Raw genomic sequence first — 72,089 nt, 5'->3', positions numbered from 1 at the left:
TTGCTGCTGCTAGTGGTTCAATAAAAATTGCAAATAGTGAAGGGGAGAGTGGGCATCCCTGCCTGGTGCCCCTCAAGAGACAGAAGCTGGAGGATGTCTGGTCATTTGTTCTGACACAAGCTGTTGGGGAATTATATAATATTTTTAACCAGTTTATGAAAGAGGATCCAAAACCAAATTTGTGTAAAGTTGCAAATAGAAATTTCCAGTTAACTCTGTCAAATGCTTTTTCTGCGTCTAAAGAGAATATTGTAGTTTCTAGGTTTTTACTGTATGAGTAGTCTATCAAATTAAGTAATCTACGTGTATTTGTTGATGAGTGCCTACCTTTTATGAAACCAGTTTGGTCAGGATGAATTAAGAGGGGGGTTATTTTCTCCAGTCTCTTTGAGAGAGCTTTGCAGATTATTTTAAGGTCTACATTTATAAGGGATATTGGACGATAGCTTGAGGGATATACAGGGTCTTTGCCTGGTTTTAGCAGGAGATTAATGTTTGCAGAATTCATATTTGATGGAAGTCTGCCCTTTTCTTTAATTTCCAACAACGTTCTGTAGAAAACTGGTGCTAGAATCGACCAGAATTCTTTGTAGAATTCTGCAGGAAAGCCATCTGGACCTGGAGCCTTATTATTGTGCATACTTATCAGGGCTTCCTGGAGTTCACCTGGTGTCAGTGGTGAATCCAGTGCCATTGCTTGAGTGTCCAATAATTTTGGAAGAGTTATGTTGTCCAAAAACTGATCAATTTCTTTTTTAGATGGGTTTATTTGTGGTGAATACAACGTTTTATAGAAATCCCTGAAAATGTTGTTTATTTGTATCGGTTCATATAATGTGTTCCCAGATGAATCTTGAACAGCACATATAGTTGTTTTTTCTTTATTTTTTTACTTGGTTTTCATTTTAACACACACTGTGTCCAAGCCTGTGATAACTGTGATAAGCCATGTTTTTAAGAAAGGCGAGTTCAATATTTCAACCCAGGCCTGATTACTAAGAATCACTTAAATAGAACCTGTTTTAAAAAGTAAAGTAGAATAAAGAAAAATCTGAAAAAGCAACACATCGTGGCACGTTTCAAAGTAACAGCTGAGAAACAACTTGACATTGTCAGTCTGAAAAGGGTTATGAAGCCAAGGCTTCTAAGGCTTTACTGAAGCAAACCATGGTGAGAGCCACAACTTTGAAAACAGTGGTGAACCACCTAGGAGGTGTCTGCCTACCAACTTCAAGAGTGTATTTATGACTCATCCAGGAGGTCACAAAGAAATCAGAACAACATCTAAAGAACTGAAGCCCTCAATTGTCTTAGTTAAGGTTGGTTTTCATGATTCAACAATCGGAAAGTAACTGGGACTAAATAGAACCAATGGGAGAGTTCCAAGGTGAAAACCACTGCTAACAAAAAAGATCAAATTCTCATCTCTTATTTGCCTCAAAAACATCTTTTTTTTCTGAATGAACTTGTTGTGCCAAATGCATTTTGCAAGATCAGCTCTATAAATTCTCTATACGCTCCTCTTGTTCAAGTGTTTCTTTTCAGTTTATTTCTTCATTTCATGTTGTGTTATTCCAGTTATCACATTATATGTGCTATACAGTATGACAATATCTGAGGCCAGGACAGGCATGTGTATGTGTGTGTCTGAGAGGGAGAGAGAGAGAATCCACTGTGAGTATGTATGTGTCTGTCAAGAAATGTAACTGAAAATTGGGGTGGGAAGCTGCAATAAGACCCCAGGAGCCAGAGGTAGACAGAGATGGATCCAGGAGAACTGGGTCATCCGCAGCCCCCAAGAGTACCAACTACAGAAACGTCTTGATATCCTGATACTGCAGGCAGAAAAAACAAAAGCAGAAGTTTTTACTTTTACTCTTTTACTCTTACTAAGGTTTGCATACCGTTACATCTGGTGTAAAACTAAGAGCATTTCTTCATAAGATCATCATCCCAACAATCAAACATTGTAGTGCAGGTGTGATGGTCTGGGGCTGCTTTAGGAAGTGGATGATTTGCCATAATTGATGAAGCCATGAATTTACTCTCTACCAGAAAATCCTTGAGGACAATATCTAGACATCATGTATGCCCTGAAGATCAAGCGGACTTGGGTTACACAGCAGTGGATTTGCTGGTGTTTTTCACCAGCAAATCCACCTTTGAATTGCTCAGAAAAACGAAACGCAGGCTTTGAGTGGCCAGACGTAAATCTGAGATTCTTTGGCATGACCTTAAACATACATTTACAAAAAATAAAATACAGTCAGGGCCAAAATTCCTCCACATCCATGTGAAAGACTCCAGGTATTGCCAATGCTTGATTGCAGTTGTTGCTGGCTGTAATGGTGGTGCTACAAGTTGTTAGTTTTTGGTGTGGACACAGAGGACAGAGACAGAGTTTGGATTACTGGACCAATGAAGTCCAATAATCCAAACAGTGGTGCAGGGGGAAAAAAACAGCACAGAGCTAAGGAAAACTGAGGGCTTAAATCAGAGGCGGAGGCAGACATTTGAAACACCCGGGGCTTAGCCCTAAAGGGTAGTATGAATGTGGGATTTTTTTTTTTTTTTTTTTTTGGGGGGGGGGGGTTAGAAATAACTGAAAGATTAATTGGCTCCGTTTTGAGTTTTGTTCAAAAAAGAATGACTTCATATAGGGAAAAATATATATCACATATGCAGGACACCTTAAACTAGTTTTTTAATTAAGCAGCAAGGCAGAACAAAGTCGGGGCTGTATCAAGACACAGGGACTAAACCCCAATTCAACCAGACCCAGAACTGATCCTGAATTAAAACAGGACTACAACAGTTCAATATCAGGACTACTTGGGATTTAACCAAGACAGAACCACAATCAGAACTAGATAATAGTAGCACTAAAAATCATCATAGACCTGCACTACACTTGTTTTTTTTTATTCTACCAAAGTACAATATTTAGATTGAGAAAAGTTTATATAATTATTTAGCCTTGTTGTGCAAACAAGCCTGCAAAACTTAATAAATGTAGAATATGAAAAATAGCAACCCTAAAAAGAAACACTAGGTATGAGATACATGAGGACCTATGATACGGTGATACTTTTGGTAAACGACCATTTGACTAACATGTGTGTCTCACCTGCTCTTGTTCATCTCTGTTCTGTCCTCATTCTCCTCTCTCTCCCTCTCTGTTCCTCTCTCTCCCTCTTTGTGCTGACAATCATCAAATATACAGTTGAAACCACATATTTATGTACTCTTCAGATCAAAACACAAACACTTTTTTAATTGTAACATCAAATCCGACTAAATATTTTTTTTTAGATTGATAAATATAAAAAACACATTTGTTAACTTTAAGAGTAAAGAGAGAAACTATCTGTATTTCTTAATTGTAAATGGCACCAAATTGTATTCAAAATTGAGCCACACTTATGGAGCTCCACAGTTCTTTTCCTGGTGTTTTGGTTGACATCTCTTAATTTTCTCATGTCAAAGAAACAGGCTCTGTGTTTTGCCTTATATGCATCCACAGGTGTGCCACCAATTTACTCACATGGACTCTACTAACCTATCAGAAGCTTCTTCAGCTCAGAATGGAATCGTCTGGAGTTTTCTTAATTAACAATAAACTTAGTGTACATGTACTCCTAAATTTGATGAAAGTGATAAAAATAGACAGATCCCTCTCTCTTTATTCTGACATTTAACTAATTCAAAAGATATTTCAATATTTATCTAAAACAAAAGTTTACTCTAAATTGATGCTGTACAGTAAAAATGTTTTATGTTTTCTCCCTAAAGTGTATGTAAATATCTGGTTACAAATGTGAATATCCTGCTGTGTGCTGAAATCCCTCTTGTTTTGCATAGAAATATACTGAACAACATACAAAGCATAATATATAAAATAACATTTACCTGAGTTTTTTCTTTGAAAGAAGCCTCTAATGTCCATTCTTATATTTCAGTACATAACTGAAACCGATTTAGTCGGGGAGGGTAAGAACTGAAAATATGAAATAAACACACGTAAGCTAAGACTCTCTAAAAAATAGCATTTGTTCGGCTTTTCATTTCGCCATTTGTTGATTCACTTGAAGAGCAAGTAACGTAATATTGGTCAAGTGATCAGTTTGATATCAATCTTTCGTGATGCACCGTCATATTTACATTATTTGTACGCTACGAATGATTTGCTTTGGTACCTGGTCAAACTTAAGCTCTCCTTAGTATGGCTGGCTCCGTTTCTCCAACAGCGCAATCACAGGCAGCAGCTGCCCCGCCCCCTCGCTCAGTTGCTTAGTGCCTGAGCTCGGATCATACCAATATCAGGGGGGATTCACGCACAGTCGTAAATTCCCACAGTGTGCACTATGTGCTTCGAATATTGTGTGTACTTTTTGTTTTATACAGTTGTCAGCCAGGCATCTAACTATGAAAAAATTACACTCCAAAAGACCCCGGGCTTCTGACAAAACAACCGGGGCTTAAGTCCAGTAAGCCACCCCCACGCTCCGCCCCTGGCTTAAATACACACAAGGAGCAATTAGGCCGAGACGACGCAACTATGGAAAAACAAGACACAGGTGAACAGAATCTAATTAATGAGACAAGGAGAAAACAGAACAGAACACAGGGGATGCGTCATAACTGAAACAAGGAAAAGTGTCATAGTTTGCTGTGCGGCAGGCAAGTAGTGATAACTGACACTGAAGACCAGAGGCCCGTGTCAAGTAAAGGGTCCGTGTCCGAACAAAGCTCGTGTCACGGCTTCAGAGTTCGTCAGAGTATCATGTGACTTTTCTCTGAAATGATTTGACTGCCTCGTTTTTTGTATTTGAGCTGTTGAAAAGATGCAGGAATTCGTTTTTTGAGTGAACTGGATGTCAGGTGATTCTAAGGTTTATCACCAGCTTGCAAGGAGATTGTAGGCACATTATAGAGCCACCAAAAAGGCAAAAAAGTAGTATGTTAAAATGCTCCCTATCGCCCAATAAAAACATAAGTCCTAAATCAATCACAGAGAGGATTGTTAGTTAGGGGTGTGTGTGTGTGTGTGTGTGTGTGTGTGTGCATACATTTATATTATACAGTGGTACCCCGACTTACGAATACCCCATTTAATGAAAAATTCAAGTTACGAACTTGTTATATTTCCACTATAGTGTCAATACACTATTAAGGATTATGCCGAGTCAGACTGCACATACAACAGTTTGTTTACAAGTTGACTTCTTCTTTATTGGGATCACACAGAAGTAACATACACACATAACTGGGCGTGGTGCCCCCTACTGGCGATGGCTTGCATAGCACACAATAATTCTTGGTTCATACATAACATCTCCTCCCCACTAAGCTATGCGACCGTGGCACCACCCGCAGAAACATTTCCCATAACCAAAGTAGCACCTTTTTTCTTTTTTTTTTTTTATATTACAACATTCATGAAAACTGGAACTAATGTTGCTTTCTGTATGAATTTCTTTTTAGTTGAGAATAATGTCTCTGAACGCCAACACTCTCACTGAACTACTTAATACGCTCACCCATCACAATAACGAGCGGGTGGCTTGGTGACTCTCACTGGGTAACGTCTTACAGGCTCTGTAACCTGTGTACAGTCAGTCGGTGATGATTTAAGAGACTGGGGTGTATCTGGAGGTACGGTGGTCCCCATAACTTGTTCAACAGTCTCTTCCTGCAGAATTGTACAAGGGTAAAGCATGGTGTCACTACCACTCTGGGCTGGTGACATCTGAGAGCTTGTCGGAGGATCCACTGTGACCTGCTGAGATACTGACTCAGGTCGTGTCAGCATCTGATCCACATGACGTTTCCACACCCCTTGGGCTCCCACATTCACCTTGTATGACACTGGCCCAGTCTTCTCCAGTACGACACCGTGCGTCCACTTGTCCTCTCCCTTCCTATAATCGCGCACCAGGACAGGCTCGCCAACAGTGAACCGTCTGTCCCTGGAGTGTTGCTGTCGGCATTGTTGTTGCGCATCCTGTGACCGACGCACAGCTCCGGCCACACTGGGCTTCAAAAAATCCAGTCGAGAGCGCAGCTTGCGTCCAATGAACAATATAGCTGGCGTTTCTCTAGTTGTTGCATGCGGAGTGTTGCGATATGTCAAGAGGAACGTGTCAAGGCGTTGTTGCACAGGTGCTGTACCCCTGGAGGCTTTCAGTGCATGCTTGAATGTCTGCACAAAACGCTCAGCCAAACCATTAGTGGCAGGATGGTACGGCGCAGAGCGGATGTGTTTGACTCCATTAGCTTTCAGGAACACCCTGAATTCCTCAGAACAGAACTGCGGTCCATTATCACTCACCAGGACGTGGGGAATGCCATGGCGACTAAAGAGACCCCGTAGCACTTGTATGGTTTTACCAGCTGTGGTGCTATCCATAATATGCACTTCAGGCCACTTGGAATGTGCATCTACCACCACCAGGTACATGTGACTTTCAAATGGACCCGCAAAATCCACATGGATCCGTTCCCATGGACAGGAAGGCCACAGCCAAGGGTGTAAAGGCGCTAACCCAGGCTCTTTTTGCACACGCTGACAAGAGTGGCAGGCTTTAGCTTGAAGCTCAATTTGAGAATCAATGCCAGGCCACCAAACATAGCTGCGAGCTAAGCTCTTCATCCTCACCATCCCTGGATGTGCAGTGTGGAGCTCTTTCAGTACATGAGAGCGCAGCTTAGGTGGCACAACCACCCTCAAGCCCCACATGAGGCATCCCTGCTGTATTGTGAGTTCATGTCTGCGCATCAGATAGGGTGACAGCTCTTGATCTGTGTCCTTTGTTGCTGGAAAACGTCCAGTTATTACCATTTCCAGCACACGAGACAAAGTGACATCAGACAAAGTGTCACGTCTGATCTCGGCGACACTGACTGGTAATGTGTCCAGCTGAGATGCGTAGAATACCTCAACTGCTCCCTGTTTCTCTTTCTGTGCAAGGGGCAGAGGTAAACGTGACAGACCGTCAGCATTGGCGTGATGTGCCCCCTTCCGATACTGTAAGGTGTAATTATGTGCTGACAGAAGGAGCGCCCAACGCTGCATTCGCGCAGCTGCCATTGATGGTGTACCTTTTACTGGACTCAGAATTGAGGTCAGTGGGCGATGATCAGTGAGCAAGGTGAACTTGTTACCATGGAGATACTGGTGAAACTTGCGCACTCCAAAAACAATTGCCAACGCCTCCCTCTCGATCTGAGCATAGTTTCGTTCTGCTTTGCTGAGGGTTCGTGAAGCATAAGCAATTGGCCGTTCTTGGCCATCAGGCATGACATGTGAGAGCACGGCTCCAACGCCATATGGTGAAGCGTCACATGCCAAATGGAGAGGCAGTTCAGGATTGTAGTGGGTGAGTATTTTTGGTGAGGCCAGACGTTCTTTAGCATTCTGGAAAGCTGACTCGCAGGCTGATGTCCACTGCCATTTCTTCTCTTTACTGAGTAGCTCATTCAGCGGCTTCAGGACTGTAGCTAAATCAGGTATGAAACGTCCATAATAGTTGAGCATTCCCAGAAAAGAACGTAACTGGCTGACATCAGCTGGTGCTGGAGCTTCCATAACGGCACGCACCTTTTCTGGTGATTTGTGTAACCCTGCCGCATCAATTATGTGGCCCAGGTATTCCACCGATTCTTGGAAAAACAGGCACTTCTCCTGTTTGAGACGCAGGCCATAGTCCTCCAGCCTGCCCAAAACTGCCTTAAGGGATCTCAGGTGTGTCTCTTTATCTGGACCACTGACGAGGATGTCATCCAGATAACAATGGGTGTATGGTAGGCCGAGAAGCACTTGATCCATAGCCTTCTGAAACAATGCAGGTGAAGACGCCACTCCAAAAGGCAAGCGATTGAAACGGAACAGCCCTTTTTGTGTCGAAATAGTCAGCAGCTTCTTAGACTCCTCTTCTACCTCCATCTGTAAGTAGGCATTTGCTAAGTCTAGCTTACTGAAATGCTGACCTCCTGCTAGAGAAGCAAACAGGTCCTCAATGCGTGGAAGTGGGTACTTATCCACACAGAGCTGCGAATTAAGAGTGACCTTGAAATCACCACAGCGTCTCACTGAGCCATCCTTCTTGTTGACAGGGACCACGGGCGTAGCCCAATCACTATGCTCCACTGGTGTGATCACCCCAAGCTCAGTCAGGTGTTTCAGTTCTGCCTCCACCCGAGGGCGGAGAGCATAAGGCACGTTACGTGGTGGACAGAATTTGGGGACACTATCAGGCCTAAGAGTCAATCTGGCTTTAATTCCTTTCATTGTGCCCAGCTCCTTAGAGAAAACGGCAGAGTGTTTCTTTAGCACAGCCTCCAGATTGTCATTTCCGCTTTGCTCTCTGGCATGGACCATCTTTAAGTCTTTCCAGTTCAGCTTAATCACTCTCAGCCACTCCCTACCAAACAGTGGTGGAGCATCCACCTTTACCACGTACAAGGGTAGAGTTGCACGCTGCTTATTCAGTTCAACTTGCACCTTGATGACCCCTTCTGGTGCCAGCGGCTCCCCAGTGTACGTTTTCAGCATGATGTCAGTGGGTTGCAGCGGCAACTGACTCAGCATACTTTTATATTGTTCCCATGGAATCAAAGACACAGCAGCCCCTGTATCCAGCTCCATCTCCATTTTCTTCCCGTTAACTACAGGCATTAGGGAGATACGTGAATATTTCTCTTTTCGTGACAAAGAATACAGCTCCAACTCACTATCAGTGTCGGGTCTGGTTCCTTCACTTTCACTCTCCTCAGCGGCAACATGATGAATTCTCCTCTTTTTGTCCTTTGCTCTGTTTTTAACTGCATTGCCTTTCAGCTCATGTTTCCCCTCTTTCTCTTTCCTGTTCCAATCTTGGCTGCTTCTGGCTCTACCTTTGCACATGCGTTTCGTGTGGCCCTTCCTTCCACACTGGTGACAGTCACGGTCTTTGTACCAGCAGTCATCATCAGTATGATTCATTTTCCCGCAGCGGCGGCATTTTTCACCTCTTTGTGACAGCACTGCATTCACTTTAAGGGAACCACTCAACTGCTGCACTTCACGTGTTGCTGTCTCTGCCGACACAGCATAATCAACTGCTTTGCGAAACGTGAGATCCTTCTCAGTCAAAAGACGCTTCTGCACAGTTTCACACTTTAATCCACACACAAATCTGTCTCAGAATCAGAATCAGAATCAGAATACTTTATTGATCCCTGGGGGAAATTATTTTTTGTTACAGTGCTCCATTTTAAACCAACATTAAGACAAGACAGACAATACGCTAACTAAGAATAGTACAATATATACATATATATACATACATACATACATAAGTCACTTATAAATAAATAGTTAGAGCATCTTCCAGATACGCACCAAACTCGCAATGGTCTGACAGTCTTTTCAGCACCGCCACATACTGTGCGACCGTTTCTTCTTCCCCCTGATTCCTCTTGTGGAACCGGAACCTTTCAGCTATTACCAGCGGTTTGGGAGCAAAATGAGCTTGCAAAACACCCACAATATTGTCATACTGCATTGTCCCAGGCTTGCTTGGCGCCACTAGATTACGCAGCAGACTGTACGTCTTGGGACCCATCACACTCAGCAGCACCGGGACCCGTTTCTCAGGCTGAATGTCATTAGCAAGGGTGTAATGCTCAAAACGTTCAATATACGTCGCCCATTGCTCACCAGCATCATCAAAAGGGTCCATCTGTCCAATCATTCCAGCCATGATGTATCCGCTGTCCACAGCCAACACTGTCGTTTTTGACTCGTCGGCGAAAAGCAGCTAGCAGCTAGCTCCGATGCTAATTCACCACGCGATCGTCCGTTTTCCGTCCGAACTCGGCCACGCAGTCAGTTCATGCTCAGTAGACGGCCAAGTCTTCCAGACGTCACAACTCGTCGCCAATTTATGTTATATTTCCACTGTAGTGTCAATACACTATTAAGGATTATGCCGAGTCAGACTGCACATACAACAGTTTGTTTACAAGTTGACTTCTTCTTTATTGGGATCACACAGAAGTAACATACACACATAACTGGGCGTGGTGCCCCCTACTGGCGATGGCTTGCATAGCACACAATAATTCTTGGTTCATACATAACAGAACTCACTTAACGGCAATATTTCTGCCGGTGTTACGGCAAAATGCCCGGGTAACGAAATCCCCTGGCTCTGATTGGCTGAGCCCAGAATGCCTACAATGCCCACAATGCCTTCCGAATCATGTGGCAACCCCCTTGGCTTTCGTACTTGTGCTTCGCTGTTCCGCTTGAACGACGTATTGTTGTTGCCGTTAGCAATTAGCCTACAGCCTATCGTTCACTCAAAAGGCGCGATGGGTGCTTCGACTTACGAAAGACCCTCGGGAATGAATTAATTTCGTAAGTCGGGGTTCCACTGTACCGGACCTCATATGGGTATTCTGCAAATGATACATCATTATGTTTATATGTTTATATATCGACTGTTATGTAGCCCACCTGTATTATCACAGCAGGGCATGCTGTACATTGTCCAGCAGGTGTCAGTACTTTCAAATACTGTCGAACAGGGCTTCGTGTGATCTTCCTTTTGAAGCAATTGGCTGGAAAGATTCTACACATTCACAGGGCTGGGACTGGGGATAAACAGACATGTTGACCTGAAGGGATAAAACAGTCAGAGCGGTACATGACAGACCAAATAACAAAACACTAGGACTAATAAAAGCCAGAAACTAGAAATATACTCAATTGCATGAGAGAAAGCTAAACTATACAGAGCTAGCACTTAAACATCTATTTAATGCATTAGAAAGAATCATGAGTCCAAAACAAACTCAAAACACTGGGTCAGAGACCCAGAGCAGAATAGAATACACTGTGAACAAAACCCACATAACTACAACTGAGAGAATGTCAACATGTTTCTAAAAGGTTTTAAAAATTATAACAAACTACAGTCCCAGTAGCGTGACATTATCCTAGTGTAATATTTAAATCCGTTTGATTATCAGAAACATTGGTACAATGAACTATCCATAGAAAATGTCTAGTTTTGGAATGCTGATATTTTGGATTAGTTGCCAGAAATATCACATGTCAGTGCAGTGTGTAAGGTGATGGCTTTATTCCCTCTGACTAAAGAAAATGTTGTATTACTAACAAGCATTCACATAAATAGTGTTCTTACTAACTGAAAGCCTAGCCATCTCCTAGTATTACCAAATCCTTTTAGCGTCTGGTCATTGCAGGTAAATTACGTGAGGATGCTGAGAGCTGGCAGGTGAATTCAAGATTACTTCATGGGTAATTTGCTTTGCTGCTTTTAAGATGTGAGTGATATAAAGGGCAAATAGATGTAGATGAAGAAGATATATGTTTTTAGCTGCAATTTACAGAACAGAGACAGAAATAATGACAATAAGTGGGTTACATCACCTGGCAACTTTAAATGTCTAAACCAAACTCGTGTTGTGAAATCAGTGAAATATTCATATTTGTTAAGCATGTTACCCACCTGTGTCCAGGGAGAAATTGCTCTCTGTAAAGCTAGACAATTACAGTAGCACAGACTAAGAATACAAACATTTTCCCTGAAATACTAATAATGAAGATGAATAAAGTGCACAATCACAGATGTTGTATGGTACCAAGCGAACTCCTCCATGCTCCTGAGACGATGCTGGAACACAAAGCAGACCGTAAACCTTCTGACAATAGCACGTATTGATGTTCCATCCCTCTCATAGGGTCCAGGTATCGCCTCATGCTATCAGCATGACACTGACCCTAATGAAACAACAATTACATGGTGTTACTTTGAATAAGCTGATACAGATTAGGAACCCCCTCTGCTACTTAACTGACTAGATGAATATTCCAGATATTGACTTGATGCTATACTCTGAGTAAAAGGTTTTCCTTGAATTATTAAGTCCCAGCCCATTAAGATATTGTAGTGTCATAACAATAAAATTTAAAGATTACAGACCGCCAGCACTGAGAATGGTTATTAGTAGCTGGACGGGGCCATAGAAAGGCAACTAACCAGCAGCAGGGCCAGTATCTGCTTCTTTGTGCAAAGCTGATCAGGAGTAGCACTACCAGAACCCCACAAAAGGACTTCACACAGGCTGCTCATGTGCATGTATATGACCAGGCTGTCAGAGCCAGACTTCGTGAGTGTCGTGGCTATCATTATTTTTCATGGTGCTTGATTTATCTTGTACTTAAAATAAACACACACTAGAGACAGGGAAGCCATCAGACTGGCAGGTCTGCAACAGGGTGCCCCATTCCCTTCACAGATAATGTTGCAGACAGCATAACCTCATCATCTCTGGAGTGGTTCACATCTGTCAGATGTGCTCAGTGTGAACCTGCTCTCATTTATGAAGAGAATGGGCATTAGTGGCTGCTCTGCCACTTCTAGTGCTCTCTTACAAATTGAGCTGCATGGCACTGGTCTGTGAGGACAGGTCCCACTGAAGGACATCAGAACCTCATGCCACCCTCAGGGAGTCTGAATCTGCGTAAACCAGGCTAGCAAGATAGCAGGCTAACTCTGCTATCGTGTTATACGGTGGTCTGTTAAAAGAATTTAGATGGCACTCAAGCTCAAGACCCTCGATTTTAGGACATTAAGTATGTTGACAAAGATTCCAGCAGGAATTGTTTGACTCACAGAGCAAACCAGGAGAATTCCAGCAGTCTGGAACAAATACGCAAACACCTACATCACTGCTACCTTGAATATTTGTGTTTTCACTTCAAGCCAAAGCTCTATTTCTTTTTATCACAAAGCTGTCGTATTTCAGCGAGCAAAGGAAACCCCACGTGTCAGTCACAAGATAGTCTGTGATTCAGCAATAAGTGAGTTCAGCATATTATGTGTTTACTTCCTGTGGGGACCCTGAGGACAGAGAATTCAACAAAGCTTTGCTAATTTGTCTAGATTGCTCAGCATGGACCAGCAGTCCTCTAATTACACCACAGTTACTGTCACGCCTGTTTGAGCACTTCCTCCCTGAAGCTCCCCAGGAATTTTAAAAAGGACAGGAGGACGCTAAAATGTAAGCAGTTAAACACACAAGGAAAAAAAGCCATGAAGAACTTCTCACAAAATAGCCAGCTGCTTTGTGAAAAGCATGGCTGGAATGAAGGAGGCTTCCTGCATTTTGCAAAATATATTCAATTTTTGCAGCAGGGTAACAGAGTGTTCCCTGCTTAATGCAATATCTAATACATTGCCATTGGAAATCCATTTTGCTTAGAAGTAGTCAGGCCTTATGGGGAAAGGGTCTATATAAACACACAAGCTTGAACCCATATTTTTCTACTTCCTTACTTTCTCATACTATTTTCACTCTTTCTGACTCCAGTGCTATGCTCTCGCTGTCTTTCTGAGCAGTTCCCATTCTTTCTGTTACACTCATTTTTTCTTTTTTTTTCCCACAAGGGCTCTCAGTCCAAAAGGCTCCCATTCAGTCTTACGTGCTGAAGTTTCCAGCAGCCAGATGAAAGCTCAGGCAAATGGAAGGCTCACAATAGAGATCTGGAACCCCTTGTGTGATATACACTTTGGTTTCAGTCTGGCTGGATAGATAAGAAAAAGCTTTCAGCACTGTCAGATTTGATTATGTGCCTCTCTTTTATGAAAAGGATATTTCTAAGGATCGGCCTAATTCCCGCCGTGCAATGTGGCGTGAATGAACAAGAGTCAATTACATGAGTTGATGAATAACAATGCAACTGCTGCCGTCTTTCCCTGAGCCTCTTCCTGACAAAGGTCTTCCTGTTGATCGGGAGTTCTTCTTTTCTGCCGTTGCAAATTTCTCACTCACAAGGAACCATCGGACTTTTGGGCTTTTCTCTCTATGATTGGAGGTTCCTTATTTTATAATACAAAGCCTCTCAAGGTAACTTTTGTTGTGAACTGGTGCTTTATTGTCACAATGGTTTTTTTTGTTTGTTTGTTTGTTTTTAAGTGCAATGCATTTTTTTCTTTAGTGTGGCCCTAATACCCTTTTGTACTTTTGTATTCACCATGTACTTTCTAAATATTATCAGACAGAATGGATTGACATCTGATAATACAACGAGATATAACTTTGTAGGGTGTAGAGTGGGGTCGTGTTAACAATCAATTAAATTTTGCTTTATATCCAGCATGGTCTTCAAGGTCAACTTTGTTTATAGAGTGAGTGGGAGGTGTATGAGGATGTGTGCGAAAATGAGTCTGCACAAACTGGAACTCATATATGTCATTAGGAAGTTTATTTCATGTCTGCAGCACACATGTTTTCCACAGTGGGGACGTGCCACTGAAGTAGCAGCCACTTAAAGGCAAATCCTGAGTGCCTAAACCTGACCAGGTAAAACATTCTGAATTGATAATAAATTTAAAAACATACATTATTGATGTATGTGTATCTGTAAACTTGGGTCTCTGGTGAGAGTTGGGAAATTATACCCTCCACCATAAATCCCCTGTCAACCTCCAAATCTTTCACCTTTTAACAGAAGGAAATATTTATTGTCTATAAGCATGTAAGAGGTGAAATATCAAGTTTATGGATACAAAAATAATGGGAAGGTGTGAGTCAAGAAACACAAATCAAAAATGTAGAGGTTGTAAGCGCGTTGCTTTTATCTACAACCCACCCCATTCACTGCTCCTAACAACAGATGGGTGAGTTTGCACTTCAGTGGTATCATGTGTCCAGATTTCTGGCTAAGGTACAAATTTGACCTTTGAAAAAACAGATAACACCAGCATTGGCACGCAAGGGTTTGAAACAAGAAAGGGGTTTGATCAACTCTTGCCCCTTTGCGTTGTTTTTAAGGTGGTTTAAGGTGGTAACAATCATCTGTTGAGTTTCTTGCTCCCACTTTGCACAGATCAGCACTGGACTTGAGAACATCATCAGAAAACAGTGTGGTCAGACAACCTTGGAGGTTGTAAAAGTGCATCCTGGTCAGAACTGCATAGTCTACCTGCGAGACACCAAGAGCATGTTTTACAGAAATGTGTTGCTGTTCAGCCTCAATGTTCCACCTCATGATACCACAGAACACATTTTCCCAATGATCCATGTCCATGAGCACTGTGAGCTCTGCTGAGGTGACTGAGAGTGGCACGAGGCTTTGTTAATTTTCATAAAATGTAATTATTACCTCCCATCAGCTTCTCAGCAGCCTTACTGTCATTTGAGCAATGTCCTCATTTTATGATTTGTCAGCTGCAGCAACACAAGGTGATCAGGATGGAGCCCTTTGCTGACAGAACCTGGGATTTGGTAGCTAGAAGCCTCCATCTGGGGCATAAAAGAAAAATAATCTCTTTCATCTTTAAGATCCCAAATCCCGTACTGAAAACTAATTCCAACCAGATGACATTGATGCACTAGGACTGTGGTTAGATTATGACTTGTCCCTTCGTCTAAATGTTGCTGCTTGCCAAAATAACTCAGTGCCTCGACTGGTCCCCAGGAAGACAAACTGGACATCTAATTTTCATAGTCCCTGCAGCAGCCATGTTTAGCATCATCCAGGAGGAGGACAGGTTCAGCTCATTCTCCCTCCAAGTCTAGATGAACGCATCACAACTCAGCAATAAACAGTTGCCAGCACTCCAGCTAATTATGTATTCACTGTTTTCTGAAAAACAAAGCAGAGTTTGTCTCCCTTCATAGATAGGTAGACAATAAAGGCTATCCAGTCTAATATATGGAAATTGCTTTACACCAGTTTCAGGTAGAATTGTCATAATCATCATAATATAAAGATTGAAAACAAACCTTCTCATTTAAAATGTAATGTTATTTATTCAGAAATACAGCAGCTGCAAGATACATTATTTTTGCTTCCTACAGTTTTCTCCATTTACAGTGATTATGTATATTTATAAATAAATATGTAAATAAAGAAATAATATATAAATAAAACCCATTTTCTCACTTTATTATTTTCTATAGGGAAAGTGGAGTCAGTTATAATAGACTGTGATAAGCAAAATAGATGTCATTAAATATTCATACTTACTAAATGGTAAATATAACTTTTCTGTAGCTCTGGGTTTCCAAAATGCTGTGTCAGCCAATAGTGTGTCATTGGACTGTACTATTATTATTACTTTATTATTAATATTAGTGCCACATACAACTGGACAAGATTGGCTTGAATTATGATAATGACATGTCAAAGCCAACCACAGCATTGGCATTATGACTGGGTAGCATTAGCTGTTTATAACCAACAGCCTGTGTTGTTTATGTTTTTTGAATAAAATTTTCAAGCAAAGACATAACTTTTTCCTTCATTTTGAGTACAGTGAAGATTTGAGATTGGCTGTGCTTTGGGGAACATCAGTGCTTCATAGACGAGTCATTGCCATCCCATGAAGCTAGAAAACAGATAATGGCTGTATAAAAAAAAACAACAACAACAGTATACTGCTGTGGTTCTTCTCTGACCTCTGGCCAAGATGTCAGCAGATTAATTAGTCCTATGCATGCACACTCTATTTGCCATGGCGTCAAAGTGTGCACAAAGGTTGACGTTGTGGTAACTAGCTAAGCAATTTACTGATGACAGCGTATTGATAAGGACCCACACGCTCAAGGCTAATGTCTTTAGAGGATTTATTGAAGTCCTCCTGCAAAGGACTGCAGACTCCTTATCAAACCCACAGGGTGACTCGTTGTCCCCGTGCTATGACATATTCTGATCTGTGTCAAAGCACACAGAGGCACTTACTAACTGATAAAGAACTTTCAGCTCTATCTTGTGCGGTGTTCATCGAACCAGCTGCCTCTAAAATGAAAAAGAATGCTTTGAGTTAGCAGGTGATCAAACTGTTTGTTTTATCAAATTCTTATGTGCACAGAAATTTTACCTATAAGTGCTCCACAATGTTCTCAACAGCTAGTCTTTAACTCTTTCAGTGTGCTGTTTGCCGGCTCGGTGTAGAATGACATTCTGGAACTTTTTTGTCTGTAAATTGTTGCTCTGGGAATAAAAATAAATAAATGCTGTGGCAGTGTTGAGAGTGGAACAGTAAACTGAACCTGAAGATTTTTAGCTACTGCTGATTAAAGGTTAGCCTTCCCTCACAAAAGCAAGACATTGCTACTAGCCAGGGTGTGAGACTCAGTGGCAGCATCACTCTCTGTGGCAGTGACAGCAAATACAAACTCAACGTAATACCAAATCAGCAAATGACAATTACATTTTTGTGCTGAGTGATCAAATCATAGAGCAGCAGCACTGGTATCCAACAGCTAATACAAGTTGAATGCCTTAACACCAACACGACACAGTTTACTACGGCCACCAGGGGGCGATAGCTATGGTTTCATAGGGCCGTATGTGAAAGATATATTGAAATGATTGGTTATGTCTGGCCTGAGTCTTCTGTCAGCAAATCAAGAACTCAGTTAACTGCAACTTTAAAAATTCAGGCATACTGAATATTGTATACATTAAATGACTTTGCACTTTCAATCCCAATTCTGTGCAGTCATGATCAAAGAATGTGTGACAATAATGTGGTTTTCTGGAAGAAAGATTTTTTTTCTTTTAACTTATAACAACAGTAGCATCATCTTCTGCTGAGAAGATAACTCAATATGGAATAAGTATGTTTCTCTTTTTGAAAGGGACTGAAAATAGAGGGCATGTTCCTCCCATATTGGCTTCTCTTCATTTGCTCCCTGTTAAATTAAAATCATTCTCCTCACAGACAAAGTCTTGAATAATCAGCCCTCATCTTACCTTAAAGACCCCATAGTACTGTATCACCCCAATATGGGAGACAGACACACTCTCTACTTTTAAGATGTCTAAGCATATAGTTTGGGCTCGATCAGGTGACCCTGAATCATCCCTTAGTTATTTTGCAAAAAGGCCTAGGCTGCCCATGATGCAGCATGTTGAGTTTTTCTTCTTCACTCACCCTTTTTACTCCATGTGCTTATAAACTTCTCTGCATTTAGTCATTAGTTATTATTAATCTTTTCCACAGCATCTTTGTCCCGTCTTCCTCGAATTACCTCCAACCAGTCATAGCATATGGCCGCCCCTTCCTGAGCCAGGTTCTGCTGGAGGTTTCTTCCTGTTAAAAGAGAGTTTTTCTTTCCCACTGTCGCCATGTGCTTTCTCATTGCGGACTGTCTGATCATTGGGGTTTATTTTATAGTATAATGTACCTTGATGTGATTGTTGCTGTGATTTCGCACGTTATAAATAAATAAAGAACTGAACTGAACTGAATGTTCACAAGAGGTCTCTGTAGACCTTGAATTGGCATCCACACCTCACAGCTTACAGGGTTGCTAATAGTATGGCATAAAGATTGCAAAACTAGCAACAGTTACAGAGCAAAAAGAAGTCAAAGATTAGTGCTTTGACTCATTTTTAATACATCTGGGTAGAATTATTGCAGAACAGTATGTGTGCTGCAATTAAACTAATACTTAAACATGATCTTACTAATATAATATCAGGGTTACAGTAAATATTCTTTCTTAATGAGAGATATATTCTCAACATTTGAAGCTACTTGTGACCATGATCATGCTAATTAAACTTGCAAAGGAAATAACACCTACAGACTGATTATGGGATAACTCAGTCACAAGAAACTGCATTACATCTGAGACGCTCTGCAATCGCTTTGTTAGGAATACCAACAGCGTGTGCTGAGCGCATGGCCAGTGATGCAGAGGTCCTTTGGGTCTGCTTGATTATTGTGTTTATACCTCCCAAATCAGAGCATGGACATTTGTGCACTATAGTCACACTAGGCAAAATAATGTGACTGTGTGGTGGAGCACTAGAGGGCTCCACTCACACCCAGTGTTGAGGAAGTGTGTTGCTGAGTTTTGTGGCACGAAGTGTTCAGTTGATGTGAAAAAAGAAATAAAGCTGAAGTGAGAACTAAGAGCTCCATGTCGTCTGTGCTTACCTCCACAACCGCAGCATAACCAAAATTATCACATCTGTCTGCAATGAATCTGCAGTTTCCCTGCCTTTGAAAAGGTTGCATTGAAAAAGGCAACCAGGTTGGTAACTGCTCACAGTCAGTTCCTGTCATCAAAGCAACTTTGGTGTGTCAAGAAGGTGTGAAAATGACTTTAAGTTTGAATCATTCTGCTATGAATTTGCAGCTGAATAGGGTCAAGATGGCAGTTAATGCAATGTGTTTGTGATGATAGAGTGATTAACTCATGTGGCAGTTTTTCTGCAGTAAAGTAGAAAGCAATTATTTGCAAACTTTTGCCAGTCTGTCTGTGATTAACTGCAGACAGTCCAAGTTGGTCTGTGATTGTCTAAAGACAGATTGCTTCCCACCAGGTGAACAGTGCAATTACCTCACAAGCTGAAAGCGATAGCCCAAGGGTTGCAATGTGGTCACCAAAAGCAGTAACAGAAAAATTCAGTGCAATCACCAATTTCTCTTAGTTACAAGTAGGTTGCTATCTTTATTTTATTCCAGAGTAATAAGACTTTCAGTCTTATGGAAGTGTGAGAACAGCCCTTGACTTTGACCTCAGTCCTGATGGGTTCAGTCATTTCAGGTCAGATCGAATAAAACATCATCCATTTTATAAATTTTGTTATTGTAAGTGTCAGAAAGGTGGATTATCCAGGGTGTTTGTTGACAAATGACTTGTGATTCGATTAATCATTTGCCAGGGAGCCTGCAATAAGATGCTTCTATGTTACACCCGGTTTCGAAACACCAAGATGGGGACAGAGAAAATGCTGAGCTTGAGCCGTCAGATCAACATTTCACCAACCAATGGGTGGCTGCGTTCCTTGTTTTATATGATCTGTGGTCCAAATATGATAATATTGCTCATATTATGTCGAGTTATTTGGTACTGATGTGTTCAATGTTTAGCAAAATGTTGTATTACAAGCATTCAAATTTCTGTACTTTTTGACAAGGTTAGAAGATCCATAGAAAGAATCACCTGTCCAATATTGTGTCGCTGCCCCTTTTGCTGTTTAAACACCCCTGACCTGTCAAGGCATGGACTCCACTAGACCCATGAAGGAGTGCTGAATGGGTGCTGTGATATCTAGCAACAGATCCTTAAAGCCCAGTAATTTGAAGTGTGGGACCTCCATGGATCAGCCTTGTTTGTCCAGTTCATCCTCAGGGCTTTACTGGGTTGAGATTTTGGGGTCTAAGTCAGCACCTCAGACTCACTGTTGTGTTCCTCAAACCATTCCTGAATCATTCTTGCTCTGTGGCAGGGTGCATTATCCTGCTGAAGGGAATACCGTTTCCATGAGGGTGTACATGGTCTGCAACAATACCCAAGTAGGTGGTACATATCAAAGCAACATCAACACTGTAGACAGTATAGTTTACTATGGCCACCAGGGGGGGATAGCTATGGTTTCATAGGGCCGTATGTGAAAGATATATTGAAATGATTGGTTATGTCTGGCCTGAGTCTTCTGTCAGAGACAGTTCAGCAAATCAAGAACTCAGTTAACTGCAACTTTAACTATTCAGGCATACTGAATATTGTATACATTAAATGACTTTGCACTTTCAATCCCAATTCTGTGCAGTCATGATCAAAGAATGTGTGACAATAATGTGGTTTTCTGGAAGAAAGATTTTTTTTCTTTTAACTTATAACAACAGTAACATCATCTTCTGCTGAGAAGATAACTCAATATGGAATAAGTATGTTTCTCTTTTTGAAAGGGACTGAAAATAGAGGGCATGTTCCTCCCATATTGGCTTCTCTTCATTTGCTCCCTGTTAAATTAAAATCATTCTCCTCACAGACAAAGTCTTGAATAATCAGCCCTCATCTTACCTTAAAGACCCCATAGTACTGTATCACCTATATCAAAGCAACATCAACATGGATGGCAGGATCCTAGCAGAACATTGCTGAAAGCATCACACTGCCACTGTTGGCTTGCCTTCTTCCCATAGTGTATCCTGGTGCCAGGTTTTCCATTGATAAGGGATACACATGGACCTGGCCATCCACTTACAAGAAAACATGATTAATCAGACCAGGGCACCTTCTTCCATTGCTCCATGGTCCAGTTCTGATGTAAACATGCCCAATGTCGGTGCTTTCGGTGTTGAAAGGTCTGCAGCTCCATACACAATAAACTGTGATGTCACACAACTTGGCCCATGTCAAACTCGCCAAAATCCTTACGCCCGCTCATGTTTCCTGCACGTCACTTCCTCCCTAATATATCCCACCCACTAACGGGTGCCATGATGAAGAGAAAATCAGTGTAATTCACTTCACCTGCCATAATGTTATGTCTGATCAGTGTATCCTGTGTACATGAAAACATTTTACTGTTAAGTAGGATATACTGCTGTTTTTGTTGGAAACGAGATTTTTACTGTCAGTTCACTCTGACAATCACTCAGTATTTCTACTGTAGAATAGAGCCGCTACTGTGACTGTCCATTTACTACAAACTGCTATCACAGGTGTTATCACGGGTTAGAGAGACAAATAATTGTGTTTTGTCAAAGAGACATCAGCTGCACTTTTCTAAAGACAGATCCACTACATGGAGGGAAGAAAATATTCTAATCATGGCTTAACTGTCTGTTGTCTTTAGGCTCAGATGGTGGTGACTTATTTATATAGCACATCTTTATAACACTGCCCTCATCTGGTCATTTTAAAAGGCTATATCCCTCCCATTCACACATTTCTGCTTTATTTGCATCCATGTCATCAGCAGACAGAGGCATGAAGAGACTTAAATAATCTCACTGGACTGCATGACAAATCACATTTTATTTTCTGAGCGGATTGTACAGTTATTCAGTGTTGTTGGAAAACAGTTTAATGGTCTCTGTATCAAAAAAAAAAAAGTACCATTACTACTAGGAGATAATATCTGAGAAATACTTTAGAATTAAAACATGTCAGTGTTGCATGTCAGTAGTTTACAATACAAAGTAAATCAAATCTACACGATTGATCTATACAATAGCAGCCACCTATGGCATATACAAAGTACCATAAAACAGCCAGGAAAATAAAAATATGTACATTTTCATGCTGTGAATAATTCAGTTATAGACATAGTTTAATTAGAGGTTCAAAAACTTTATAGTTTTCGATATACCTGATTAAGGAACATAAGGTGCCTTATTAAAAAATGATCTAGGGATATGTCCCATGAGAATCAACTACATGATCAGCAAAGTACAGTAAAATGCACACATTAGGATATTATGTGTCACTGTCAGTAAGTATCAATATGTTGTTGATTCAAACAAAGTGACGACTCAGTTGTAAATAAGTCTTTCACATTTTGTCTGAGCCTTTCATTATTTTAGGTCTTCGATGATTTCAGTAGTAAGGCAGGTGCTGTGTGGCACCTTTGGGTACACTCAAATAAACAGTTTTTAAACTAGTCAGTTTAGTGGTACCATCAACAGTGCTAATATGAACCGCTTTGTGTGCACAGTCTTTCTGTTCTGGAAGAAAGGGAGAATATATTCATGAAGGCATCGGGAAGAGATTTACCCCCTTCAAGGTCAGTGTCTGAGTCCCCAATACAACGGGGATGTTCGCACGTGGCGCTCGCCCTTTTTAGTGTTGGCACCGTGCGCCTCCAACATGGATGCACCGACAAACTCCTCCTTTCCTGAATTCCACAGTGTCAGATCTGCCTTAGACCTCACTGTGGGTGAACAGATGTGTGGCTCCTTAAGTCCTTGTTCCATTTAGTGACGCCGTCTTCAGCAGGTTAGCAGGCATGGATTTTAAAAAAAGAAAAATATATATATATATATATATATATATATATATATATATATATATATATATATATATATATATATATATATATATATATATATATATATATATATATATATATATATATATATATATACACACACACACACACACACACACACATAAAATGGACCACATATTCAGTTTGTACCGCCTCGTTCCCCCCAGTTTAAGTGCTATACTGGTCGGCACGGAGAACTAAGGCCGATGAAACCTGGAGGAAAGAGAGGAAAAGTCAAGAGGTCAGTCTAGACGCTACACTCAAAAATAGCAAATAGTACATAAAGAATTGATGTGCTGAATAAAGCTGAAAAACAGCTGGGATGAATGTTTAATGAGAGCTATATGTGAGCCTGACCGGGTATAGATCCTGCTCTCTTCGTGGACCTCCATCTCTGAACTCTTGAATTCGTTGAGCTCCTTGCGGATAGCAGCCTGAGAAGAGGAGGAGACATGAAAGAGAGAGCGCTTCAGTGGGAACGGCTTTTATCCGTTTACAGTAGAGCACAGGAGAAGAAAGGCAGCAACGGATCAAAGCTTCATGTATTTTGATGATTCCTCAACTCTTAATGCTCCACAAACAACACACACACACACACACACACACACACACACACACACACACACACACACACACACACACACACACACACACACACACACACACACACACTTTTCGAACAAACTCAATCTGTATTTGATATCATGCCATATTCCAGTTTCCCCTCTCTCCCTAACACGCTTCACTTGGCTCGGTAATTCACCTGGTAAGTCTAAACCCAGCCATTATGCAGTACCTGTGCTGCATTCCAGGGATCCTTCTTTGTTACCAAATCTGCTTGGAATGCAAATCCTCAGAGTGGTAAAATACTTGCAATGTTTAAGCTACCCACTGCTGAGAAGCTCCAAACCACAGGAGGCCTGTCACGATAAAGAGATGCGTTAGAAGGTGAAGTCTCTCACCTTATCAGCAGGTGTTAGCTTCGTCCACGGCTTGTCTGCTCTGCGATCGTAGTCCTCAGCGTGGGTGCTTTCGACGTACTCATGGAAACGCAGGATCTTCCTGGCTTGAAGCTCGGCCACTGTGGGTCTCTGAGACAGCTGATGGTAGAATGGACAAGGCTGCTGTCAGTTTCTTGTTCACAACAACAGCAGCAACAGAAAAAAGCTCTCACATTAAAGATAAAGTCACTTTATTGTATCCTAACCTTTCTGGTGAGCCTCCGCTTGATCTCGCTTCTCTCCAGCCGTCGGTCCACTTCGTTCTTGGCTGTGGGGAGGAGAGCACATTCCATGAGATAGGGAAACACTACAGATAGATTTCACCTGAGCTGCTGTCGGCACGCTGCCCTCACTGGAATCTTTAATCACTGCCTGGCTCTGCACAAGGCACTGCATTGTTTTTAGCACGCTGAGGAGCATCAGTTCTGTAGAGTCATCTGAGGACAAGTGAGCTGCAGCGGGGCAGAATGAATCCTTGCAAACTTGCTGACAGATTCTGAGAAGTATTAAACCTGGAATCGCACTCAGCATCACAGTGATGCTGCATCAGTGATCTACCACAGATAATCTGCTCCTCATAGTTTTGAACTTTCCGTTCTTGTGTTTTAACATGTAAGCAATGGTTTCTTATTTCAGAAACCTGGGTTATATATTTGTTAATTCAGGCAAAAAATATAGAAGTGTTGAAATACTTGAGGCAGTTTGTCCATCGGAGGGCACTCACTCTACAACATCCCTGTTGGGAACAACCACCACAGGTTTGGGCCTGTACTGAGTTCACTAGGCTCCGGGCATCGTTCCACTCTCTGGGTTCATTTAAGCTAACAGTGGCGATCAGGACAAGCAGTCACACAGAGGTTAACCCAGGGTTTCCCCTACACGTTCGCATGAAGCCGTGGTGATGGTAGCATCTGACCAATCTTTCACGGATCCTATAGCTCGTCTTCCACAGGACAGGACTCCTGTGAGTGCTGCAGCTCGCCAACATAAGAGTGAATCTAGATAACAAAAAGATACCCTAGGAATACTGACGTTGCTTCACAGTACAGGCCTCTGATCCGAGCAGAGTGGAAACAAGTATTTACTTGTAAACTTGTGACAATAAGAGCAGATTATTTTAAACTGCAGTATCATCTTATCGTAGTTAAGGACTCATAAATATCTCAGTTTGTTTCGTTTGTCTGAAATTTATTTTTTTTTTTTTAAATCAAAAAATACCAGTATGTATGCTGGTTACAGAACATTGGTTTTCCAGCACCAGCAGTTGAAAGTCCATCACTTTGATTTCAGGTTAATGGTTAAAAGGAATAACACACTGTGTACAGCTTCTGGAATTGTGCTGTGCAGCTATACTGCACACGTTTCAGTTACTTCACTACTGCATGCGATTTCTCTCCCACCGCACAGATTCTGGATAACGAGGACAGATTGTATTAAATTCTAAACAAAGAGTGGGGATTTGTACACAGCCCTTGGTAAGCTTGTTCAAATTTGTACTGCAGCCCAGAGATTCAGGAACTACACAGGAGAAGGCATCAACCACAGAATGATAACAGACAGGACAGCAATGCTCCATCTACATTTTCATCTGAACTGAACGCAAAATGTTATTTTTGTGAAGTAAACAGAGGGGAAAAACATAAATACAAATCAGAATTTAATTTATTTCCATCACATGCGGCAGCAACCCGAGGTCCTTAATAAGTTCAGTGTCTGCTGTGAGGCCTGAATTTGAATACCTCCGACAGTCTCTTAACTAAAGCAGAGCAGCAGCACTGACAGAGCTGCCTGGTGACTGACCACGAGACAGATGGACTTGATATAGTAAATGTAGTGGCTGTGACTCATTAATCGCACGTGTTTGCTGCCATGTCTGGAAGGCAATGAGTAATTTAGACTCAACATCAATATGGACAACAAGCAGACGTGCCGAGTTGAAGAGCCTAAAGGAACATTGGATAAATAACTGATTCAGGCTCTCTAACGTGCACTGGTGTAATTATTCAAGTCACACACAAACTTGTAATGAAGTGCTCTCAGACCCAATAATGTCCAGACTGCTGTGTGTTTAGTGACACCCGTGGTGCCTGAGGCAAAAAGGAAAAACATTTTACAGATGAGTGAATGACTAATGCTCTCTATTGATTTCAAAGATGAGAAAATAGAAAGTGGGCTTCTTAACATTACAGCGCAGACGAATGAGATGCGAGTAAACACACAGCTGAATGGAGACGTGAAGGATGGAGAGAGCAAGAAATGGAGGAAGAGGCTCACCTGGAAGGATGTTCCTCTGCTCCAGCTCTTTTGCTGTGGGTCTCTGACTCAGCCGCCTGAGGGAAGACAATATTTCAGACGGAGCATATTTTTCTTTGGCTTCATTAGATAAATAGTGAAGAGTAGACAGGAAAGTGAGAGAGGGTGTGTTTTGAAGAAGAAAGTGAAGTGCTGCAGATATCGATCTCACTCTACTTTTTTGAGTTTGCTGCATGTTAATGTGAAGCCAACTAAAAAATAAAACTATTCAGGCCCCATTTTTTCCCCAAAACTGTCTTAACTTTACTCTCGGTGCCTAAAAAAAAAAAACTTTACCGTGTCAGTGTGGTCCCGATCTTGTTCCTCAGTTCCTCCCACTGCTCCTTATTGTTCCAGCTCATGCCATCATTGTTATCCTGAGTCTCCTTCTCTCGCTCTTGTCGCTCCAGTTTCAGCGCCAGCGTGTCCTTCCTCTTCACTCGACTCGCCAGCCCACCTGTTACACACAAGAGGCATGTTTATACATCCAACAACATGCCTACACCTGCATCATCTTTACACAGCTGAACATGGACATTTCAAAGAAGCTAATAAAGACCAAGTGCTTAAAGCTATAGTTAGTAAGAGCTCAGAGCCAGTATCCTCGGTGTGAGAAGCAAAAGGATCAAAGCAGTTTCAAGGAAAATTATGGAGACCAGTTTCCCCAAAAAGATAAAAGGATTCATTTCCAATTACCTGGTGAATTTATGAACATGCTGGAAATCTCTGCAAGCAACAGATGATTTTTTTCAGTTTTTACAATTAATCATATTTTTTATTGTGTGTATATATCTATAGATATCTATATCTATCTATCTATATATATATATATATATATATATATATATATATTTTTTTTTTTTTTTTTTTTCTTTTTTTTTTTCTTTTTCTTTTTTTTTTTTTTTTTAAACATTCTGTCAGTCAAAGTTCTTAGAAAGAAAATCTGAATCGACAAAACTATGATTTTCCCCCAAAAAAAGAAAGAAAAGAAATCTGAGGAATCTGAATCAGTGAAGAAAACTGTTATTGGTCCATCTGTTATTGGTAAGACATGAAGAAAAATCCAGTAACTTCTTCATGTTTCCTCAAATACAGTCAAGGTTGAAGCTGTCTTTAGAGGAAAAGCAAAAGCAGCAGAGACACCTCAGGACATCTGACAACTAGAAATATGGACTAATGAGTAAGAATGCGGGAATTCTGGTTATAGTTGTAGCTTTTTTTTTTTTTAAGAGGAAAAAAAAAAAATAACTGGATGGTAACCGTGTGTGGTTAACACAGTGGATAGATGGAGAAGCCGTGGAAAATTTATTCAGAATTCAAGGAAACATCTAACCACATTTAATAGCTGGTTTGACCTTAATGAGATCATCATTATTTTTAAAGCAGGAAACTGTGCTGGTGTGGTGAGTTAGAGTGAAAGCAAAGCAGCCAATCACAGCTCCGTGTATGTAAAAAGTCCTTGAAGACCACTAGAATAAACTGTGTGCAAAGCAAAGCATTCAGAAGAGAATATTAAAGGAAAAAAAGACAGAGACTTTGCTTCATGTACACTTTCTTCTTATGATTTTTCAAAGTCTTGATGTCTTTAGAATTGTTGTTGCCCGTAGAAAGTAAAAATAATGAACTGCCCTTTAGGCCTCTGGCAGGTGGTGTCCAGAAAAATCTACAAAGTGAGACATTTTTTTCCCAAAGAACAGAGCATCACGAGGAAAGAAACTGGCAGATCGGTTATTGACAGTCTTATGTAAATTAGGAGACCCACAGTCTTCCATCACTTTGAATTAGAGCTGGGCGATAGAACGATAACGATATGTATCGCGATATAACTTTTACTCGATAGAGAAATTAAGCTATCGCGATAGACCTCGCCGCTCTTGTCCTCTTAAAAAAAAAAAAAAAAAAAAAAAAAAAAGGTCAGCCAATCCAAATTAAGTAGCGCAGAGCCGAACCAATCACAGCCGCAGCGTCACGTCGCGTGACTTGTTACGTACAGCACAAGTGCCAAGCCGCACGTGTGTTTGTTTGGGAAGCAGCCAGCGGGTAATGGAGCCAGCGCGTAATGGAGGAAATGAGTGTGCCGACTAGAAAAATCAACCGAGCGTGACCGAAGAGAAAACAGATGATGGTTCCAATGCCGGAGAGATTGTCAAACGGAAGAGCCATAGAAGTTCCGTAGTGTGAAGGTATTTCGGCTATTTCAAGTCTGACAAAAAACAGAGTAGCGTGCACTGTAAATGTGCCGAAAGCAAGTCTGGAAATACAATAAACTGGTGCATGAGTCACACTGTGCGCCACGTTATTGTTTCGGTGAAATGAATTTCTACAATACTGTTACTGTTAATTCTACTCTCTGCAGTGTTTAAATGCTTACATATACACACAGTTACTGTCCCTCCACACATACGACTCGGTTCTGCTTCTATGCCCCAGCTTTGTTTACTTTTTCCCACCGAGGCTTCTAGACTTCTGATTGGCCAACATTTCTGCACGGTTAGGAATCTAGCGCCACCTGCTGCTTTGGCATGTTCATAGCAGCGTTTTCCTTCATTTCTGCCTTTATGTGTGGACGGGATTATTTTTTAAAACGAAAACGGAAAATCTCCGTTTTCAAAAATACCCGTGTACGTGTGGACGTAGCCTCAGTCTCTGACTGGAAGCGCTAATTCGTCATTCGGCTTTTGTCAGACTAAAGTAACTGTTAAAACTGTTTGAAAAGCTAAGCTATACAACAAGGAGAGATTGAGAATTTCCTTTTAGTTCTCAGTTTATTTGATATTGACAAAAGTTAGTCAGTTTTGTCTGTTCTTCTGTAAAACAAACTAAGATTTATTTTTAGAATTAATATTTTGTTTCTAAGTGGAATTGACAATTTAGTCTGTTTTGTTTGTTCTATTTTGAAACTTAAACGCTTTAGCGGCTGCCTTTTGTGTAGTTTGCAATATTTGTCTTTATTTATCTGAAAAAGTCTCATGTTCCTTATGTACATCTACCCTGTTGAACTTATTATGGGAAATAAATATTTAAATAAAAACAAGCTGCTGATTATTTCACATTTTACTTGTGAGCAACGGCACATTTAAATCTTACAAATATAGTTATTTGGCTTATATCGTGATAGATATCGTTATCGCCTGAAATGAAAAAAACATATCGTGATATGAAAAAATCTCATATCGCCCAGCTCTACTTTGAATGTTTTCAGTTATTATGCTTGAGGAACATTGAAACCATAAACCTGACAGCTTTAAGATGTCAGTGCTTTAGGAAGTATTTCCCATTACACTGATATTTTAAGTATTACATATCACATCCTTTACTTTTATTGAAAACAATTTCCTGAAATGAGAGACACTAATTTGGCTGTGAGCTGAGGTGAAAACTATTTTCTATTCATCTTAATGTACTTAAAGATAAGTGGGATTTTTAAATGTCACTTTACAAGTGGAACTTACTTGGAGGGCCTTCCTCGTCTTCATCACTTTCTTCGTCTTCTCTGTACAGGATGGGGCCATCTGAGTCCGACTCCTCCTCGCTGTCTCCAGGGCCTCCACCCTCAGGGATGACGGACACTCTGGGGTCTCCAATCAAACCTCTCCTGCTGCGGGGCTCCAGCTCCGGCTGGTTGGACGGCTTAGGGGTAAGTTTGCGCATCTCCTCTTCAATGTCAAAGTCATCGTCTTCTGGCCTGTGAAGGAACACAGCAGCTGTTAAAGAGCAATAAGCCCACCCTGTCACAAACCCGCACATTGCATTTGGGAGCAATTGGGTGGGGTGCTATTATAAAATATTTGCTGTGAATTTGAAAACTACTTCTGCTTGAAATGCCCATCCCTGGTGCGCAGCTGAGGCAATAAAACAGAGGTTGTTTGCCTCCATCAAACAACATCTGTTTGTACCGATTTGTATAGAAGACTCAAAGGCGTTTAATTTTGATATAACAGTTTAGCCACACACTATGTTTGCAGCAGCTCATTCAAACTTTGAACAGTTTTATTATTATGATGTGGTTTAAGCACATTAACCCACATCAAACTATTCTGTCATGAAGCTACGTTTCCAAAATAAAGCCAAATGTGCCACTTGATTTGTTATGCATCTGCATATTCCAAACATAAATAAAAATAAAACCTGTGCCTACCCAGTGTTGGTCACTATATAATGAGTGCATAATGTGAAGCATATGGAGCACTTACAGCCTAAGTGGTTCGATGGTGATGGGGAGAGAGTGCCGTGAGTTAAGCCCCACTTCTGTGGGGATCGCTGGTGGTACCTCAAACAGCAGTGAGTGGGCTCTATGGGAACCGTCTGGGTTTGGCTGAGGTGCACCGGGACTGGCCAGAGCCCTAGAGATGCGAACATGTAGAGGGAGGAGTGGAGGCTGGCTGGGTGGCTCGGTGGTTGGGCTCGGCGGGTTAATTTGCGTCGTGGGGATGGGACCTGTGGAGGGGATGCTGGGTGGCTGGAGCGACTGAACCCTGGGGGGAGATGGAGGTATGTGGGTGGGCGGTAAAAGCAGAGGCTCAGTGGAGGTCTCAGGAACTGCTCCATTTGTCTTCTCCTCTGTGGTATTTCCTTTCAGGACAGCAGGGGGCACCAGAACAGGGGCAGGGGAGGGCTCACGGGTGGCAGACTCTGGGGTCTGACTGGGAGGAGAAGGATCCACAGAAAGGTGCTTGATGACAGGGGTTGTCCTCTTTGGTGGGGTTGGCGGAGAGCGTTTGGTTGGTACCGGGACAACACCTACACCAGAGCCAGCCTGTGAAAGCTCTGCTGTTAAAAAGAGAATCAACAACAAGTCAGTACCTGTTATAAAGCATGATGACAACATATACAACCTATCATGAGCAGGTTTAGACGCACATTCAATCTGTAAATGAGTATGGTTAGTTTTATTAACAAAAATGAACAAAAAGCAAATCTGTCATTTTTAGTGAGGGAGAGATGTTCCTGTTAATTCAGAGCTGGCTGCTGAGTCAGTGGAGGGTAACACAGGTATTAGCTGTATCAGCAGGCTTTTAATGAACATTCCAGTGTGATGAGCACGCTTGGAGCATTTTGAGAATTAAATGCCCACCACATTTCCATGCAGAGCTTTTTTGCCATACATTAGCTGAGCTAAAAAACAGCTACAACCACAAAACACATGCGATGGAGGTCTGGGGTTAAATGAAGGTGAGGTATTCCCTGTTGTATGAAGTTTGTGGCTCTATTCCACCTCTCCAGGCTTTACTACAACAGACCGGGATTGTGGCGCCCCTCTGGGTACCTGAGCAGCACTGGCCAGCCCTGTGACGCAGGTACAAGGGTAGAGAAAAGTAGAGGCCGAGCTCACTCTGGCGTCTCCAGCTGGTCCAGTAACAAGGCTGTCTGACCTTAGAGCCCCTGTTCAACGTGGAAGCTGGCAAAAATGAGTGGAGATGTCAGGGATAGGGCTGGGTTTACATTCCAAGTTGGGAGATGAATATGAGAGGGAGGGGGTTCAGATAATGGTTTCTTGGCTTTACTTTGCCAGAAGCAGAGTGTACATCCATCATTACACAGTAAACAACTTCTGTGGAAAAATATCTCAGAGCAAAAGATAAGCACTTTCCTCATCGCATTTAAAAAAAAAAAAAAAAACCCACTAAAGTGTGGTGTGGTAAACATTCTTGACAGTTCAGGGAATTAAATCACAGGGAAATTATGTTTCTTCTCATTTTGGCTGGCCCATCAGCAGCAGCTACAATCACATATACATATCAGCTGGACTCAATATTATTATTATTATTATCATCATCATCATCATCATCATCATCATCATCAGCCTTTTTATTGCAGGTCTAAATTAAAACCCTAAATGTAAATATCAGTCTCAAATGCACAATACTGGTCATTAAATGATTTACACATCACACAGCATAGTTTTTAATATAACACAGCCTTAAAAAGTAGGAACAAAGCATCACAGAGGGAACAGAAATGAAAACTGAAAACAGAAGATGAGACCTTTTCTTTATCACAATCATATACTGCAGTAACGTGCAACGCTTGACAAAAGGCAGTGGAATGTGTCACTGCCACAGAGAATCAGCAGGTTTCAGATACAGTGCTGTAAACAGGAGCAGCTGTGGCATGCTGGGACAAAGAGATAAATACTAAAAGCCAATCCTTTTTTTTTTTTTTTCCATAAATCTGCCTTGCGGTGCAATACTACTAATGCTGCATAAGAGGAGCAAGCTCGTGCGTGTCTCCTCGACTGAGAGTGGCGGAAACACCGAAACTTCACAACTGGTGACATACTGGAAAGCACACACATCAGTGACATCCGTGAACAAGTACGGATATTCTGTATATCAGGATTACATCATGTTCAAATGGTGAAGTAAAAGCAGCACATTTACAACTTCAAATCCACTAAAGAGCAATTCTACTACTGTGAGCTTTTAATACTTTTAATGAGGTCTGAAACACCTGTATCTAAGTCACAATTTATTTTTAATTGCATATATCACTACATGAACTATCTTAATTGCCCCTTGGGGACAAATGAAGTCTTTCTGATTCTGAACTATGTGAGCCCTTTGGCCAATAACAAAAGCTGACTGTAGTAAGGGTTTAGCAAACATGGAGGTTTGGGTTAGAGCATGCCTCACCAAAGAGAGAAATTAGCTGGAAAAGGTTGAAGTCATCAGTCTACATTCAGTCCATTGAAAATGTCTATAAATGGAGACAACTTAGTTCTGTGGTCATTCTCTTATAAGTGGGATGAAGCACAAAGCTGATCTGTGACCTCAGACAAGCAGCTCAGAACAACAACTAAAGATGTAAAGGAAGTTAACTAACATGTCTGTTCATGACTGTATGCAGATCACTGATCAGGCATTGTTTTGTGTTTGTGTGATCCTGAATGTCAAAGTCAAGCTGGTAACAAGAATGACCTTGACAAACAACAGTCAGTGTTTGGATGAGCATGTGATTACTATGAGACAGTTTTCCTTATTTGTAGCTCTCTGTTGCAGCAAGATGTTTGGTTCTAGGCTGGCCTGGCTAAGTGCTTAGCTAACCTTTTCTGTAAGGACCAAAACAGAAAGAAAGAAGGACAAGGGGGAAAAAAGCACTTCTATCTACTTATATGGACTATTTTTACTTGCACATTACTTTTCTCAGTTTATACATATATTAAAAAAACACCTATACTTTAATCTTAATAACTGTACAGTACTCTGTTATTGTAACTATTTTCCATGATGTAAATATTTTCTCCTGTAAACGTTGTGTATGTTTCTGTTCTGTTTATATATGTGCTTTTATTCTGCTGCTGTTACAACCAAATTTCTCCTTGTGGGACAATTAAAGGATTATTCTATTCAATTCTTTCAGATAGAATCACAATGTCTTTGAATTCGCTAATAGTCAAACCTGCAAGATCTAAATATGAAACGAAGTCATAATCACGCTGTTATTCATACAAGTCACTGAACAAGGCCTTTTTCACAGCATCTATTTTAACGTGAACTACAGTTGTAATAATGACTTTAATGACAGATCGGTTCTATGAAGGCAGAGCCTTTACTATGGTAAATAGTATTTACCTAATGTTCCATGTAAATATGATGAATTAAACAAAGACTTTGCAAACATATCCTTTCTAACAGCAAAAAAAACCCCAGACTTGGGCCCTGTCTATTCCAAGTAGCTAAAAGTGTCCAGCACCATGTATTTGCTGAAGTCTGTAGAAAGACTTATCTGGTCATGTATAACATACCTTTCCCATAAACAACGGGGGAAAAACTCTGAAACACTCACTGATCTCCAGAGTTTGACCTGTGACCTAAGGAACAATGTCCACCATCCACCTGCTTTTCTATTAGAAAATTTTTCCATTATTCTATTTTTCCACCAGAAGTACCACTACTACAGTCAGCGACACTTTAAACCCAGCATTGAAATGTCATTTAATAGCCTCTTTTTCTAAAAACCAAAACATCTTCCCTCTGTCGTCTTTGTACTTGCTCCTAAAAAGGCCATTTTGGGATTTCGTTTGATGAATCCTGTAAAAACAAACAATGTAAAACAGCAGAAGCAGGCAACAAACTCACCAAGCAGTGCAGGGTTGCTGTTGCGGTTGGTGGGTTTTGGTGGGGGGACAGGAGGTTGTTTGGCATGGGGAGGAACGGGGGGCGGTGTGTCAGAGTCAGTTGAGGAAGCAGCAATGAGGGAAGGTCGGGAAGCGTCATCTATAATTAGGGACACCGTCCTTGGGGGTTTGGCTATAGATACAGCAGCAGAGGAGGAGGAAGACGAAGACGAAGAGGATGAAGACGAGGAGGGGGTCGGACTCCTGGTGGACTCATAGATAGGACTAGCGAGGAACTTGGGGGGGAGCAAAGCTTGTTTGGGTGGGAGAGGCAATTGCTGTGAGTCCTGTGTTGGAGGAGTGTCAGGGGTGAAGCGGACACCAGCAGACTCTACAGAGGGGGTAGACACACACACACAAACACACACGCGCACACACACATTAAAGACAAGGTCACAATAAGGTGCTGCATAAACACAAAATGCTGCTGCATAAACAGGAAACATGAAAGGGAACGCTGAAGGAGAAGCTGATGCCCGAGTCAGGCTTATAAAATAATAGAGCTTAACCAGAGGGAGGGCAACTCGGATCAAGGTTCTGCAATTATTAGAGGATGAGAGGCAACGTGAATCACATGATGTAAAAATCACACACAGCAGACAAGGAGGAGGATCAAAGATGCACGGAGGGGTCTTAATGATTTGTTTTCCCGCTTTTCGTGTTCACCTAGATTCATGTATCTAAGCTCAGCATTTACCGGTTCATCTTCATTAGCCCATCAAAATAAGGGTTTAGTCATTTACTAAAAATGCCTTTGCAACACCATCAGGACACTGATTAGCAGTGGTTTCATCATAGCTAAGCATCCACTGATTAAGAAAACAGGCACAGACACAAGAAATTGCATCGCAGATTCAAATTGGTTTCATCAACTAAACAGGTAAACAACAGATACGACAGCAAATTTGAATTGTCATCGTATCTGTTGGTCGATAACAAAATATCAACCAACAGATAATTTAACTTGCAGACAAAAATGCTTAGATTATAATAAACTGCCTTGGTAGTAGTCCACTTGAAACATTTAAGTCACTACAAGCTTAGTAAGTAACTCCTTTTCCCTACATGAAATGCAGATACAGTGGCTCTGGAAGTGCCACTACACTGATGCAGAAGCAAAAGTTGTTTAAGATGAAATAAGGCAAAATCATTGTTCTTACACAATATGGGAAACTTGCGGCTTGTGAAATCCAGACATGTGCTACACACACTACTGGCTCCTAACAACTACTCACTCACAGGCCTACAGGAGTTATTCAATTTAAAAAAATCAGTGCCTACAACGTGAATCAGCTGTCTTTTGTACAATAACTTAAAAAAAAAAAAAAAAGGCAGGCAAGACTTCATCAGAAAGCTGAGCACCTGTACTGCAAAACTGCACAATTTCAGGATGTATTTTTGATAATTCACTGCAGACAACTTCAAAAGGTGCATTGTGGGTAAACCTTTCATGATCAGATCACTGTGTGCTGGTTCATGTCCAGAGTGACTGCTCTTTACTTGACACAGAAAGCTCAAGCACATCAGTGCAGTCACATTTTCATGAAATCGCAATTATCAAAGATGGCCATGTTTCTCATAACATGACAAAAGGTTGAAATTAAACCTGCAAACCACACCTTAGTATATTTTGTGTTGAATTGTGGTTTTCATTCCTTGAGCAAGTAGAAGGTCAAATTAACATTTGGTGAGTATGTAAGAAATATATTTTGACACAAAAGGAAGCTGAAAGATGAGACTGGTATCAAAAAGTAAGTTAAAAGGAAACCATCCGTTTACTGTAAGATGTTCTGGCCAGCCACCTAAACCAAACGGTGATATAGACGAACTTTCAGTTTGTCCAAAATGCACTTTTTCAAGTTTCCTTCAGTGAGTTATCAAAAAGCAGATCAAACAACTTGGGTATCACTAAAGGCTTCTGAGAGAGAGACCTCACCTGATCGTTCTCTGAACTCTGCAGGGGCTACGTATCTGGGCAGGGTGCTCCTTCGGTCAGACTCTGACGCAGGGCGAACTTTCTTGCTTTCCTCTGAGGAGCTCTTCTGGAGAGGAGGCCTCAAGTCAATCTCAGAGGCAGGCCTGATGATAGGCTGAAAGTTGTCCACAGACCGCTGGGGTCCTGGCCTCTCTCTCTCATTTCTTTTGGCCCAGTTATCCCGTTTGTCCTCCCTCTCTACTCGAGCATCTTTCCTCTCGTGGTTTTCTCTGTCCCTGTCATCTTTGTTCTCTCGCCAGTCTCTCTCGGGACGCCGATCCCTCTCTTCTCTCCTGTCTCTGTCATCCCTTTTTTCTCTTTCATCACGCTTCCTATTTTCTCTGTCCTCCCGCTCGCGGCGTTCTCTTTCATCCCTGTCTCTCCTTTCCCTGTCGTCCCTATCCCTCTTGTCCCTCTCATCCCGCTCTCGTCGTTCTCTTTCATCTCTGTCTTTCCTGTCCTTCTCTTCGCGGACTCGACGCTCCCTCTCATCCCGATCCCTCCTTTCAAGGTCCTCCCGGTCCCGCCTCTTGTCCTCGTCGCGGTCCCGCCTCTTGTCCTCGTCGCGGTCCCGCCTCTTGTCCTCGTCGCGGTCCCGCCTCTCACGCTCGTCCCGGTCCCGCCGTTCTCTGTCTCTATCTGTCCTTTCATCCCTCCATTCTCGCCTTTCTCTGTAGTCTCTATCTTCTCTCCGGTCAACTCCACCATCCCTTTCTCTTTCCTCTCGCCTATCCCTTTCTTCCCTGTCCTTCTTTTCATCTCTGCCGTCTCTTCTCTCATCTCTACGGTATCTATCATCTTGTTGAGACCCTCGAGGTAGAGTTCCTCCTTTCTTATCAATATCTGATGGCAGACGGCTTCGTTTGTCTACATCAACAGCGAGCCGTGCATGAGTGTCCACATCCAGCGGTGCCCGGTTACTTCGAGAAGCGTCAGACGGCACTCGGTTACGACGTTCATCTAGTTGGGGTAGCCTGGAATTCACCTTAATGTCCGACTCCCCTCGAGACACTCGCACCCCCGCTTCTGAGAATCTGTCCACATCCATTGGCACAGGGTGACCATTTTTAACTGGTGGAGCTTTGGAGTGGTTCACTTCATTACTCTCTGTCAAAACAGTGAAACGAGTGTCATTAAAGTTGGATCCAGTTCAGCCACAGAATGCGTATTACAGGTCTACCTACCGTTCTCTGGGTCGTCCTTTAGAACGCCTTTTGCTATTAACTCTTGGCGGCTTTTCCTAACTGAAATCTTCCTCTCCAAAACTAAAACAAAAAGTAAAAACACATACATTAAGCACGATGTAATGATTTACACAACATGCAAACGCGACAAAATCCTGTAGTAACCATACCTATGGATGTTTCTGTGAACTTGTCACTTGGCTTCTTCTTCCTCCATTTCCAGGGCTTGAAGATATTTCCCATTTTGGAAAACTTGCCTTTACGTTTAGCTGGAGGCGTTCCTCCACCAGAGCTGCCTTCCTCACCTCCTTTTGTGCTCTGTTGTAGGTCAACCTCATCATCTGCATGAACAGGACACAGAAAAACAATTTCAACTCATGACAACACCCTCACACATTAATCCAGTGTCACACTTATCCCTTATTTTGAGAACATACAACCGTCTAATGTAAAAACTAAACAGCCTTTACAGGCTGCACCAGTGCAGGGCTGCCTTATTAACCGCCATAATGAAAACACTAACCTCTAAACAAGTCCAGTCCAAATTCCACTCCTCCACCTCCTACTATTTACAGGGTGGTGTGAATTAATGTGTGTGTGTGTGTGTGTGGGGTGGGGGGGGTTGCCACTAAGGTGACAGTGGGGATTCAAGACCATGTGGTATTCTCCTCCATTTGTCACACCACCACTATCAAACTGAAAACCTGAAATATTCTTGGCTTTAAGGGGGAAAGTACATATCTGAGTTAGAATTGGTAAATGGACTGATTCTAAAATAGCGCTTTTCTACTCTCACTGAGCACTCAAAGCGCTTTATACAACTTGCGCATTCACCCAATCATAACCATTCACACAAGCACTTGATCTAAGGTTTTTAGTGCTTCTATCTAGCATTCACTCGCATTCTCACTCCAATGGATGCATTGGAGGGCAACATGGGGTTAGTATTTTGCCCAAGGATATTTGGCATGTAGACTGGAGGAGCCTGGAATCAAACCACCAACCTTCCTGTGAGTAGGTGACCGCTCTACCACCTGAGCTACAGCCACCCCCATTCTAGAACAGGAGCATTCCAGAGGAGGTGTTTTGAAAATCCCGAGAAAGCCATAAGTGGGTGTGAATCTACCATTATAATTCTTAGGCGGTGAGTCGGCAGCAGTTATAACTGTTACACAATACTGCACTGGAGCATGGCAGACAGTGACAGGAAGTCCTGTGGCATTTCAACGTTTAATGTCCCTGAAAGGAATATTAAAATGTGCTTATTTAGCTGTAGCGGTTAGACTACACATTTTATGCATCCCTCTCTACTATAAATGAGTTCATTTTATATTTTGGCAGTCAATGACATACCCAACAAGTTCCTTCAGGAACAGGTCCAGAGAGAATTTCTTAAAAATGCTATACACAGCATTTCGGTTACATTTCACACTCAGCCAGACCGGGCAAAGGTCAAACTAACAGATCGGCAAACTAGTCATTAGTCACCAATTCAAAATTCTTATAATTTTCTTATCTCAATATGCCTCACAGTGAGAAACTGAGCTGTGACCGGTGTGGCACAGGGTTTAGATAAATGTGGCCATTGGTCAGAGTCCTCAGAACATTGTGCTCCACCCCCGAGGGGAATAAAAGACAAAAAGTCTGAAAATCTGGATAAAATCCTGGAGGGATAATGCAGAAAAATCAGTATTGAATGTCCATGATCTTTGGGCACGAAGGCCCACAGCGTTAATAACAGAAATGATTCTGTGATGATAATCACTGCAACAGCTCAGGAAATCACTCTGTCTAACCACAGTTTGCCATGCCATCCACAATTTGAAGCACTGTCATGGAAAGAAGAAGCCATATGATCCAGAATCGCCAAAGTATTCTTGAGGCCGAAACTCATTTAAAATGGACCGAGGCAATGTGGAAAAAACTGCTCTGTCATAAGACCAATGAAAAATTTTAAATGGTTTGGGAACACATTGATGCTTCTTGTTATTAACAGTCTATTTGTGTCTATAAAACTGGCAGATCTGGAAAGGCACCTTCAATGGTAAAAAGCACACACACAGGTTTTTGAGCACCGTATGATGCATCGAGACAATGTCATTGTTTGTCAATAACGTTGTTTCATAGGAGGGAAGTCCAGGCACAGTACTGGATGGGTTTATACTATGATTAGCAGAGACAGCTACCTTGACAAACTATTAACTTTTTTTAAATAATTAAAGTGTTGTATTGGTTAGAGCAGGGCGATATGACCAAAAATATTTATCACGATATACATTTGAAAAATTGCAAAAACAATATAACTGACGATATAATTGACACTAGACAAAATACTTTACAACTCCACAACTTTATTAGTGCTAAAGAAAAAAATAAAATAAATGTATTTTCACTTAAACAAGCAGCTGGTTTTTTTGGGGTTTTTTTTTTTTTTATGTGCATTAAAGTTATATAAAAATTTAACAGTGAAAATGCAAATTCCTTGCTGACAGTTTAACCAAAAGGCATTTCCAGTGGAAATTGGCCGACATATCCTCAGCATGACCATGTATAATGTCCACGAAACTTAAAGAGGTTATACACACACAATACGGTAATATTATGTTGAAGCACAGTACGTATCACTCTGCGAGGCGCCTGCCTACGATAGCTGTAATGCTCCGACAATCCATCAAGCGGTGCGGGTTCATAGCTTAGCAAAGTCGTACTAAAACATTTGACAGATTTTCGAGCGCCGTGTACGACATAAAATCGTTTTGAGGTCAGTAAACACAACCAGAATTCATACATAAGGCACACGGGATTATAAGGGGTGCTGACGATTTTCAGAAAAATCAAAGGATTGATTTTAAGCATGCTCTACCAAAAATAGTGCTTTGGTGTGTATCTGACGGACGAAAGCTAAACCAGTTCCACACCACTGAAGTTGCAGCATTTTTACAAACAAATTCTGGTTCATCCGTTTCATTCAACGATCCGCTTTCGCCCTTCTCATTCTCCGTCGCCGCCATGCTTTTTCCACCATGTGCATATGAAAACAAAGGCGCGTTTTACCCATATTCTATTGCGATATTTCATTGTCTTATTGTTGCCCAACGTTATACCGGTATTACCGTGAACAGTATGATATGGCCCAGCCCTAGTGTTGGTGTTAACCACAAGCTATCAAAAAATACTGATCCACCACAGCCACACTAACAGGGCTGCCTCTGACACAGATCTGTATGCATTTAATTTATAACGACCTGATGAAATATTTGCAGCAGGGTCATCCATCAAACTGTTAACTGACAGAATATTTCAAAATGGCATTTAATGACCAACCCCCCACCATTTGTCTCTGAAATCCTCGGGGGGGGTCATCCATGGCTCAAGCCCGGATGTTTTTTGAATGATCTCATGAAAGAATTGTTTATTAAGGGTAGGCGTGTTCAGGCATCAGTGTGTCACTGTTGATCAAAGGCCAAGTCACATCTGAAACTCTCCCATCTCTGACCACCCAACAATCTCACAGGAGACACACTCTCCGGCAGCTCCAACCCAACTGCCTGTGTTGATTGATGGGGGATTGACAAACAGCATTCAATGAAAAATATCTGGGATTCCACCAGCTTTGTTGCAAAGCAGGTTGACCTAGTGACTAATTATGCTAAGGGGCATTAACCCTTTACAGCCGATCGGAGCGGGCACGCTCCATTTTGCGTAACTATTTTTAAATCCCGGTAGCTCTGCAACCACGTAAGCTAGCGCAATAATTTTTTTTGCATATGAAACCGGAGGAGTTGTACTTACATCTTATGCCATCAGCTTGTCCTAGGTCACAGTTTCCTTCCACATATAGCTTTGCAAAAACTGCATTAAAAATCACTTGCAGCAACAAAAACATGATATTCCAGAAACACGCTTCGCCGATCCGATCAGCTGTTTGTAACACTTCCTACGTCCATCAGCGCGAACTATCACATGACCGCATGACCTGCCCGAAACCGGAAGTGACGTCATTTTGCGGAAATGTAGTTTTTTTACGATCGGGGCCTTATGAGCCTATACTTGTGTTTTAAAAAGTTATGTTTGAGTTTATGACTTTCTGTGTCGTTTCTGGGATGCTTAGGACTCATATTGCACTGCTGGAAATAGTTTATTTTGATGCATATGCTGTTATTTTGCAAATTTGCAGTATAATATTTATTTTCGTTTTCAATTTTCAATTTTTTTGTAGTTTATTGCACTTTTTTGCAATTTATGTAATTACTATGCACCTAATGCAGACATATTATTAAAGTTTGGGCTATAATGGTTGTATTGATGTATAGCAACTTGAAATGCTCCCAAAAATGGCTCCACAGCATGTAAAAATATAATATAAGCTCTGGCGGACTTGGTTCTATGGTAGGTCTTAAAGGGTTAAAATGCAACACTGCCCCAAATATGATCAATAGGATTCATAATGGGAAGTAGGGAGGCCAGCCTATAACACCCTTAGTTATCAGTTCAGCTAAAGCCTTTTCACAAAAGGAAAAAAAAAAAAAAAAAAAAAAAAAGAGAAAGGCACAGAGGAGACCAGAACAGGCAGAGAAGTTGCAGCAGAGACCGCTTCTAAATTCTGATAAAACCGAGTCATTCTTGACCATGATATGTCCTTCAATGCACATATTACAGAACTATGTATGACTGCTTTCTTCCATTTGCACAATATCTCTAAAATTACAAAAACATCCCATCTCAGAGTGATGCTAAAAAACTAGTTTATTACTTCTAGGCTGGACTACTGTAATTTTTTTTTTTTTTTTATTATCAGAATGTCCTAAAAAACCTTCAGTCAATCCAAAACCCGACACTACAGTGGTGGGTCTTATCACCAACAGTGATGAGACAGCTTACAGGGAGGAGGTCAGCGCCCTGACCCACTGGTGTCAAGACAACCATCTCACCCTCAACGTCGCAAAGACAAAGGAGTTGATAGTGGACTTCCGGAGGTGCAGAGAAGTACACACCCCCATCACCATCAACGGCGCTGCTGTGGAGAGAGTGAGCAGCTTCCGGTTCCTTGGTGTACATCTGGCTGAGGATCTTACGTGGTCAGTACACACAAACAAAACAGTGAAGAAGGCGCAGCAGCGCCTCTTCTTTCTCAGGAGACTGAAAAGATTCGGCATGAGCCCCCGCATCCTCAGGACCTTCTATCACTGTGCCATTGAGAGCATCCTCACTGGATGCATCACCACCTGGTATGGCAACAGCACCGCCTACAACTGCAAAGCTCTCCAGCGAGTAGTGCGGTGCTCTGAACGGATAATTGGAGGTGAGCTTCCCTCCCTCCAAGACATCTACAGGAAGCGGTGCCTGAGGAAAGCGGGGAGGATCATCAAGGACTCCAGTCACCCCAGCCATAAACTGTTCAGACTGCTTCCATCAGGAAGGAGGTTCTGCAGCATCCGGTCCCGTACCAGCAGACTGAGAGACAGCTTTTTCCATCAGGCCATCAGACTGCTGAACACTTCATAGACACCTCAGCTTCACTACTGGAACTTTAACATTATGCACTCCATACTGTACAGTAATGCCACTGTTTTGCACATGTCTCAACTCTGTATATTTTATTTTATACATTTTATTTATTGTTTACTCTATTTAAATTGTAAAATATGTGTGTACACACACACACACACACACACACACACACACACACGTAGAAAAATATTTAGTATACACATCCAGAAATGCATATACTATTATATATTGTACATATATTTATTAGTTTCAGATGTAGCCATTCTTGTATTTTGCTTGTTTACATTATTGTATTTTGCACAACTCTGTTGCTTGTGAAGCTCGCACACAAGAATTTCACTCACATGTGCTGTACCAATGTACCTGCACATTAGGGCTGCCACGATTAGTCGACTAGTCACGATTACGTCGACTATCAAAATCGTCGACGACTGATTTAAAGTCGACGCGTCGTTTGAAGCTTTGTAAGATCACAAAAGACGCAGGAATACCGGTAAGCAGTAGGATTTAAGAGTGTAATAACGGCCTGACACAGAAGATGGCAGCACTGCATGTACAAGGATGCCAGCTGCCATTAACCCCGAAGAAGAAGAAGAAGCTGTGTCCCAGAATTCATAGCGCAGCCCAGCTCAGTTTCCAACAATGGCGGCAGCTAGTTAGTTTTAATATTACTCTTATTATTCTTTCTGGGTCACAAAATAAACGTTTAACATATTTTCATGCGAGAATGTAGCTGTGTAAACCTCAAATATCTGCTCAGTTTATCAAGACACCACATATTTTCAAAAGCGCTCCGACGTTTTCGGAGACGTCTGTTACCCACTAGCTCGATAGTTAGCCGGGGCAAGGCTCACCCAAATCGTTTTCAAACCCACTGCCGTCTGTCGCTACTCAGGTTAAATATATATAAGTCACTTAGATAACTTAAAAATGTTATTGTTTGGCTTTTTTAATATTTTATTTGTTCCTGAGTAAATCGGTTTGGCTGAGATTAAAGTTATAGTTTTTACACAGCTGAATAAACAACTGGTTATCAGAAGTGAGAGACGCTCGAGAATATACTCCGGTGTCCCGTTATATTTTAGATAGCAAGGAGTTTATTAAACTTCACCGAAAGAATCTGCAAATTTCATTAAAATTTAATAAACTATCATCTTGTCTTTATTTTTAGTTAGCACATACCGTAAACACTTATAGCTGTAAGCTAATGATAGTTATATAAGAGCAGATGCTGCTGGTGCAATAAGCTGTACGTTTTACGTCCAATGGATGCATGATCTGATTAGTCGACTAATCGCAAAAATAATCGGTGACTAGTCGACTATCAAAATAATCGTTTGTGGCAGCCCTACTGCACATGTGATGTGACAATAAAAGTGATTTGATTTGATTTGATTTGAGAATCTGAAGCAACAGTACTGACCAGGACTAGAAAGAGAGAGCACATTTTTCTTATATTGGCTTCTTTTCATTGGCTACCTGTTAAATCCAGATTTAAATTTAAAATCCTTCTCCTCACAAACAAGGCCTTGAATAATCAAGCCCCATCACATCTTAATGACCCCACCAGGTTGGCAAATTTGAATCTGCCGCTGCTTTTAAAATGTTCATCTCTGATGCACTGAGCCACAGATTCACATATTTACCACATAATTTTCCCATGTAGACCAGAAAAAAATGTAAATAAAAATCATTACTTAAAACAAAGTTATTCTGATGACCACAGTGAAAAATAACATTGTAGACATGAAATCATGCATACTGCTTAGAGTAATGTCAGGCTTAGACAACAGTGTCTCACTCTCCTCAGAGACTGTGGCATATATGCATGACTGTGGTATGTGTAACAATGAGTAACCACAACAACATGGGGATGCACCGTGTCTGTCATCCTGAAACTCTCATAGTTCCCAATAAAAGCTCAGGTTATTTTTCCATGCAAATCAAATTGCACTTCAATGCTAAAACTTCGTATGCTGTATATTCACATAGAATATATTATGTTATCATAACACTGACATTTACCATTTACAAAGTCAATGACTCCACTCTAAAGGAAAAATTGTGTCTACTCTGCCACAGTGATATTTTAGAAGAAAAAATTAACACATTATTTGAGAGCATTTTGTGTAACTTTTATAAATAACGCATTAATTAATTTGCATTAGTAATTATTGTGTCATTCTGTATCTTGTAGAGGGCCTCATTCTCACTAGGTGAATGCATGAGCGCACTCTTTGCGGAAGAGTCCTACCATCCTTTTTGGCTGCTTGTTTGACCATCAGAATAACGATGGTGTGTGTGCCATGGGCAGCTACAATTTGAGCCAATAGTTTGACACACTGAGTAAATTTTCCATATCTCATCTCTTGGCTTTGAGTCAAGAGGGAGCATATTTTGGTCTACTACAGTTCTTTTTACTCATAAAACGAAACCCAACTCAATGTTCCAAGTACTTCCCATGCTCAGTCCCATCTATCCTGCTTTTGACTATCAAAAAGCTCATCAGGCTGAGCACACGCGAAGGTTTTCTGGCAATTCATGGGACACAATTCGAATTTAAATTCAAAATAGACATTTATTTCGTGAAATAACAGTCCCAACCAACAGTGTGAAAGTAGGGCCATCACAGGTTTGACATTTCTGATACAAGTTAAAATCTGCATATTCACAGAGCAGCCTATTAATTCTCCATTATGTGATTAGACTACATAAGATAAAATCATGGATCAATGTTTGTTGACAGCAAATGGTGCATATATACAGCAATTACTCAAGTGGCTCATTTCCAGCATCAGTGACATTACCAGTTTTAGATTAATCATTGTAATACTGAGTAACTTCTACATTGATATATATACAACTATGCATGCAATTTGTCACCAATCGCAACATTAATTCAATGCTACATATTCCCACACTACACTGTGTCGTCCATCACAAGGCAGGAAAGCATTCCACCGTGTCCCCTTTTCAAGAAGCATTTTCCTCTCACACTTCGCGTCACAGAGCCAACTCAGATTTAGTTGTACAGTAATATTAACAAGCATTCTTTAAGTCACATCGGTGACACCGTGTGGCTCTGCATTTGTTGCATGTAAGGAAATCATAGTAAGACAGCAACCATTTCATTTGGCCGATACCAGTGCAGTTTTATTTATTCTTCATTGTGTCCATTATCCATTTTTTTTTTTTAATTTGTGACACAGCAGCTAAAGACATAGTGATGTCATCAGCTAGTTATCTTATTTGCACAAGTTATTCAACAGGACCAATATGGAACATCCAGCTGATAATCTGGATAATATTGATATTCTTTTTCCTTTTAGACTATTTTCTTTTTGACTTTCTTAAAAAATAGAATTCAGACTGTTGGTCAGACAAAACAAGACATTTGAAGTTAAAATGTCAGACAGCAGTCATTACAGTCACCACAGCTGAAATTATCGAAAATATAAGTGAATACATTTGTTTCTTTTGATATATTTCGATAAGTATGTTGTGACCAGGCTGTTGGATGCATGTGTGGAATCCTATCCTATGTGCTCTCTGCACTCATCACTTGCTCTCACAGCTATTCCTGACACTTGGAGTTCAATGGGAGGGGCAGGGTGGCAGTAGAGTAGGAGATCACTGAAGTGGTCAGAAATATGGCATGGTGACCTTGTGTTACAGCAAACCAATTGGACAAGGCAGCTTCTCACTGAGTGAGCAAAGACCTAAAGGCAGTGACCTCTGAGAGCCACAGTCAAGAGGGAAAAAATGGCATGCTACTAATGCTCCCTGAGCGAGCAGTCAGAATCTGTCCAAGCTACCGATTTGCTTTAATAAACCAGCTATGAACAGAAAAGCTTTTCCCAGTCACCTGAAAGAGTTATAAAAGCCTTAAACCTATACTAACTAGCTGGTAATACCCTGTAGTCCTCTAGTCAAGCTATCCATATGAGTCATGCCAGTCATGACACACTAATAGCAACTCCACAGAACAGCACACCAGAGACAAAAATGGAGAGCAAATATGTAGCAAAGAAGATGTTCTCGTGTTACTTGTTTTGCAGAGGAACGAGTGTTACAAAATGTTTAAAGGGAAACTATCCAGCAGAATACCACATCACATCAGACCAGGACTGACACACTGCTTTGAGATATTGTTCAAAAGAAAGGAAACACTCCAGTGGTATACAGATGCTCGATTTAAAATAAAAAAAATTTAAAAAAAATGATGAGCTGCATTGTTAGTAAGAATTGTGTGAGTCCAGATGCAGACTTTCCTACTAACAGCAAAAAACAGTTCTCAGTGTTTGATCTGCTGTTTGCTTAACCAAAGACACTGAGACTTATGGTTTCCTGTAGACTTGTGAATTATAGGAAGGCTCCAGGAGTCAAGTCGTTTGAGTTAAAACATGCAGCGAGCTGGAGTCAGCTGGTGCCTTGTACCCCCAAATCTCGGTTTTCAGATAAGGTTCCACTCGGAGATGAGTGCAGACAGAGAGAGTTTTGTGTGGCTTGCACATTTCACAATCGCCACATTCCATCTGCATGCATACTTCTACACCTGTCTGTGCCTGCTGCCTTTTAGTTTCTCTCTGCTTTGAAGACACCTGTTTCTGTATACTCCATCCAACATGATATCCTCTGGCTGCCAGATTTGTTCCTCAGTTAAAACTAGTCAAAGGTATGTTCATGACAGCTGTTAAGTGCTGAGCGTCTGGCCTTGGACTCACCCGTGTTGTGTTGGGCTTGTTGCTGGGCCACAGTTTCGCTGCTAGCACTGTGTCCCATACTATGGCTTCTGTCCCTCCTGGGCTGCCAGGCGCTGCCTCTCCTGAGGCCAGCGGCAGCAGAAGTAAGACTAAAGCCACCTCGCTCTCCTCCAAACAGACAGAGCTCCTGTAACTCAACACTGTCTTGACTGCTCACTTGCGTCGTTCAGTCTCTACAGTCTTTGCCCTCCCTTCAGCTTATGTTATTTCTCTCTCACACCCTCCCTCCCTCCTTCTCTCTCACTTTAAAACACAAACACACTCACTCAGTTCTTTGGTCCCTCCCTTCTTGGAGCACTGACTTCATAAATAAGGTACACCAATAAGATAATCCAGCAGTCTGGAGTGCCTTTCATTCCTTAGAACTGATTTTTTGAGGGCAAAGTTCGAAGCAGGAGATCTCTGAAGCTTGGCCGGATCAGACATCAAGGATAGAGGGATTTCAAACGCAATGGGACCACCCACTTCTACCAATTTACAGAGTGACAAAACATTACTGCCTTAAGGGCAAGGGGGCGGGATCTGCAGGGTGAGGTAACTTGAGAAGTGGAAGGTGAGCTGAGCCAAGGTGGAGCTCAGTGGCAGAGCAGAGGAAATGGCACAGTGCAGGTGTCCAGTAACTCCCTGTGGATTGTCCGTTAAAGCAATGATGTGAAACTCCGCTTCACACCAATAGCTCCCTAGTGCAAATGTTTTTGTTTCAAATTAATCAAAGCTGGTTACAGGGGAAAAAAAACAGCCCAATGTAGAGTTCGCACTTGCTTCTTACTTAATATGCTACACCTCTTATTAAAATCCAGTAAATGCTGTCTAAGGACATTACTCTCACATCTGTCCTCATAAGTGCCAGATGGGGAAGCATGACTGAATTACACATTGTGTGAGAGTTAGTAGAGTTCCCTCTTTCAAGCCGACAGATAAACATTACAAAAAAAGCATGTTCATTTTTTCTACTGTGACTCAGAAACAGTTTAGTTGGCAGAAGTCGTTCGAAGTCTACTCAAAGAACAGAGGAGTCTACTGTAACAACATGTTCATGATTTTAAAAACCCAAACATAATGTTAAAGGATTGAGGATAGGGAGATAAGAAAAGTTAAAACAGCACTGGAATAATAGCATGCTACTTCCATTGTACTGTATATAGCAAGCTTAAACTTGAGGTTTTTCAAGAAATATTTAAAGTGAAGAGGAGCGAGAGAACAATCCGTATGTTTAAAGGACATAAAAACTCCAAAAGAAGCTGACTTCAAAATGTGGCCCACACGGTAGCGCCCTCTACAGTCAAAATGCAGCAACACAACTGACGCAGGAATGCGTGGAATGCACAAACACAAGTGGGCTTATTGGTACAAGGACAGTAGTTAGCACAACAATCCTTGAAATCCTAACAAAACAAACAGGATGATAACACCTTTGGCAATTACTGTAGAGTACTATCATGGTACTTAAATACTTCCTACTCTTTCAGAAGCACAGTGGCAGATGGAGACAAGCACTTTGGGTTTTCAAGCAGCTTGAAAATTGTGAAAATATTAACTCAATTACTCAAAAGAAAAACCCACACTGCTGTCACAATGACAACCCCAAAACACAAACATGTAGAATGATTCATCATGATGAAAGAGCTCTGCGATCGAAACATAAAAACATGTGAGCCTGTCAGTTTCTCAATAGCATCACTTTTAGAGCAGACCTGAGGAGGAAGTGCAGTTTATTTTTACTGCTTGGCCACAGTGCCAGGCAGGGATGAGTAGATCGAGCTTCCTTAATCTTCTCCACCATGGCCCAGTTATCTGGGCCATACATACAGCTATGCTCTGCCCTATTGTGGCACTTCAATGAATTAAAGTAATATGAGATTAATTCTTAGAATATGGCCACAAATGTTCTAAAACTTAAACACAAGATATACTGAAAGTACAGAAAACACATTCTTGTTTGAAGGAAGGTAAACAGCGTTTACCATCAACGTGATAGACAAAAAAAGTTTACTCACAACTATATTCAGACTGCACAGCCATCCCAGCTATGTTTTCACAGATGAATAACGATTCAGTCTAGAACAAAAGATCCTCAGGGCTAAATGAATGGGATGGTGATACTAAGACGTCTACAGGGTGAAACGATCAGTAGTGAAAATAGACACAAGGCCACACTGCAGTGAGTGAAACCAGCAGCTCGACTCACCTACGGGTGTGTCTTCTGGGTATGAGCCAATCAGATAGCTGTACTGATAAATGGAGCTATGCGTCACAAGGACAGTCCCTATATGGGCATCCTCATATTATCAGATGGCATTTCTGTTAAACTACAGAAGCTTCTCTTTGTGTTTGTTGTAAACCTTTTCCACACAAATTAATCTAGTCAAACAAATAAAATATTTAATCGTAACATAAAATTTGGTTTTCTTACCATGATTTTCCATCACTGTGCAAACTCAGCAGTCAGCAGCTCCTGAAACAAGTATTAAGCATTTAATATTCATTTTAAACAAGTATAACAGATTTATTTGTTATAAGATGTTCCAGTTACTTCTTTCACAAACATTAAAAATATGTTAGACTTTATAACTTTTATTTCTTGTTTAAAATGTTTTAAGAGATTCAGAAAAAAACTAAAATGAAACAATATCCTATTTGTTGAAATATCAATCCCCAAAACAAATAAAACCATTGTTTAGTGGGGGGGTGGGGGGGGGGGTGGGCAAACAGACAAAAAAAAAACAAAAAAACAAAAAACAAAAACCAAAACACCAAGGTGAGAGCAGTCAGTGAAACCGCCACATGTTTGCTCGTATAGATTAGATCAGGGGTAGGCAACTCCAGGCCTCAAGTGCCGGTGTCCTGCAGGTTTTAGACATCACCCTGTGTCAACACACCTGAATCAAATCATTAGTTAATTCCCAGGCCTCTGGAGAACTTCAAGATATGTTGAGGAGGTAATTTAGCCATTTGAGTCGGCTGTGTTGTGATCAAGGACACATCTAAAACCTGCAGGACACCGGCACTCGAGGGCTGGAGTTGCCTACCCCTGGATTAGATGTTCTCTGCAGCTAATGGGGAGAACACTGAAGCTAAACAAAAGCTCTCCTTTTAGCCAAGACAACATAGGGCATTAATTAGCTCAAACACTGACTTCAGATCAATTCTAAAAGCCTAAAAGGCACAAAAAAAGTCACCATTAAGAGAGTATCAGGCAGTTGTAGTGTTGCAGAGAAAGGGAGTGCACACTCTCCCAGGAACTAAGGCACATATATAAAAAATTAAAATGCTCACTAAATAGTCTTTGACATAAAATGCTTTTCTTTCTCCGTTGCTGAGAAGTTATCTGGAATTCTTTACTTCACATAAGCACTTTGAGATAACCAAGCAAAAACTGTTACTGTGTGACAGAGTGAGACACTGAGTTCATAATCTCAAGTATAATTTAAGAAGGCATACTGGGGCAGTTTTCAAAATGCAATGCAACTGATGCCATATAACTTCAAAGTTTTACATGTAAAACAAAGGGTGTAATAAAAACAATCACTAACATTTTCAATCATGAGGACCACCGGAGACAATCCAACCATAAAGCTGAAAGCATACAAGCATTTATAAATCGTTCTGTTTAAGAGGAAGCTGATGAAGTGCCAACTAAAAGTTACATAAGGTATAAGATTACTGCAATAACACTTGAGCTGTGAGTATAGTCTGAAAAACTAATGACATCATTGCAGACATCACTACAGCATACTGCCATAATAGGAGCAAATGTATACAGCCTGACCAATGTGAGATTTGTAAGACCGATCATAATACTGATACTTTGTGATTTAAAAATGGTATATTCTGATATCTCGTGCCATGTTTTTTGGTCTTTTTTTTTTTTTTAAAACGTCATACAAAATACAAACAGGTGTCCCAACATTTGTTGTCATTTCTTTACATTCTACCAAAGTCTGTTCATTTGTGGTCCCAGCAAGCTATTTATTTTTCTACACTGTCCAACTGCAATTCCAAACAATAAAATGCACTTATGCTCCTTATTTATCCCTAAAGGCAGATATGAAATTCCTACAGAAATACAACAGCAGCTAAACACAGTAATCAACTCACAAAAAACTAAATAGCTTAATAAAAGTGGCAAGCTGAACTACTCCAACCTGAAAGACCCTAATGAAATACAACAACTACAATTCTGTAAAAGAAAGCAGCTGAATAAGTTCTAAAAAATAAATATATTTTAAATGTAAATAAAGTTTAAAAAGCTGAATATATTTTTAATGCTCTCTAAAGTATAATAGCTACAAAATAAATCAGAATAAAAATAGCTTGCTAAATGTAGCCGAAAGCTAAATGTGTAGTTAATCCGTATCAGTGTTTGTTCTGACAGCAAATTTTGATTTTGTTTTAGTGGCAGTCTTTTGACTAAAACGTCATTTTGTGTTAGTCCTATTTTAGGCATTGTAACCCTTTTAGATTGAGCCCCGTTTTAATTTGGCTAAAAATCATACCATTATCACAGTTGAGTAAAATATAAAGTGTTTGTCGTGTTTTTACCGGTAAAAGTTGTGCCACATGGCTTATAAAGTGTCTTATTTTCCTTGATATCAAATGTGAATGTGTCCATATGTCCACTCTTCTCTTCCTGTTTTCTTATGAAGACAGAGAGCATGGGAGCTTCTCCCCCCCTCCCATCCTGTTTTTGTCACAGACACGTCAAATTGCAAGCCTAACCTTGCTGCACAAGGAGGTTAATTCTGATTGGCTCACTTCCAAACCTGGCCCGCCTCTCTACACAACTTAAATCCAATTGGAGCTTGTTTCACTAGACCATTTTCCTCTTGAATTTATTTAGTCATCGTCTTGCTTTCTTCAGAAAAGAAAGGGATGTTGACGAAAACTATGCCTATATACAGACCTATATACAGTTCACTTGTTAAGCTGGCCTGTCGGGTGAAGCATGTTATGCCAATATGCATTTTCACAAAAATCTTCCGGAGGTTTATTTAAACCCTGTATGAGTTACCACAAAAATGTATCTGTGCAAAAAATGTGAACAAGGTCTACTTAAATCTCATTAACACCAAACTATCAAACAGCCGACTAAATATTATAGGATCATTGTTCAGACTCACACTGAACATTAAGTCTTAAAAAAATATATATAAATATCTTCTGTTTTTTTGACATTTCTCGTTAATGTTCAAACATGGCTGACACATCATAATTCAAAATCAAAAAGTAATTAAACTGCTTTCAAGGGACTAATGGCAGCATCGTCGTCCCCAGGCTAGCAAATCACTGTTCTTAATGTCATGTTGCTTTAAGACCAAGCAGCTGGGTGGATTGGTGACTGATCATAGTTAAGTTCCAGATGACAAGGTCAAACAAGCAGCTGACATTGACAAACTGACAGTGTGTGTTTTCTCTCCCAGGGAGCATCACAGGAGCTATTCACAGCATTGCTCCACTTGCCAGTTGGTCAGAAACAGTGGGTGCGGCTACATGGTGACATCAACAGAGGTGGGTCCTAACAGCAGTATCATGCTGCACTTTGGAATGTCAAAAGTCTCCTGCGAACAAACTGGTATAACCCCGCCCGTGTGACTGAACAATGTGTACATTACAAAATAAAAGAGTGAGTGTAGGTAGGCGAGAATTAGACCTTTTCTTTACTTTTCTTTTGATGAAGCACAGGATGTTCTATGTGAATTCAGCTGCAGTCATGATGAAGAAAATGCACAATAAGCCAATAATTGTTATCTGTATGAGATTTGTATTTTAAAATGCCATTATGAGTCAACTTACTTTGACTGAAGGTCATTGATTATCAATAAAATGCTCCCCCAGAAACAGCGACCTTGAAGTTTTTCCTTTTCTGACTTCTGGTTCCAATGGGGAAAACCTCAGCAGCAAAATGATCCTGTCAAGTATACAAACATTCAGGAACATAAGGCAAGACACAAAAAGTGAACTTCCTTGTAGATGAGCTGCTTTGAAAACCTGCTGAGTAAGCAGTTTATGAGATACAGTTTTAGTTTGTGCCATTTCCTTGGACTGTAGCAGAGATCCCCCCCCAAACACCACTGATGAAAAAAGGAAAACAAGTTGCTCATTTACGATAAAACACTCATTACCTCACACTGAAACAAGAGCACCAACTCCGCTTTTGAACTTTGAGTTTGAGTTCAGCAACTGTCCAACCCCTCTGCCTCAACCATTTTGGTTCAGTCCAACTGGTTTGACAAGTCTTGGCCTACATGCTCAACAGCTGTAGCTGCGCTGTACTTCACTTCAGCTATTCCACTTCTCTTAAGCATATGTTTACTTAAACATGTAACTCCTAGGTATTCCCCAAAATGCCAAACATCCGCAACAGTGCACTAACTCAAAACACTGACATCCACTATATAAATAGATGCACACTGTTAATAGTAAGAATGCGTGCAAATGGCATGTAAAAATAGGTCCTGCTTGCCTAATGATAATATTTTTATAATTACTAATAAATCTGTTCAATCTGACCCAATACCGATGCATAGTTTTATTACTTTCTTCCTGATAAGCAATAATAAATAGATAAAGGCTTATTTCCAACTGATGAGTAAAGAAAGAAACTGATACACAGTTACACTCACAAATAATTCACTAGATCAAGTTCAGCACTAGGGCTGAACGATATATCGCATTTGCGATAATATCGCGACATGATCAAGTGCAATTTTCTAACCGCAAAGGCTGCGATTATACTCTGGACATGTCCAAATTCATGGGCTGCATCCTCCTGAGGCCGCATTTGTAGACCGATTACATCACAGCGACGTGCCGAAGGCTGTCCAAATTACTACCATATCCCAGAATTCATAGCGCGGCCCAGCCAAACTCCAGTTTCCAGCAATGGCGGCCGCTACTAAGTTTTAAAATTACTCATACTAATCTTTCTGGGTCACAAAATAAACTTTTAACATATTTTCAGGCGAGAAAGTAGTTGTGTAAACATCAAATATCTGCTCGGTTTATCAAGATATCCCATATTTGCAAAAGTGCTTCGACGTTTTCAGAGGCGTCTGCTACCCACCAGCTCGACAGCTAGCCGGGAGCTCGAGGGTTACTGATGCGGCCGAGAACGGCACAACTCCCGGCACATCATTTTCAGATCACTGCTCGGGTTTCGCTGCTCGGGTTAAACGTAATATATAAGTCACTTAGACAACCTAAAAATGTTATTGTTGGGCTTTTTTCAGTGTTTTGTTTGTTCGTGAGTAAATCGGTTTGGCTGAGATTAAAGTTATTAGATTAGATAAAATAAAACTTTATTAATCCCCCGGGTGGGTTCCTCCTTGGTTTTCACACAGCTGACTAAACGTCAAACAGAAAACTTATTAAACAGAAGTATGAGACAGTCGAGAATTTACACCAGTGTCTGGTTATATTTTAGATAGCAAGAAGCAGACGGCCGAGTATATTAAACTCCACCGAGACAGCGGTGACGCTAATCAGAAGGCTAGACCGTCCAATTTCACGCCTTTAAATTTTAAAGGCGTGTTTGTGTGTGTGTTTATACAATTGCTATTATGTTTGCACTTTATGTGTAATGTTACTGACTGCAGAGATCAGTAAGATGTGTGTATTTTTTATTTATTAGTTTTATTTATTTAATATTATTTTTTAATTGAATGACTGTCTAGTAGTTCACAGATGTCGAAAAACTGAGTGTGGTAAAGCCACTGATTTTTTTTAATGTATATTTCTGCAATCTGCACATTGTACTGACTTTCATTTTAATGTTTACACCAGGGTTCCTTGTCAGCACTTTATGCTCAGATGTTTGTAAGCTAAAAATAAACTATTGTGTATGTTCAAATATACTGTTGTGATTGAAGAAGTTAAATAAAAATGTCAGTCATCAATTCATGCATCACCTCATGTCATCATAACAGAGGTCTGTCTTCCAGGAAAGAACAGTTTAAAATTAATGTAATATAGTATTGGCCATACTATATGATGTATTGCTTGTCTTTGTTTAATAATACAGAAGACAAAGACCTTAAAAAATAATCGCATATCGCATCGCAATCGCAATATTGGGGCAAAAAAATCGCAATTAGATTATTTTCCATAATCGTTCAGCCCTATTCAGCACCATTGCAACCCAATTCTGCTCTCAAATATCCTCTGAGCACTGGTGCCGGCTGGCAGCACAGCAAACACAGAGGTGAGTTAATGTGCACCAGTTTATGTGCATGTACAAGAGTGTGAAAACCAGAACAGCTGAGCCAGTGGACTGAGGCCTTGGGACACCACGTGAACATGTGCAAACACACGCACACAATCCTGTCACTGCTTTACAGAACAACCAAAGGTTGAATAGGTGATAGCCCAGCCTCTGATTTACCTTGGTTTTCAGTTAGTGCTTCCATGTTAGCTCTGTGACTTAAACCCACATCACACAACTTAAACAGCAGCTAGATTTTCAGGTCTGGTAATAGGAATAAAGTTATGTCCTCACATTTCTGTGAAAAGCAGATTTTTTCTGAAGCATGGTATTCAAAAAATCTTGTATTTAAATCTGGGGGATAATGCCACAAAAGTATTATAGTCGCATGACTTTCAGGGGGAGAAAAAAAGCGTTTTGAAACTATTTTTGTGGAAAAGTCAGCAGACTTTAAAATCAGGTTTCATTGAAAAACATTTTTACTGGTGATTCTGTATATGCAGTTTTTATATTCCAGTGACCAGTGAAGTTAATTTAGATAATACTGTGTACAGCCCTTACCAAGATAGTTAGTGTTAAGTGGTATGCTAGAGCTACCTAATCTCAAGTGCGATATGAATTTTTTTTGAAACATTTTAATCGAGGATAAAGTAAAGAGAGCAGAAACAACAAAACAACATGTGACCAAAACCAGAGCTGTGACGTGGCGACATGGCTCAGGCCTCTCCAGGTAATGATAACATGTTAATTAAGGCTAACAATTATTTTTACCTGAGAACAAAAACATTTGTGGAACAAAACCTGAAAGGAGTTTATTTTAAAGCCATACTTCACTGCTACTCTGTGGAAACATTACAACTACCAAAAAGTGGCAGTTCAACTAAGGAAAAGAAAAATATACAGATTGTTAAATACTTCATCTACAATATTTAGCCCAAATATTACACTCTGTTAATAGATCCTAAGAGTAGATAATTTACTTATAAATAATAAAGTTTAAGTAGAAAAGTAAGTGTACTTTTTATTTGCAGTAGCAATTCATTAGCATGGCATTTATTTAGCAACACAGACAGACATTTTGCTAATGCCAGGTGCCAATGAAAATGTAATTATACAAAAAAAAAAATCCATGTGAAGCAAAAATGTAACTTTAGGGTTCTGAGTTTGTTTGTTTTTAAACATTTATTTTGGAGCAAATTTGTAGAACTTTCACAGTTTTCCATCAGATGTGACTACACAAGTAATTTTATGGAGCTTCTTTGTGCCAATTAGTCATAAATTTTGAAGGACTTTTCCTTCATAACAGACGTTTCAAGCATCCTCCAAAGACATGCCGGACAGACCCATTTGAAAATTTCTTTGGAAACAAGCTTCAAAATAACTGCAGAAAACAATGACCTGAAGGCCTCACAAAGATGGTTGCTGAGTGGAAAAGTTTGATTCTGGAAGGATTGTGTTTATACTTTGAAGGAACCATTGAAATATATCATATCAAATGTATCGTAACAAAATATTATTGTCCTCTTGTTTACTGTAGTTTTTAATCTCCAAACACCTGAAATGATCTCAAATTCAGCAAAAATTTCCACTTTTGTCTTTTTGGGGTTTTTTTGTTTTTTTTAATGTGTTTTAGGCAAGAGCATGACCTTTTTTTCAATGTGTCAATTATCCTTCTTCAACAAAAAAAGATTACTCCTTGAGCCACTTAGACTTTTATCTAATTTGGTTGTCACTTTTCATAAAATGCACATCATGAGACTCTCACAGCTCCACACACCCAATCCACAGTGATTACTCTCATGAATTTAAACCAGGTCCAAGAATTTTCCTTAAAAATAAAGTTAGCACTTCAAGCTGTCAACATACTTTGTTAAATGTCGACCTGACTCTGATTTAATGGAACTAAAGCAATGTTTAATGATGGCAGATTATGTTAAAAACTTGCAAACCATTGCATAATGAAATATGTTTTTTTGAATCATTTCTTTTAAATGTCATTTCATGTTTTTGTTAGCACTTTTAGTAATGCGAGATTCCTTCGAAAAGTCTATCTTTAGCTGAAATGCTGCGGTTGTACTGCACTGGCAGTTCGTAAAGTTTTATTTTTTATTTTTCCCCCTCACACAATCGTGTTTGTTCACTGTAAGCTCCCAATTAGCTCACTCTCAGCTCATGGAAAAAGGGTCAGGGTTGTGCAGAGCTGAGAGGTGCACAATCAGCCATTGTGCTGCCTTTATTGTGCAGGCCTGGCGATCACTAAATGAAGCTATGAGTAACTGCGTAGCTCTCAGTGAAACACTTTCATCATGGTGCCACATGCATTCGAATTTAAGTCCCACAGCTCCACAACATTAAAATAATCACATTTGAGCTATTTATATCCCACTAACCCTTATGTGCAACTGTTTACAAAACTAGCCTGTTTTACACTTGCACGCAATTTTTTAAGGCTCGACAATATCTCTCACAGCATGAGAAAAAAATATATAAAGCTTTTTTATATATATTTTCATATATATATTCTCTAGCTTTTTCTTGCTCTGCATTAATTACAAGAAGGTGGGGAGAGGGCAAAATTAAAAAGGGATTACAGTTCTATAAAGCCAACTTTTAAAATTTAGTGACAAATTCAACTGTGACAAAACTGATAGTTGATTATCTGCCAAAAGATCAATCATGGCAAACAATTAGGTGGTTATCCCTTTTCCCACCATTTGAAAAATATGTACCTTCAAAAAGCCCTATCCTATAAAGTCTCTCAACGTCACTTCATAGTGTTACATACCTTTAGGTAGTCTGACTTTTATGGAATTTTTCTCGTATGCTTGTTCAGTGAGTGTGGTCCTGGTCAAATGCAAAAAACCACAACATCCATCTGAATGCATATCCCAACAACAGGACAATGCACAGCTGCCTGTCTAGCACAAAAACAAACTGTGGCTCCTACAGGGCGTATTACTGTTTTCAAACAGGTCTAAAGGCACCGGGTGCCTGTCAAGGCATGTAGACCGATATGTGAATGGAATGCACTTCTCTGGAAATCAAATGGCCTAGACCAACAGGGCCCATTTCGACATTAGTATAATGCGATGTAATAACTCAGAACGCTTGATCTTCTTTCTTAAGATCTCTTTTAAGTTATTCAAAAGTAAGGCAAAAAAAAAAAATACAAAAAACACAGGATATGCTAATTGTGTAGTAGTTGCTGTCTGCACTGAGAACGACATGTAAGAAGCATTGAAAGAAACTATTAGAAGGTTATTTTCAGCTATTTGGCATCGCCCTAGCCAACGTTACGTGTACAGTAAAGGCCAGGCAGGTACAGGAAACTACATAACAGAAGCTAATTGGGGGAAAGGTCCTGTGAAACTATTTCGATACACATTCCTTTACGTTGTTTTCTGTCTTCCATTTCATTTTCTCTTTCCACCCTGAGCAACCAAAAGTTGGGTATGTTCCCATGAAACAGAAACGTATCACAGCAGCACCTGTACAAAAGCTAATCCCTGGCTGCTGCTAACTAAAGTTAAGTAAGAGCCAGCAACAGGTGGTTACTGTCCTCCTACTGTAGCATTAGCTTTGCTAGCTAATGTAAATTAGCTTACAGTTGTTGCTCAAGCTCCTAAAGACCGATACAATGTGTTGTACAACGGTGACTCACCTTTTCCCGTACTCGGTCAGCCTAGGTGGTATTTATCCAAAAGGCTGGTGATTTTTCCGTTTTTGTTCTGTTTGATTGAACCCTTCTTACTTTTGACACTTGTCGCTGTTGTCCATCACAGGGGAGAGAGCAAGGCGGAACTAGCTCCAGTAAGTACCTTTGCAACCAACCCGAGACCCAAAACTAATTTTCGCTCCAAAACACATGCGGCAAGAAAGCATCGCCTGAATTTAACTCCAAGTGCTAAGATATGCCGAATAATACTTTTGAAAGTTCTTTGCTAAGACTTTGCTGCCAAAAGGTGTTGAACGTAAACTCGCAAGGGAGATTAAATACTGTCGCGCATGCGCAATTCTTCAAAGGGTGCTCGCTCCCCCACAGAGAGAAAAAAAAGCCAGACGCAAACCTCAGAAACCACGTGATTTTTCGGGGCTGGTTTGGTCAGTTTTGTGGAGAAAGTTGAAAAAGTGTGGTTCAGGTTTAGGAACTGAAACGCTTTCACTACAAAATAACCCCATAGATAAGAAAACATATATATATATATGTTTTCATATATATATATATATATGTTTTCTAATAATTAAAGAATAAATAATACAATACAAGAATAACGGTAGTTTTTATTTATATAACTGCCTTGAATATGCGTAATTTTAAAATCCTTAAATACTTGCCTGTGAATTATTGAAATTGGTGAAACTGAAAATTAAGCATATGTTATATTTTCTGGACACCCTTTAAATACCTGGGATCAAAAGTATTTGCACACCTAGCCACTATATATTTATTTACCTTCTATATCAGAATATTTCATATGTTGTTTTAACATTAGGTTAATCATAATGTCCACACGTGGCTCAGAGTTGATTGAGAAGTGAAGAGGCACTCAAAAAGTATTAAAGAAGATAATAATACTCAAAAAAGCACAACTCTTATGAGAGACATACCAGAGTTGGCTGGTTTGCTCAGATTAGCAAGTGGGTTTAGTTAAATAAAAATGTAAGAAGGTTAAGTCATGATTATTGATATACAGCATGGCCCAGCTACTCCTTTACCGAGTCCCCTGGTATTAATCTGACTGAAACTGCTGAAAAACAAACAGGCACTGGGTGCCTATTACAAGCAAGAGCTGAAGCTAGCAGTGGTAGCAGTGTCTCTGGGAGAACAACAAGGGGAAGGTAAGTTATGCAGTGCTGTGCAAAAGTCTTGAGCTACACCTCATTTCTTTGCATTCTTTCAAGACAATGGGAAATGGGTGCATCAATCTACTGAAACATGTGCAAACATAAATGTATAGACACAACAATGAAATGAAAATGAGTTAAAGGACTAAACTTATGAGTGAAAGAGCATCCAGTGTCCAAAGAAAATCTGTGAAAGGCTTTTTGAAAGCCTTTATATCTATTGCTCAAGACCACTTAAAAACAGTTTGGCTCCTTGAAAACAAAAGAAAAAAAGAAATGTACATTTACAACTATCTAATGATAATTTTGCTGTAACAACATGTATATTACTGATTACTTTGTGAATCACTTAACTTCTGTGCCACATACAGTAAGTTAAGATTGCACATTTTTCAATACTAGCAATTTTTCCAGTTGCTTTGATACAATACAGATGAAGCAAAGATCAAATTTTCATTGAACAGCTTTTACTGTAGAGGTTAGAATGCACCACAGGTATTAAAGGTACTGTGCTGCAGTGGTTTGAATCATATCTTTTAATCTATCTACCAATACATTCATGCAAATGGGGAGTCTACTTTACACACTAAAATTAATTATGGAGTTTCACAGGGTTCTGTGCTGGGACCCATTCTATTGACATTATACATACTTCCCTTTGGCAATATTATATATTTTTATTCGTTTGCAGATCATACCCAGCTTTATTTTTCTATGAAGCCAGATCACAACCACCAATTAGTTGCACTTAAGTTAAAGACATAAAGGTCTGGATGACCACCAATGATAAAAAAAAAAAACAACAACAAAAAACTATCTTTAACTTTTTAGTATTACTTTTTATGTTTTTTTGTAAAAAAAAAAAAAAACTTCTAGGCTGTATTATTATTATTCAGTATTATCAGGTTGTTCTAAAATCTCCCTTATAGATCAGCCTTCAGCTGATCTATAATTCTCATAAGACACACATTATTCAGTAAGATGATGAATAGAATAGACTCTGCCCTTTGATCTTTTAGGAACCAAATCTGCATATCAGTATCATGCATATTTCATTTGAAAAAGTGCATTAAAAAAACTCCACAATCAGAAGAAGTCTTTTTGATTGTTTAACAACATATTTTTATTTCATTTATCAAAACAGCATTTTTTGGCTTGTTGACTGTCATGGTCCCACGGTGCTCCCATGCTGTCTGCTCCAGGTTTGTTTTCTTTCTGTCTCTCTCCCTTGGTTTTCTCTTTCTCCTCTTTCTCTTTCTGTGCCCATTTGTTGGGGTTTGTGTTCATGGATGGGACTTATCGTGGGTTGCTTCCTCTGGCCAAACACACCTGTGACAGTCAACTACCTGTTCTTGATTATCCCATGAAGCAGACTCATTCTTCACTGGGTTGTTAAACTACTCTGTTAAACCTTGGCACTTGCTTTCCTGTGTGCTTTGCGCTGACTCTGACATCTCTTGATTCTGACTGTGTGTTTCCTGTGTGCATAGATGCCAGGATTTTCCTCCCTGGTGTGTAGTGAGCCAAGACCCTGAGTTTGAGAGAGAGAGGGAGTGTTACCTGTAAAGTAAGAGTGGTGGAGGTCAGTTAAGGTCCATCCATATGTGATGTGTGCGGGTAAGCAATAGTGTGAAGATGTAAATGATGATGTGCGTAGGTGTGTTGTTAGCTTGTAGAGGACTTTATGAAGAGATATGTAAGGTAACATGAAGTGATGTTAGAAATGTGATATTTATCTCTGTTTTTTCACAGAGAGTAATTGAGCTCACACAGAAATACATACCGTACAGTCACACATGCAGACTGTTTTTATATATTTTGTTATAAAATGTGTAGTTATGTGTTATGCAAAGGGCTCAGGAGGTAGAGCGATGCATCCACTAATTAGAAGGCTGGCGCTTCAATCCCTGGCTGCTCCAGTCTGTATGCCAACGTATCTTTAGGCAAGGTACTGAACCCTGACTTGCTCCCGATGTCATTCATTGATATAAATAGGTATCCCAAAGCTTCTAAAAAAGAAACCCAAATTAAGCCATATCATAGAGGACTGGTCTTATTTAGCAAAAGATGTGCAACAGTTTTCTAAAGCTGTAGGATTCTAAAAGTGAGGGATGATACACCCTCTTCTATTGATTTTTCCTCTTGTCCAGGTCTCAAATTACAAAAAAAGTCTCAAAAGAGGTTTGCAAGGCGTAACCTTTAACTTCTACCTCTCTTTTGATGTGCTGGTATCTGAAATTGGGTCATTCACCTCAGACAGATTTGTAAAATCCACTCATTCTTGTCTTATTCCAGCTTTTATTTCTTGTGGATTTGACTACTGTAATTCTCTTTACTCTGACATCAGTCTTCAGTCATCGCATGCTACAATTAATTCAATATTCTCCTGCCAGGCTCATAACATGTAGTAAAAGATTCAGCTGTATTATGAGGACTTTAGCTGTCATGCGCATTATGATGAAGTTACATCAGTCATATTAGCTCATGACTGGCTATCTGTTAGTTTTAGAACCAATTGTAAGATTTTATTGCTTGTTTTTAAAGCCCTACACAGTTAGGCTTCTCCATATGAGCCTGATCCCCACAGCAGATTTTCCAGCAAGGCCTTGTTAGTGTTTCCAAAGACTATCTGATCACTAAAGGTTATAGTTGCACTCAAGGGCAATGACTGTGGGATTCCCGGTCTGAAGAGCTCAGGCAAGTAAACTCTCTCAGCTCTTTTAAATCTCTTTTTACACTTCTACAACCACTCTGACTCTAGTTTTAGAACTGGATGTCATTTTTCAAAAGTCTAGACACAAAACCTGTTCATTGTTCTAAAATTGCATTTTGTAGTCGTATTTTTAAGGAACACTTACAGAATCACTGAGACAATTCTTTAGATCACCTACACAAAAGGTAACAATAGCTTTTAGTTGTCCAGTTTTACAGCTGGTACTACAACCATTAAATATTGTAGTACCGTATGTGCGTTTCATCATGGTACTACTTGTAATGTCACTGTATTTCACAGATGTGGTGGACTCATGGAACAAATCTGATCTTCAGTGATGACCCCTGATATTCCCGTGACCACCAGGTCTTCCTCGTCCTGCTTGACAACCTGCATGCCTCCTGTTAGAGTATTGTTGTGTCACTCTGGAGATCCTTTATTTATTCCTGTATCACAAGGTCAAATCAACAACATCATCCAAAAGAAATTTGTATCAGTGGATCTCATTATCCAAAAAATGTGATGATTTGAACATAGAATATTATTCCTAAGTTTCCAACAAAGTACGCTATAGGAATGAAACAGTTACTTATGATTTTGAGAAATTGAAAGATCACTTTAAAGAAATGAACAGTCCATTTAAAAAAAAAAAAAAAAAAGGTCTGCTCACAGACCTGCTGTGTGAACACGAGCAGGAGCTGATGTTCGCCAGAAGGTGCAGGAGTGAAAAGTTTGAAGACTGTGATCTCTTCTGGTCATTTGCTGAACTACACAACACAAAGTGTATTTCTCTTGACTATAGACAACACACCAGTGGCAAATATTGTCTGCCCCCTACTGGCCTGCAAAAACCACTGTTACTTATATGAAATTACTGCTTAACTTATATTAAAAAAATACATATATATAAATTTGTTTCTAATGCCAAAAAAGAGGAAGGAAAAATACTGAAAAACTCACTTATCTAATTCCAGAACAGAGTTGGATATTCTTCACTTCACACACAAAAAGTTTCTTAAACAAGCAGAAAAGAAATATTTCCCTCATTCTGGAGGAAATGACTGTTTTCTCTCTTGTAATGATTACAGTAATCCAAGAACAAGGCAATGATGCCAAAGCTGATAGTGAAACAGTTCACTTCATGTATCTGATAAAATGTATGTGCCCTTTGTTTTCCTGTTGTTAGGAAGTAAACACCGCACACAGTGTTTCTGCCTGCTGTGAGAATAAGAGCTGCAGACATTCCCAGTCTGAAGCTGTTTTTCTCTTTTTTTTATTACTCTGCTGAACAGCTCGCTGTGTGAGGAGTTGCTGGTTTTGAAGGAAAACTCAGACAAAAGCAAGCCCTCCAGTGACCTTTGCATGGACCCATTCTCGTCTCAGTGCACCAGACAGACCCTCCCAACCGTCCTATTGCATTTAATTATAGCACACTTTTAAGTTTTGATCCCAAAGTGTTTTTGCTGGGTCACTGCTCAACGTCTGTCAGTATTTATAGTCACGCTGTTATTTTTAAATTCTGGGATGTTAAGATTCAAGGGAAATAGGAAGCATAGGACTTTGCTGTTAACAGCAACTTACTGAAAGCATGCAATGTGCTTTAGCGTGAAACTTAAAGCAACTAATTTTATCCTAAATACAACATAACCACTGATATCTGTGCACATTATTTGTTTTAGACCGTACTCACATAGCCTTTCAATTGTATTGGTGTCATTCTCACAATCACAAAATTCAAAAAGCCATCCATTTATTACCTTTGCTTGACAGTATGTCTATGACAGGAATAAATGAACAAACGTATACATACAGTTTATATATCCTAAATGATTGAAAAACCAAAACATGTAATTATATTTAAGTGTTGAAATGTATTTATGACACGTTCATTATATGTAATGGACTAACATTAAGTTTTTGACACTGTCTGGTCCAGACGCACTGAAATGCATCTGCTACATGAACTCTAGCTCAGTGTACTAATTCTGAGGTTGGTTACTCTGATCCCTTCAACTGAGGTACTCTTGGTCTTCTTTTTCCCTTTTTCTAATAGGATTTAATTAGATATAATGTATTTATCTCAAATTTGAGAATTGTTACATTAATTAATACTAAGTTACGATGCCTTACAGCAAAGGACAATGCGCACACACTGGACAGGTCGCCAGTGCATCACAACCTTACACAGCTAAGGGTTGCACGGCATATCAATCTTGCCTGATAAATAAATAATATAAAAGATGAATGCCTATATATATAGATAAACTAATAAATCCCCCTGACAGCTATTTAGGAAGCAATAGATTTCAGTGAAGCGACATATATATACTAATCAGTTAGGAACCATGCTTAGATTCTGGGGCCTTCATCCTATTTTTTATGCTTTGGCACCAAGTTACTTACTCACTGGTCTGTATAAAGCCATGTTGCAACTCTTGATTGGTCTATAAAAAGTCAGTGTGAACATTAACCAAAGCAGAACCACAGACCAGATCAACTAGCCCACACAAGTGAAACCCACATTACACCTAGTGTGTCAACAATACTCAAGGGTGTAGCCACAATTTCATCTTCCTTCTAGTTTGGCATCAACCACTATGATGTGCAGGTGCAAATGTTTTGTGGATGACACAGAAAGTCATATAGTCACATTTCCAGTGATCTAAATTTTTTTATCATTTGTCCAGGTAACCTTATTTTGTTCTTATAGTTTTCATAAATTAAATGTTTCCTTATTGACGGAAAAGACTGAGTGGGCGGGTCTTTCTGTGAAACTGCACCCTCATTGGAAAATGACGTGATTGGCAGCCAGTTTGTCAAATAGTGTGATTTGAAACTACAGAAAATTCTTCATTTAGAAAGTGAAATTACCAAAAATGACCAAGATTTTACAAAACAGACTTAATTTTTCCAGGCCTGGTCTTTTTGCAACTGCAGCTATTGCCATCTGGTGGCCTTCAGATATAACGCCAGCTTTTAAGTGCTTTCACATTGGCTTCATTTTTACATCCATGTTTTATATCTATAGCCTGATGTCAGAAACTAAGCAGGGTTGTGCCTGGTTACTGTTCAGATGGAATAGTGTGTGGTAATATAAATGTTTCCTTTTTTAAACTTAGTCCTATGATAGAAAAACTTGACTATTTATTAAGTAGTTTAGATAACTAGAATGTTATATAAAATAAAATAAAATATAAAATAAAGTGACTGAAAGACAGTGAAATAAGCATAAATTTAAATAAAATATCAAGTAATAATTTATATGTAACGTAAAATATTTAAAAACTGCAAAAGAAAAATCAGACTTTAAAAGTTTGTAAATGGTTAAAATGTATCTAAACAAAAATGTCGAAGCACAACAGAACCTACTGTTACACTGTGGGAGATGTGGAATGTTATTGGTGAGGTTTTTTGTTTTTTTTACAGTATTATGACAGTTTGTGTGGTTTTATAATTGTAATTCCAGAACTTGTGCACACACCACACCACATGAGCACAAAAGCACTAACACTGCTAATGTAACTTACATAAACCTTAGCATTCACAGAAGTGTCTTTGCACGCTCTGTTGGAAAACTGTCCCTACTCCAAGTGATTTCTCCCCTCTGGGTCATTACAGCATACCCTGCTTACATTTAAATGATATAAATAAAACCTAAACCCAGTCATTTTTTTCCCACAGTTATAGTGTAACTGTAGAACCACCAATGTCAAAACCTGCTATAGAGGTGTACCACTTTGATCTGGAATTGAGAAAGTTTGCTCTGTAACACTAGCTATTGGCACACACTCAGCTGAAGCGCTAACGTGATAATTTGTCACATCACGGGAGTGTTTTTCCACAAGGTGGATCGACTTTCATGTTGCATAATATCCATTCTTGTGTACATTTTGTCCCGAAAGAATCATTTTCCAATCAACGTTGTGATCTTGCATGGACCTCCCTTATATTATACTTAGAACCAGCAAACAAACAGAGGAAACCAGCTTCTTTGAACCCTGAAAAGATGAACTATAAATATGCTAGATAGTCTGACTGTTTTACATGGTGAATAGAACCTGCACAATGCATACTGTTTGATTAGTTACACCCATGTCTTCGAATCTATTATTAGACAGCAGGATTTTATTTCAGCTATTGTGCTTCTTTTTAAATGTTCATTTCCTGTGACAAATTTGAACAAACCCACCATAACTTCCCCTGACAAATGAGAGGGAAAAGCTCACTCACCTACCTGTCAGCTTTCTGAATACTGCAGATTTATAGATGTCTGATAAAACCCCTTTTTTCTTCTGTCCTCCACTGAGACTGGTTTATCAAATGTAGAAGCTCTTTGATAGACAAAATATGTCTATGTCTCACTGTTCATGATAAAAGTGAAGTTAAATAAAGCCTATTTTAAAAAGATTAGATATCCAATAATAAATTTGTCTGGTCATTTTTTGGCTTGTTTAAATAGAGTGGACTTAAATAGTCCTAAGAAGGAAAAAAGGGGAAATGAAACTTGTTTGGGTTGTATCAGGGAGCAGAGGTTAAACATGATAATAGACCTGCCTACGCTTTCCTTATGTAGCCCAGCAGGAAACACACAGGAAAACAATAAGGCCATCTTTGTGGACACAGAGGCTGATTACACAGTTCAGTGTCACAGTTTCACTCAAACATTAGATAAGCCAGCAATGCAAACCAATGCTGAAAAACAGATTATGCATGACTCACAGTTATGAACCTCAGTAAGCACCTTTACAACATCAGCCCTTGATGAACTGCAATTACACGGAGCACCATTTCCCTGTCAGTTACTGCAAGCTCATTATGGGGTCTGTAAAAACAACTGACTGCATTCTAAATTTAGACTACAATAAGCTCTTGGTGTTAGTGTCCACATGGTTAAACACTAAAAAAGCACCAGTGTGGTTATTTAAAACCTCATAAGAGTGGAAAAGCAATAATCTATAGCAGGGGTGTCCAACTCCAGTCCTCAAGAGCTACTGTCCTGAAGCTTTTACATGCATCCCTATTTCAACACAGCTGAATAAATGATTGAATTACCTCTTCAGCATGCCATCAAGTTTGGCAAAGGCCTGGTAACAAGCCATTCATTTGATTCAGGTGTGTCGGAACAAGGATGCATTTAAAAGCTGCAGTGCAGTAGCTCTCAAGGACTGGAGTTGGAAACCCCTGATATATAGTGTGTTGATCCACCAAAGCACGGGTGTCAAACTCCAGGCCTCGAGGGCCGGTGTCCTGCAGGTTTTAGATGTGTCCTGATCCAACACAGCTGATTCAAATGGCTAAGTTACCTCCTCAACATGTCTTGAAGTTCTCCAGATGCCTGGTAATGAACTCATCATTTCATTCAGGTGTGTTGATCCAGGTTGACCATCACTAACTTTGTCAGGTCATGTTTTGGAGGCCATGAGATTTGATCTGCACCTATTATTTCCACTGTTTGTTTGTTTTTGTTTCATTTAATTCCACGTTTGCACGTAAAGCACTTTGAATCTCTTGGCTGTGAAAAGTGCCATATAAATAAAAAATAAAAAAAACTTTTTAGCCACAGCTTGTTGGCTGGCTCACTTTTATCAAAAGGATTACACCCTGCAAAAATAATACGCCCAAGCAGAGAAAGATGTGTTAGTTTTATTAAAATATAAGCAGTGCATCCAAAAAAAAGAGAAAGAAATTAGGAAAAGTGAGGATAAATTTGTTATTTAGGTATATAATATCTGGCACTTAAAACTTTAGCATCAGGTTAAAAAATATCACTTGAGAGAATAGAAACAAAGTATTAAATCTGGTTTCCGTGAGTTTTGCTCTCGGAAGATGTATTTTATTAGACTTTATATTGACATGATTTGACAAAAAGTAACTAGCAACTGATTAAATCATGTAATGCAAAAACATTTAGGAGACAGAGCTGGCTGCCTACCAACAATATCCATGGGTGTGTAGATGAACTGACTTTCTTTTGATTGGAAAGGTCTTGTATTAATAGACAAACAGACTAAAGTCCAGAGAATGAACTTTGAATGCTCTGGAAGTGTTTTTAAATACCAGACTCTATAAATAGCAGTCTATTTACCTAAAGTTCAGCTTGTAAAAAAGGTTAAGAAAGCTACAGAAGCCCTTTATATGGATAAGCTTAAAACAAAAATGAAAAGGTTGTTGGTCATGACACATCATCTGTTCATGAACTTAGAGACACAAGACGCAGCAATGGCACACTTTATGATGGCTAGACATAAGGGTTAGTGTGCCACCGCAACATTATTTATCTTGGGCATTACTGTAGCTCAGTCTAGTCATAACATTAACGTAGACTTGATGAAGTTCGCATCAGGGAGTGACAGCATGTTCTTAGAACTGACCAGGTATTCAGTGACTCATTATCTTCCCTCTTCTTGTCCCTGTCTAGGTTTATGGGAGGTGTAAGATAAACAACTGTAGTGTAAGATCAACTGTAGTGATTTCCAGTCCAGGCTAAATCTGCTACAACTGTTATAAACAGTTACACTGTAGTAAAAGACAGTGTATAAGATATAGTGAAGGATTCAGTATCACCACAAGCATTCAGTACCTTTAGAACCACCTTTAGCGGCAATAACACGAAGTAATTGTTTTCTATATGACTTTGTCTCTTTCATCATTGTGCAAGAATTTTGTTTCACTTTTCTTTACAGTGTTGTCTCTGGTTTATGCACAGTTATCTTAAAGTCCTGTAAAAGCATTTTGGAATGAGCTCTGGACTTTGACGAGGCTTCGAACTTTAGCATTTAAGATGCTCACTGAGGTCTATAGAGTCTGAGATGTGGCTGTTGACGTTTTAGCAACTATCTGACCCTGGGGTGAGTTTGCTGGGATGTCCACTCCTGGTACAATTTGCACACTTGAATAGCAGCAAATTGCCTGAACTTCTAGTTTTACAGAGATTTGTCACATTTGCTGATGATCAGTTCATCAGCTGAGTTTGATTAGCAACAACTTGCTGCTACTTAGCCTCTTACCTCTTGTGGAAGCAGTAAGGGTGTACATATTTTTACACCCGACTGCACAGAATGCTGTGAAAACTTTCTATTTCCTGATTGTAAGCATGACAGCCGAGCCAAATGTGTGAAATGAAAATGAAAGTGAAATATTTTTGATGGAAGAAATTTGCCTTTTGAAAGGGCACATTTCATCCTAAACCATGATCTATCCTAACCCTTCCCAAGTCACATTGTAATAACCTAACCAAACAGTCAGAGAAATGAAGTGTCAAAACCAAAAGTACAACAAAAGCTTAAAAATAACACCCTCACGTAGAAAGCAAACTATCCTTTGTTTGAAGTCTTGTGATTTATGTGCTGCAAGTGCTTAACGTGCTTTACAAAATGGAACTTCTAGGAAGCATTCCAGGTATTTCAGGAGTGCTGGGAGCAGCAAGCCAAGTTTAAACGAAGTGCAGTTTCTGCTCTTTATAGACACAGACAAAGAACTTTTTGATTGCACGTCATTTTCCAAAACTGGGAGCAAACAGACAACAGGAAGACACAGCATCCATTCTAAGAATCCAAACATTGAATTATATAAGAATATATAAAGAAGAAATACACGGAAAACCTTATGATCACACAGATACACAGTCGTGTTACTTGAGATATCAGACACTGATGGACTTGTCCAAGAAAAACATGACTGTTAGAAGCTGCACAGTTCATTGTTTTTAAGAACAGTCGGTGCTGTAGGCTCCAGAAGAGGATTAGAGCCTCTGGAAGAAGAAATATGTGAGGATGTCTTTTTTTTTCTGAGAAAAAAATCCTCTTCTGTAGTAGGCAATCATCCTCAATCACACAGCACTTCCTTTTTCCAACTGCCTCAGCAACACCAAATAGATTACCTCGCCGTGACACTGAAGCTTTTAAGACAATGGATGCTGCCACTCCACATGTCAGATTTAATAGACTATTAAATTGTTGGATTTTATATTGGTGGGTTTGTTTGTTTTTTTGCATAGATGTATAAAATAGAACTGGATACCCTAATATGGTGCCTAATATTTTCCAGTGAAAGTGTCTCCATTTTCCAGTCCTGTATGAGGTCCTACCTGTTCAGCACGCTTTCATTAGCATCTCTATCAGCTGCCTGCACAGCTAACATATGTCTCTTTAAGTCAAAGACAATAACTTCTTGTTGTTTGTTGACCGCATTCAGAAACAACTCCCCAAAAAATACAAGAATTAAGTGTTTGTGTTCTTGAAACAAATGTTTAACAAAGATTCTGTTTCACAAAAACGACTTTGTGTTGTGATCGTACCTCAAACTGTGATAGGGTTGTTGTGTTGTACATCACAGAATCCACCCTTCCTACTACCACCCTCTCCTGTCTTCACAAATAAAGCCCATCATTCTGGGCGTCCCCGCTGATAAACCTAAGCGCACCCAGAGCTGAAGCACCATGGAAACTTGATAAAAAAAGGGGTGTTTGTAACAGTTGTGTTTGTTTTAAAGGGAGATTCCTGCCACTATAATTAGTTACCCAAACATCTGCAGAATGTCAGATATATTTAGTTTAAAAAAATAAAACAAAGGTGTCTGAAGTTATGGAATTTGTGAGCGTGCCGCTTGATAAGATCCAAGTTCAGGCCAGTGTCTCTACTGTTTATAAGAGCATAAACATTGTCAGTGGGACAC

At 40.1% G+C, this 72,089-nt stretch overlaps 1 protein-coding gene across 10 annotated transcripts; it reads right to left on the bottom strand.

Annotated features, from left to right (window-relative positions):
* Positions 1–22,932: 22,932 nt before the first annotated feature.
* On the bottom strand, positions 22,933–59,866 carry phactr4a (phosphatase and actin regulator 4a). 10 transcript variants are annotated; one of them, XM_012922793.5, is made up of 16 exons: positions 59,520–59,866; positions 53,452–53,566; positions 50,072–50,113; positions 37,555–37,725; positions 37,385–37,465; positions 36,162–37,307; positions 34,188–34,556; positions 31,376–31,507; positions 30,303–30,879; positions 29,562–29,794; positions 26,407–26,566; positions 26,092–26,147; positions 24,024–24,085; positions 23,779–23,916; positions 23,174–23,250; positions 22,933–23,029 (listed from the first exon to the last, which is right to left on the bottom strand). In XM_012922793.5, exons 3-16 carry the CDS (start codon positions 50,082–50,084, stop codon positions 23,014–23,016), a joined length of 3,231 nt encoding a protein of 1,076 aa, XP_012778247.3. In that variant the 5' UTR covers positions 50,085–50,113; positions 53,452–53,566; positions 59,520–59,866; the 3' UTR covers positions 22,933–23,013. The 10 variants fall into 10 exon arrangements, with proteins under 10 accessions (XP_012778247.3, XP_076735026.1, XP_012778249.3 ...); XM_076878911.1 differs by lacking the exon at positions 59,520–59,866 and adding an exon at positions 58,644–58,787; XM_012922795.5 differs by lacking the exon at positions 53,452–53,566.
* Between the last annotated feature and the right edge of the window lie 12,223 nt (positions 59,867–72,089).

Source organism: Maylandia zebra, linkage group LG22, assembly GCF_041146795.1.
Source record: "Maylandia zebra isolate NMK-2024a linkage group LG22, Mzebra_GT3a, whole genome shotgun sequence".
Taxonomy (NCBI): Eukaryota; Metazoa; Chordata; class Actinopteri; order Cichliformes; family Cichlidae; genus Maylandia; species Maylandia zebra.
Note: the sequence above shows the minus strand (reverse complement) of the source record. Positions and strands in the feature narration are given on the sequence as shown.

Coding starts and splice junctions, on each gene's coding strand:
- phactr4a (XM_012922791.5), bottom strand. CDS start 47,677: ATGGGACACAGTGCTAGCAGCGAAACTGTGGCCCAGCAACAAGCCCAA. Junction 37,466..37,554: donor GTTCACAGAAACATCCATAG/GTATGGTTACTA, acceptor TTTTTGTTTTAG/TTTTGGAGAGGAAGATTTCA. Junction 26,567..29,561: donor AGACGAGGAAGGCCCTCCAA/GTAAGTTCCACT, acceptor TGTGTGTAACAG/GTGGGCTGGCGAGTCGAGTG.